Raw genomic sequence first — 60,010 nt, 5'->3', positions numbered from 1 at the left:
CAGTACATAGATCAAAACGGGGTCACAGCAGGGCCACATGGAAGCCATTTTTTAAAATAATCGTTTTCTGCACAAACAAAAGCTGGGTCGATACGACGCACCCTGAACTTTTGACATAAACGATGGATGGGCAAACAAAATGATGATGGAATGTCCCTGAGGTAACGCCTCAGTCCCACTTTGATACATCAGGCTAGTACTATAAATATATATTTGATTATTCGAAGTCTCTGGGGTAATAATTGGTAGGTTTTTTGATTTTTATTATTTGTTCTACATATTAATATTTGTCTTTTAGTCAAAGGTTATAAATATGGAACTATGTATAAATAAATGAAATAAAAAAGTATGGAATAAATAATTTGAATATCCTCGAAAAGAGCGAAAGGTAAATCCAAATATTTTTACTATCACGTGATATTAAGCAACACGCTTAAGAGCCTATCCCATCCGTCCCATTCATCAAAAATAATGTCACGCGTGGGTAAATTAATGGACTAATTTTAATTGAGTTTTGTCATAAAACTTTACACTTATCAATTCTTTCCACGCCCAAGTTCAAAAATACCTGTCAAAAAACCTTTAGACAAATGAAGATCCCGGTACCTTTCAATACATCATCTTGTATGCCATTTCAGGGTGTAACGACCCGTCCAGCGTTGTTGGTCCTTTGGTCCGAATTTCCCCGAGGCCTCGTAACTAGAAGGTGTGACGTAATAAGCGAAGCCCGGCTTTTAGAATTCATTGCTCCGTTCTGATGTATTGTGTTGATATTCTGTTGCTTTGTTTTGGGGCCGATTTTACTAAACGTTGAATTTTGAATGTTGAGATTGCATTACTTGTGAAAATTTTATATTAATACTTTTTATACAAAACAATATTTTATTTAATTCGTTTTATTTTATTTTAATAATTGGATTTAGATTAGAAGTTCCTAATACAATATATGCTTTTGTAGTACCTACAGTGGTGTGCAAGACGTGAGTTCCTAAATAATTAACCTTACTTACCTACTACAGCAAGAGTCATCCCCCTGCTCTTATCCCAATTTTATATGCGCAAACCAAAATATTCAAATATGTAACAATATTAATAAAATATATGTCACCAAATAAATTCACTTAACAGTCTTAACTTATCCTATACGCTACAGCTTTCAAGCGAACGGAAGAGACTTCGCAAATATGTACACGAAAATTAATCTTTGCAAACTTCGGTTCGCTAACCCGTAGGTCGGAGTTTCATCAAAGCTGAAACAAAATCCAGGTCCAATTAATCATACAGTTGCGTACTTCGGTTGTACGGGGTCCAAAGTTGGGTAATTACTCAAGTGAAGTAGAAAACGGACCCGGGATGACGGCATGACGGCTGAAATATTGTGGATGTGTGACGTGACGCCTTGCGTGGGCTGGTCTTACCGAGGTGTCGGTACGGTAAAGGTTTGATTGAGTTAATACTTGATTGTTTGTTAACTAATCTTGGTAGACTAGAAGTTGTGTTACTAATATTTGTATAAGATTAGCAATAGGTTAGGTTAGCTACTATATGAAGGTGTAAATCTAATTACTATATGAAGTTCAGCAGAATCTTAATCAATATCGAATAACAGTTGGTGGGAATGGTGATGGACCCTGTAAAGTAAAGGTTGAAATTTATATATTTTTAACGAAATGGTTTTTTGGTTAAAAATTAAAATATTTCCGTTCGCTTGAAAGCTGTGAGCATATATGATAAGTTAAGACTGTTAAGTGAATTTATTTGGTGACATATATTTTATTAAGAGGTATTGTGTATATATTTGAATATTTTGGTTTACCCAAATAAAATTGGGATAATAGCAGCATTGGATGACTCTTGCTGTAGGTGAGTAGGGTAGTATCTTTGTGTTAATATATTTAGGAACTCACGTCTTGCACACCACTGTAGGTGCTACAAAAGCATATATTGTTTTAAGAACTTCTAATCTAAATCCAATTATTATCGCCCTGCATTCAACATGTCCTACCTAACGTACAACCTATAGTAACAAAAGGTCCTATATGCCGGTAGCATTGAACCGCGCTTTACGAACAATAGGGTACCTCCACAATGGATGATCGATCAATTTAATAACATTATATAACGTATAACCCTAATGTCCTGTGGGGTGCGAAGGACCAAGCTTTGACGATTGGATATAAATGACCGCACGGCTCACCATGGCCAATAAAGTCCGATGACTGGTGGAAGGTGGACTTATGTGGTGACTGGCTTGATTCATGACAGTATTTTCAGTATGTTTGATAGAATGCAATTATTCATTGTCTTTGTTATGGCAAAAAAGTAGTTTACGACATAGAGAGGCTGTACTTCGATTGACACGTCTTATGATAACGCCGGTAGTTTTTAAAAGTATGTGAGGAAAACATAACTCTTCATAGCAGACCGCGTATAAATTGTCTATTTCTTTCTACTAAACGATGACAGGCAGTCTCATTTCATAAATAAATGTTATGCACACATGGTACAGTTACGTTCTGATTTCCACAATGTAACATTACCTATGTACAAAATATAGGATCTATGTAGAACATATAGCACAGTTTCCGTACATAAAGTTTGTACTCGCTTGACTGATGTTTTCAGCAATTTATAAGCCAAAGCTGCAGCTTACGATAAAGCGGGTGTGGCACACTGACTGTAACTAATGTTAGCAGCTGAGAACGCGAGTTTATATACTAAAGCACTTTGGTAGAATCTACGAAATACACTTCCTTTATATTTGCTAGACAAATATGGACTTTGAGGATTTCGAAACACGACCAATTGGCAAGCATAGATAGAGATAGAGATTTAAAATCTTGTGATACAAAAAGCAGTAGATATATGGAGAAAAGAGACTGTGACCTAAAAATGTGCTAAGTTACGCTTCCATAGCCGGTTCTTATACAGAACAAACGATTCGCTGACGGACGGTAGATTTCTGGATTCATTTTAAAAAATGCAATCGTAAACTAAAAGATTTTTATGCTAGATGCTATGCTCGATCCTGTATTACATAAACAAAACTTTCCAAAATACATGATAAGCTCAAACGTATTTTACTTTCGTTGTTGTATTTGCACTGCAAAACAATCCTTCTCCATTGAAAGTTGCCAGCCATGGTAAAATTAATGGTTCCGTAATGGCATTGCTCGTCATTTCGCGCGCAATCTTATTGTTCAGGCTTTGTTATTCGATTTCGTGAGCTCAGCGATGGGGTAATGGAATGTAATCAAGGGGGAGAATTAGGGCGTTTAATTAGACATAATATAATCTGTGTTTAGTAGCTATGGTGGGGGAAGTAAATATTAATAGATTTTATTTAATGAATTAGAAAATTTAAAGTAATTTTTATTGTTTAGACCGCAAGGTAAGTATTTGAAAATAGAGGCTAGGAAAATTAAGCCCTTACTTATCTTAGTGAATCTATGTTCCATGAATTGCACTTTAAGTTTCAGAGATGCGTCAACTATTTGAAAAGTCCAGCAATAAATAATTGGCACTCTATTTTTTGAAAATGCGTATAAAAATCTGGGTACCAACGTAAACTTCATTCTCTGCAGAGTGTAAACCTACTCTTTTATAACAAAATAAGAAAGCTGACGAACCAAAACCCTTCGTCACTTTATGTAGTTCACAGCCAAAGTAAAAGCCGAAAAAGAAAATATTTTCACATTCTTAAATCTGCGAGTCACGTAACGGGTTTTCGACCACAAGCGCTTTGTGACCCTATCGCTGGGCAAGACAAAAGTGACCCTTTTACCCCGAAACCACGACTTCACTTTCATAATAGACACACATTTGCCTTCCACATGGATATCGTTTTGTTTTTTTGTATGTACTATGATATATTTTTTTGTTTCTAAGGATTTTGAAAGATTATAGATTTTTAAAATATATTTTTTGTGTTTGTGATTTGAGTCTAACTATCAAAATTGTTAATTATTTCGGTAGTTACACACACAAAAAAATATTTCTTCCTGGACATTCTTCCATCGACTGATCTAAAAAAACTATGAACATGTAATAATTATTTAAATTCCGAATTTACTTACCAAAAGAAAAAAATGTTTTATGAAGATACGTCTCGTTCACACCAATTTAATTCAACACACACGAATCCTTGTTTCAATTTGTCAAGAAAAAGATGAAACAAAAATTGCTATCGGAAAATTGAGCCTCATCGGCGTTGCAAAGTATCTACATATAGACAATCTCTTTGTGTCATTTAGCATCAGTAGATAGAAAATATTTTGTTTACCTCTAATTACAATGGGGTTAACAAACATTTTTTGATACTTCCTTTTTGACATTATCGTAAGAGATGAACAAAATTTATAGAAATAGTGTAAAGCTTAAGGATTAATCGACTGCTAATATCAGAACCACTGAGCCGGTTTGCAAAACTATTTCAGTGTTAGATAGTCAAAGTGTAGAAAGGAATGCTATAAGCTACTTTTTATCTGCTAGCGTAGAGCATTTTCCACAGAACGAGGGTTAAACGGCCAGCGGATGAATGCACACCATGTTTCACATATCTGAAAAGTCAAAAGCATATCCTTCTATCTCCCCCAACAATAAAGAGCTAGTCTAGGAAAACCTTTCCTAGCAAAAAGTATTGAACACCATTTCTAAGTTATCGTTTCCTACTAACGTAAAACCCGATCACGAAGAGCCTAATCTCCATGTTTTTTCGATCAGGCATGTGAACGATAAATTTCCTATTTACGTTCCGACAAACAACCATTGCAGCGAGATTTATAGCACTACGTACATGTTACAGATCTATATGTTTTGTGTACGAGACAACGTCTATAGACTTGTTGGGAAAAAATACATTTGTTTACATACAGGGTTGTTTATTTATAGGTATTAATACAGCACAGGTTGTAGCTCTGATGTTGCTTCATTATTTCTGTTCACTTAGCAGTATTGTTCAATGGAGTGTACGGTCTTTAGATACGTCACTGTGACTGCATTTATGTACTTACTACAATAGTTTCTGGAAAATCTGAATAACAACCTTATGTAATTTTTACATGAAAGTTCATTTGTAATCGTAGCGAGTGAATAGCGAATCGTAACTCTTACCAGCACTAGGATAAACAGATAACACATCTACTCCAAACCATTTCTTCACTCAAATAAACAACTAAAACTGCAATATATCGAACTAGTTGCATTACCCTTCAACGCTTCATGTACGCCGTGCAGTAACTCATTTCCTTCAGTTGACTTTTACAGCGCGCCATAATAAATGCCTGACACGGTTTTTTATTTTAATTTCCACTCGGAAACGCTGTTCCCTAGTTTATTGGAAGACCTTATGCAGTTTATGGGGCTCGTTCGAAAGTTCTAGAATGTTGGCGTTAGTAGTTTGTGTTGTATGGGTGTTGTTTTGATGTCAGTTTGCTATAAAAGTACGAGTATGAGAATTGGGTATGTCTGAATTTGGTATTCAAGAAAAGTACGCGCCCATACTGTTTAAGTAATTAATGAATTATTAAGTCACAAACAACCAATTTAATCACAATTTGTATATTGAATCGGTTCAATGGCCTCATTTGAATTAATGTTAGGAACTGAAAAAAATCAAACTTGCCTTCTGTTTGAAACAGCTTTTAGACCTAAGTACCTTTTTGTGTATTTTAAAAAGAATGTAATAAATCCCCTTCAATTAATATTCATAACCAAAACAATTTAATTTTACGACCAAACCGCAGTAACTGCTTATATTACTTACGAATAAATAGCTCTCATTAAAAATACACAAAAAGGGACTGTAAAAAATATTCGTGTAACAAAAACGAGGCAAAATTACGTTCCTGGTATCTCGTGACGCATCAAAATGTTATATCTTTTTTATGGTGGACAATTTAATTTCCGTTTTACAGATACCCCACAATCCTACTGTGTATAAATTCGATTTTACATACAAAATCCGTTTTGTTATCCCTTGGGATAGTGGGTGGAAACGGTATCAATTTTTGTTGAATAATTTTATAGATTTTTTTATTTTTAGGCGGTCGTTATTCACTTATATTGAGCCTTTGACCACGATGCGAATCTAAAAATAGCAAATGACTTTTACTTGAAAAACTTTAAAGTCCAGACTCATATGACAACTCAGCAATGAATGTTTCATTTATTTATTTATTATTTATTTATTTAATAGTTCATGTACACAGATACACACACAGAATACAGAAAAGAAGAAAGATAGAACATATAGTACATAGGCACAGCTTATTTCATTTAAACCTTGAGAACGCCAAAATTGCAAACGCTTGCAAATAGTGCAACTGACTTCATCAAGATCTCATCTGGCGTGTAGGTCTCCCTATAAATTTCTAATCATTCCCCTGACCTTTTGAACGAGCTAGCTATTGAAACCGGTGAAGCGTGAAAGAATTATATACTTACCTTCTTATAATATGGTGTAGACGTGTATGGTACTCTATGTATGTACTTAGGTATCCGTAAATCAGTGCAAAATTTTTTTTTTTTAATTTTTTCACCAACTAATTCTTAACGTTTCCCTAACTAAGTGTAACTTAGAATAAGGGTTCCCCCAAGATTTAAAGGTTAAAAGGGACTCTTAAACTTTGGTGAAAAGGAAATTGGTATTAAGTGTTCCCTAAATGCTCTAATACCTAAAACGTATTTATTGGTGAAAATGAAATGGGCATCAGAGTGTCAAAATGTTTGAGTAATTTAGTGCCTACTGTACAATTTTGACAGAAAACTTATCGTGCAAAACTATTTTACATGCGTCAAAATCAAAACCATGTATGTGTGTGAGTGCAAATGGAAACTCCAACGTCATCAAATACAAAACAATAACGAACACAACAATTCTACAAACTATCAGCTTCCAGTATTCCAGTTGTTACTCGCAGTTATGTCAGCTTTTAACAATTTCACTGCGAGTTTAACGGACAGAATATAAAATGTTAAAACGTAACAGAAGGTATAAAAAAAAGACGATTAGCTTTTACTTATAGACGTCCAATTTGTATTCTAAGATTAAATGAAAATGGTTAAGAAAATAAATAATTTTACTAAAGAACGATTTTTGAATCATCGGTTACTACTTCTTACGGTTTTAACTTCTTTTAAGTATTTTATTTTTTATTTTATTTTATTTTATTAATTTTAAGGAAACTTACAGCTACATACATCGTTTAGTTTAGGGTAATAATGTGGAAGAGGGCCAATAACAAGTTTCCACTCATAACAATCAAAATGGGCATTTACACAACGACGAAAAGTTTCAGTGTACATATCAAATTACAGAATTCTGCATACAGCCAAAATACAAATACAAACAGAATAAAAAACCATGATGACAATGTGTGAAATGCACAAAGATACTATTGTAAAAAGTTCCTATTCAAAGAAACAGCAACACAAACGTTTCTTTAATTGACGGATACTGGTTGTAAACAAATCCAGCTCTGTATCCTGACACGCTGCATTAAAAGTTCTGCAAGCTCGTAACATAAAAGAGTTCTGTCTATAGGCCTTTTTCTCAATCTGTACATTAAGGAGATGTGATCGCCGCAGAAACACAGACGGCACACGCAGTGCAATCCTACTCACCAGCTCAGGGACATCAACAGATCCGTTTACTAAATTAAACAGAAAAGCGAGATCCGCGATCCTTCTCCGCTCATGTAAAGGTAGAATGTGAAATTTCTTACATCTGCTTACATAGTTAGGTAGGTAGCAATTAGAACGATACTGAGTATACCTTAAAAATCGCTTTTGAATACCTTCAAGGCGATTTATGTAAATATTATACTTTGGGTTCCAAACTTGAGAGGCATATTCAAGATGGCTACGGACAAAAGCACAATAGAGAATCTTCATCGTTTTGACATTCTTGAACCCAGAGGAGACCCTCATAATAAAACCCAAAGCTCTATAAGCCTTGTTTGCGATATTATTAATATGCTCATCAAATATAAGCTTTGAGTCAAATATTACTCCAAGGTCTCTAATGACGTTGACCTTGGCAATTGGCGTATCAGACAGCTTGTAGTCATACTTGATAGGGTTTGGCTTACGAGTAAAGGTGCACACATAACATTTGGATACATTCAGATCTAACCTATTTTTGACACAGTAATTATGGAACCGGTTTAGATCATCCTGCAGCAGGTGAGCATCCTCAATGGTTGACACTGGCTTCAGAATTTTCATGTCATCCGCATACAGTAAGATTTTACAGTATTGGAAGCAAGAAACAATATCATTGACGAAAATGTTAAACAAAAGAGGTCCCAACAAGGATCCTTGAGGAACCCCTGACGGAATGTAAATCGGTCTTGAAGTGTACCCATTGAGGACTACAGTCTGACATCTATTTTCCACATATGATGAAAACCATCTGTATAAGTTACCCCTCACACCGATCCGTAAAAGTTTGTTAATCAGAAGCCCATGATCTATACGATCAAAACACTTGCTATAGTCGGTGTATATAACGTCAACCTGGGACCCCTTGGACATATGCTCCGACAGAAAATCACTGCAGACCACGAGATTGGATGTGGTGGAGCGACCTTTTAAAAATCCATGTTGATGTTCTGAGAAACTTAGTTTAAGTGACGATGACAATTGAACATGTACCTACAATTTTTTCCAAGATCTTAGCAAAAACACAGAGTTTGGATATCGGTCTATAATTGTCGACGCAGTCCTTAGGTCCTTTTTTATGAATTGGCGTTATATACGCCGACTTCCAAATAGTAGGCACTACCCCCAATTCAAACGAACGTTTAAACAATAATGTCAGTGGAACAGTTAGACACCTGGCACATTTAACAATAAAAATTGGAGGAATATTATCCGGGCCTGCAGTTTTGTTGATGTCAACTTGCTTCAACAACCGAAAGACCTCCTCCTCTCTCACATCAATGGAACAGATGTCGGATATGCCAGTAGTGGACAGATCACCAGGTGAGTTTATTCCAGCAGTGGAGCACTCGTTCGAGTCCTGTCGCTCTTGGAAGTTGGAGGAAAAGTATTCGCCAAACATATTACATATAACCTCCCCATTACTAGATGAAATATCACCAAATTTAAGAACCGATGGGTAAGAATTGGTTTGTTGTTTGGATTTGACATATTGCCAGAAAGCCCTAGGGTTTTTAGAAATGGCTAATTCAATATTCTGTATATAATTATTAAACATTTCCTTTTCCATCTCTTTAGTCCGTTGCCGTAAAGTTATAAAAGCTTGGTAGTCCGAAAGATTTCCATATGTTTTAAATTTAGAATGATATTTTGACTTTTCTTTAATGATTTTGATAAGGGGGCTTTTGTACCAAGGCGGATACTTACCATTAGGGACAATAATTTTTGATGGAATGTAAGAATTATGAAGCAAACTGATAGTATCATAAAAGAATTTAATAGCTTCTTCAATAGGCCTAGCACTCAGCTCAAGAGGCCAATCAATTGCCATCATTGCTTCCATTATAGCATCATAGTTCCCTTCCGCATATAAAACTTGACTCTAGGTCGAGAATGCAGCTGATGAAGTTGCACAAAGTCGGCAGAGATACACAGTGCCTTATGGTGTGAGTCTTCATGCACCAGGGGATCCTGACTGCAAGTGACAATAACTTCACTGTTCGACAATACGAGATCAAGAATCCTATTGTTCACGTTACGGTGATAATTGTACTGTAACAAACTACAGGCGCTGAGAGTATCAAAAAAGTTGGTTTGAATAGGTCCTTGCAAGTTACTCGGGGTTAGGTGATCACCGTCTGCCGCAGACTGCCAATCTATATTCGGTTGATTAAAGTCCCCAAGCACCAAGAACTTGTCACTAGGATGTTTAAGAATGATATCAGCTAAATTACTAGAAAAAAGGTTAAGTTGTTCCAATAAAGAATTTCCGGATTGTTGACTACATATGTTAACAACACATAAATGTATTTTATAAGTTACTTTAGGCTTCTTTTGGTGTAAAGTCATGGTAATCCACAGATCCTCGGCAGACGAGCACCATTCACTGCGAACACTAGCAACGAGCTCCCGGCGCATGGCTATTAACACTCCCCCACCCATAGTTTGTTTAGTTTGCGAATAGTTACGGTCGCGTCTCCATACAACATATCTGTCATCAAACAGTTCACTGTCCGATATACCGTCAATCAGCCAGGTTTCCGTCAAACAGATTACATCAAAAGAATTCATACAAACGTTTCTATAGAAAAGATTTGTTTTCGTCCGTAGCCCTCGAACATTTTGGTAAAAAAAGCTAATAGGTGCCATAATAATTCCAATTAAAAATCAGCAAAATGAATAAAATAATATAAGGTACACTCAGACTATGTATCAAATAAAAAATCCTAACTCCAACCGCATTCAATGTGTTAAAAAAGTCCGTTTTAAAGTAAAGAATATAATAAGTAAGAAATTTACAGCCTTACTTATAAAAATCAACTAATCATCTTCTAAGCATTGTTTTAAATAATTACTACTTAAAGCCTTAAGTAGTGATTAAATTATTTTGACCTATAAACGTTGCTTAAGAATGTCTTAAGTAATGAACAGATAATGACATAAAAACATACTAATTTCTCAACACTACCGGAATGTTGGTAGCTTAAAAAAATATTTGTCATCAAAACGTTGTGTAATGGCAATAATGGCATCCGTTAAATATAAAATTAAAAAGTTGAGCTGTCAATAAACCGGAAATGAAAAATCAGCTGGTAAGAATCCAGCCATTTTGCTAATTAGCGGGTTAAACAAGGGTGTGAGGCTACTTAATTTGACAGCTCATTTAAGACATTGCTAAGAAAATGATATAATTTAGCCACGTTTATAAGTAAGATTTTTTCTTAAACACCCCTTAAGTATAACTTATTATTTAATTCACGTTTATCAGTAAGACTGTTAAAGTGCAAGCAGATTTCAATCCTAACTGCAAAAAAATAATGCATTAAATGGCAAAAAACAAACACTAATGAGTTGAATGAATAGGCGACCCAAAGCGATAAGGGAACAAAGAGCTGGCGAGAATGGAATGCGCGCAAAAAATACACACCTGCGTTTCTCAAACTTTCCACTATGGATTTTACTATTACGACTTCTATGTCAATATAAACTGAGCAAACTTTCTTAAATCTAATTAACAACTTGAAAGACACATACATCGTTTTAATTAGCCCACAAACTTTTTTAAATCCTGTTCTGTTTTGATGCAGTATTTTGGGGACGAGGAGTTTTTTCGCACAAGGATTTTGCAGCCTCTAACCCACACATGCTCAAAGCCACGTTCAGCCGCTTGCACTTTGGTCTTATTGAGCAAGAGTTTATTTTCAAGTGTTAAGTGGTCATTGATATACACTCTGGTACTGCCCTGAAAGCCAAGGTCTCCAGCATGTAATTTCTTATGTTTCTTCGCAGCAGTTATAAAATCGTTTTTAAGGTAGCTGTTGTGCACAGAGCAAATAATGTTTTTGTTAACTTTATCGTTACGTGTTGGCACCCTTGCAATATAGTTAATTTGCTCTTTTTGTACATTGAAATCAATTGCCTCACCGATCTTAGCCATTATTGCGAACAAGTCTTCATCCTTGGACATAGGTACTCCCTTTATCTCAATGTTATTCATGCGAGATCTTTGTTCGTTCTCAGACTGCAGTCTCTCCAGCTTAGCAATTCTGTCCTGCAAGGTAACCACAGCTTCCTTGGTTTTCTTCATTGACTCGATTTCATCTTCCAGGTCTGTCACTTTGCTGGTCAAAGCTTGAATCTCCCGATGGTAGGACTCAAAGGACAGTTTCATCTCCGATACCTCTTGCCGAATGGTTTTTAATTCAGCGAGCTCCCTCTGGATTACCTTAACGCTCTCCATTAGCGCAGGCAGTGCTTCCAATTTGCTTGAAAGGTCTTGAAGCTCAAGCATTATGGTCTCCGAGTTTGCTGGTGACGTCTTCAAATTACCAGTTTGAGGACTGGCAACCGGTGCAGCCTTGCAGTTTTGACATCTCCATGTTAATTTACGCTCACCAAGCCTTCTCCATCCCGCCTCAGTGATCCCAGCACAAGGGAAGTCAAATTTCGCCTTACAAGACACACACATGGCACCATCTCTCGACTGGACATCACAGCGCTTACAAGTAAACATATCACTGGCTGACATTATAAAAGTTTGAGGAACGCTGCCAGCGGCCGCTCAAATAAGCACACGGGGGTAGACTGGCCCACAATTGACAAGTTGTTGATTAGTGTTTTCTTTAATACTGTGAGAACTTTTCTGGATCTGATCTAGACAAACTGTAACACAGAGCAGAGATCCCTTCTTGCACTTCACACTTACAACACTTTTTACCGAGTATTCTGACTTTTTACTACTGAATTCAAGCATTAAATACAGAGCGTGCGATTCGTGATGCACACACGAACAAAGCGCCGTACGAACTGAATTACCGTTATTTATTAAACCGTGTATTAATTAATATACACGGTTTGACTTACTTTTTATATAAAATCTGTCAAAACGTCAAACTTATTCTTCATATAAAAGTTAACTGAAGATTGAAAATCAACCCTTAGTGTAATATCAAATTGTTCACCGCTATCCAACTTCCACGTACATTTTTCAAATACTAAAACAACTTTGGACTTGCAACCTGAGTTCCTCAAACAGCATAACTGTCTACATAAAAGTCACGGTTCTGAAAGCTTCTAGAAAAGTTAATCAAATGTAACGCGATAGTCCCACAGACGCATTCAACGGCACTACCTACATACAAACCTACAAAGTAAATACTACATCGTACCACAGAGTAAAGATGTACAGTTGTGAAGCTACGTACTAGCGTTCGTAAAAATGTCACTCACACACGCATGTGCATCGACGAACTTTTGCCGGCGGTACCGGTGCTGTCAGTACTGAGTGTCGTGCATCGAGCACGTGTGTATATCGGGTGTGTCATTCATAATGACATTAAATGAAATGCGTTAATATACTGGTTAATATATGTCGATTAACACAAAGGAAAAAGGAAAAATACGTAAAAATAAAAAATGCATTTTTCAAACAAAGTAAACAGAATAAAAATGTGCGAAAATTAGAACACCATATAAAAGTCAGTCATTAGAAACAACAACTGAAATTCTCCATTGAAAACTGACAGCTGTCAACTGATCAAAACTGAATTCGGGACTAGGTAAGACCGCACTTAAGCGACACTCCGCGGCAGTGGAACGATGCGACACGTAACGACACTATAGGTATACCGCACTTGAACTGCAGTGCTGCGACAGTTTGCAGCAAATTTTGTCTGTCACTCGCTTGGCTGTCACTCGCTTGAATTCATATAATGTTCATTTTGATGATCATATATCTCAGGATACTGACTGACTAACATAATTAATTTCTCTTCGTCGAAAGCCTTTTCAAACACTACTTCTCGTTTAAACCAAATCTTGAAAAAAGTGAAGTGTCGCGTCGCTTGCTATATTGCACTTAACGGCAGCGGAACTACGCGACGCGACAGGTTGCGACACTTTTGGTCAGTTGCCCAACTTTGCCGCTGAGTGTCGCGTCGCGTAGTTCCGCTGCTGCATAGTGCGTTATACCTCATACAATTTCTTACAAAGAATATTTTGTCGTTACGTGTCGCGTCGCGCAGTGTCGCTAAGTGCGGTCTTGCCTTAACTCTGCTTTACGCCATGAAGTTATAAATAATAAAAATGACTCCTGTGGTTAAACCATTGAATGGATTAGGTTATTTTTTTTACAGTTTTCCATAGTATATCATAAAGTATATGCGATAGGATTCAATGTGATTGTGAACGACACACCCGGTATAAGTGACATTGTTACGAACGTTAGGACCTAGCTTCATTACTGTTTACAAGGAAATATATTTAAGCTGTGATAGTAGTTCTAATGCACACTGAGATGGTGCCAAGACGGTTTTCTCGAGAAATTCCCGCAGTAAAACGTCCCGGGTTAGTTTACAGCTATTTGCTCTGTTTTAAAGTGGAACGAGTGTGTTTGTCCGTTTGTCCTGGATGATATTTTGACAGTTGACATTTTCTGAATTGATCGTCTGATATTACAAATGGATGTTAGATGTGAGCCAAGAGTTTTAGATTATACGAATTTATTGTTTTCAGAAATATGCATTACTGCTGAAAGAGACAGCGTGGATGCGATTCCTACAACTTCTTTTTCATAAAAAATGATCATTTGTTTCAAGCCCTAATATGGGAGTACCCTGTAATCATATCTTGTGCCTTAAAATGTACCTTTATATATCATTCTGTATGCATCTGTATGGGCCAAACACTCCACTAATTTTTATCGATCTTTTATTCAAAATTAGCCTACTTAAGTTCCTAACAAGGCACATCAAAGAACTTTGTACTTCTCAAGTCCTTAACATACATACAGCTCTATATTACATGTCCTACATAAGAGCCTCAAAGGACCTCTAAATGACCCTTGCCCTGTGGTCACTTCCTAGAGAGGACTCATTAGTTCGCGCCACGTACACCCCTATCTTATGCTCAACAGAAATACTCAACATTCATATAGGAATATTTGTTGGAAAATTCCTCTAAGTAGTTTCCACAATGAACGAAAAATGTCTAACTTTTTTTAAGGTCGGTTTGTCCACCCGATAAATTGAGAGGTAATATTGAGCAATTTGTATTTCTTTAAATATGTCTTAGTTCTATCTTGAAAACGTGCAACTAAATAATAGGTTTAAACTTTGTCAAAAAATGTATTAACACTATTTAGAGTACATATGGGTGTATATGGGGTAAGTACATAAGGGAGTCTAGGGGGTAAGTACATGAGGGAGTATATGGGGAGAGTATATAAGGGAGCATATGGGGTTAGTACACAAGGGAGTATATGGGTAAGTATATACATGAGGACAGTACATAAGGGAGTTAATGAGATAAATACATAAGGCAGCATATGGGGTTGGTACATGTAAGTAATATATGGTAATGTTTATTGTAATGTTTAAGTTGGAATAATGAAAAGGCTAAATATGTCAATGATAAGACTAATGCTGGATGCCAATATGGTGGATGTTAATAATACAACACACGACAAGTTACTTTACCAGTTTTATTGGGTACAGCTGGATTTAAAAATTACAGCTATGTTGTCTATGCTATGCTGTATTCGTCGTTGTCTCACGAAATGGACAAGGATTTGTGACTAGTCATAATATATTTTTTTTGCCTTAGGACCTACGCAATGGTACTACAATCAGCACTGTTGGACAGGGTACCAAAATGCCCATCGTCCTTTACCTTTAATCACTTCTCAATAAAATTTTACTCTTATTTAGCTTTTTTCAAAGCACTTGAAACCCAAGTGAGAAGAAAAACACACAGCCTATACTTACTTCTTTCAAGATTTAAAGCCAAGGTACATTGTAAAATTTTATTTATGCAAACAAAAAGGGTTTTTGAAAGTTCAACAAAAGTCTCTCATCCCTTGTTATTTGTTATGAGAACGCGACCACTCGTTGAAACCACTCGCTCTGGTCTGCTTCGTAACTTTATAAGTATCCTTAAATCTATAAGTTCTCTCAAATGTTTTTCTAATCCTCTTATGTTTGAATTCAAAGGCTGTGAAATTATCTTACAGTTCTTGCGTTTTCAGTGAGTTTTGAAAGCCTTTTATTTGATTTACATTTTGCATGTTTTATATTATTTGCATTTCATATCTCGTAGGGTTAAGATTAAACAGCCTTTCTTAGAATTTTATTAAACTTTACATACATGATATTTATGATAACGTATGTTATGTATGAGATTTTTCTAATAAAAGGATTCGATATAAAACAGACTGGTAGAAAACGCTTACGACATTAAGTCAAGCCGTTAGACTTGATTGTGAAAAAAGTATGATATGAAAACCTGTTTTCTTTAATGATGTTTCAAAATGCTTAATTACGTATGTGAGAGTTTGTCAAAAAATCCACCATGTATGTACAAAAAATCAATGGGCCCATGTACCTATGTAATCCTGCATTGTACTAAATCAGTTTATTCATATTCAACAGTATGCCTCATTGCTTTCTTCATAGCTCGTCGCGTCCACTTTGACTTAGCGATTAGCGGCACAAAGGCACGGCCCACCATTATCGGCCGGCCAATAGTTTAGCACATACGTGGGTACGGGTCACAATGCCGTGATGATTAAAACCAGAAGCCTATTAACTGGGATAATGATCTGTGTGTAGGGAGCTTTAATTAAATTATATAAATAAAACGGTGCGATTAATATGGGTACGTTTTTCAATTGAAATGTGAAGAACAAAATTCAGACCTGTTGCTAGTTTTAATTGCAATGTGTGTCTCCTGTAATAATATGAATTGACAGTGTTCAGATTAATCATATTTGATTATTTTGTCGCTCGTTAAAAACCGAGCGGAAAATTAGCTATTTTAAAAGGGCTCTTACTTATATATGTATCCATTTAAAACGAGTTTTCATCGATTAAAAGTAAAAAAGGAGCGATTCCACGTTTGCTATATCAAAATTTATTTAGACGTAAGTATTTAATTTTATTATGAACCTAATGTTTGCTTACCTACATCGAGGTGCACTCAATGACCATAAAAAGGTTAGCTGTTTAATTAAACTGACCTTTATTTGAAGAGCAAATAAGTCTATATTTGCTTGTGTTGATATTTCATAAAACGTTGCAATGTTCTCTCTGTAGTTTCTATATATTATTAATTTCTAAATAGGTGTTAAAAGGTTTGATAGCAAAATAATAGACATTCACAAAAGTATTAAATATTTATTATATTCAGTAAACAACAAGAAAGACTACCTTCGGGTCACGTTTGTAATTTAAGTGTGATCACTTAATTTTGTCATAGAGCCATCTGAAACAATATATTAGTCTGTGTTTTTATTTATGACGAGGATCAAGTGCACATACAAAGCGGCTTCGTCAATCACGTTGTTCCAAAAAGTATTTATTTTTAGATTTTGAGCAATATCACATGATTGAGTGTTCGCTATTTATTATCTAACTTGACTTTTCTGAAATTGGATTCTGAAATAGAATTCAAAATTCATAAAATACTGTTTTTGTATGCAAAACTCTTTCAGAATTTAATTTGTAAAACGATTTGTTAGTTCAAATCATTTTAGAATTTACTTTTTACATTTGGTTTAGACTTGATTTTTCGAAGACTGAGTAGTAAATCAATAGTGTAGATACTTGCATTCACAAAATAAATATTTGAAGGTTAAACTTCACTTGAAGTTAATTGAAATACTTCATTGAAAAAAAAACTAATATTATTCTTCTTAAGTTTAATTGATTTATGTGCACTACACGAGCAGAATGCAATCAAACTATAAATTATAGCGTAGCTTTAGTTTGCAAAAACTATTTCTGTCCCAGTAGGGTTAGTGGTCAGAAACTTCATAAAATAAATTAAATATATTAATTATTCTGAACACAAAAGTATTACTTAAATATTTTAACAAAAATATTTACGAAAGTCGCATTCAAAGTGAGATAATTACATTACTCGTAGCCAAAAAGTTTATGTAGTAGAAAGTTTTCTATTACGACTTCGTAGGTCTTACTGAATGGCAACTAGCCAAGTACTGAAATGGTTCTAGGAACTGGTGAAATAAAGTATGTAGGTATATATGCCTTGTACTTAAGTTGGTACTTATTCTGTGTATCAAACTGTTATTTCTTTGCTGTTAAATGATCGGTGAGCTTGATTCAATAGATTCCTGCAAAGTTCAATGAACTTTTATATCTATAAATGTAATATAAGTCTTACAGATAATGCCAGATGTATTTCAAGACATACTTAGGTAGTTAGGGAAGACTGGATTTGAGACAAAGACACCACCTAAGTGCTGAGAATAAAAAATCCGATAGAATTTAAAACTTTGGACATAATCTGTTAAATTATTAATATTCCGGAGGAACAAAAATATTTGAGAATTCTTCTCTTTTCAACAAGACCATTTTTCTACGTCGTCACTTAAACTGGAACTAAAAGTAATCGAACACGCGGTTTAAGCGTAGTGTTACCGCTTAAAAGCGCTCGTCGAGCACAAAAGGTCTCATGATTACTGGCCTTCGATAGTTGTGCACATAAGTGCACTAAGCTGCAGAGTAGTGTTGTTCGTGCTAATGTAAAATCCCGGGATTGACATGTAAATGCGGGAAGTCAATAAGTAAATCCTCTGGTACTTACGCAAATTCCTACAGGTGCAATGAGGGTCCTAGGTATTCGTAAGTTTGTTTTAAAGTATTACTTTATTATGATTCGATTTGAATAGCAAATAATTATTTAAATGGTAATTACGATTTACTGCTTCTCAAAAACCCGATGCTGGTATTAAAAGAATAGCAAAAAATATCGAATCAGAGCATAACACTCTATAGCACCCACAAAAGCATTAAAGACAAAGCATTAAGATAACAAAAGACAGTCACGGTGATAATATTCCGTTTACATTTAAAACATTGTGATATTAAAGTCCCTAACGTCATATAAATGAAACCGTCCCGGAGAATAGTGTACCATTTCCCGCGCCCCGGGAAAACGGGACGCGGCACGGCACTTTCTCATTGAAATATGACACTGTACCTGCTACACGAATATGCCATTTAAAGTTCTTCTAGTCTGAATAAATTGACTTTTAAACTTCAATTAGCTTTCAGTATTCTTGCCAAAAAGAATGTTGCAAGAATGAATTTTAATGTCGTTTTAATACTGTGTAACTAAGCCTTTGTATTTAAGAGTAAAAAGGTGAAATCAAACAAAGTTCTTGAGACGTTAATTACTTAGTTGGTATTAAGTGAAAAATTGATATTAAGAAACGTCGCACAATGAAATCTTCAAAGGAATGCAGTCAAGCTGTGTATTTGATTTTGTTATTGATTTTTTTCTAGTATTTTAGCTTTCGATATGGTTTTTAGTAGTAATGTTGACTTAATAAAACGCACTTTAATTCTTTTTTTTTTATTAATTTAGTTATAACCTTTCCAAATTACGTGCACTATTAGAAGTTAAGTCTACATTTAGTTTATTTTTGCAGTTTTACTGAAACAAATATTTTTTTACCCCTGAATTTCATCATGCCTCCCAATAGCCTAAATGCCCAAATCAGGACATCAACAACATAATAGTGTGCCCTCACTATTTTTTTCCCATTTCATTCGCCTTTTGGACGGAAACAAAGTACCAACAATGCGAATCCCTAAGGCTGCGTTTTTCCAACCAAATCCTTTATTACGTGGGTTTGCCCCACGGTGCGGATGTTTTCATAGTAAAATGTTCAGCTCTGTGAAATCTGTGTTTCGAAATATAGGAAAAAAACTGGTTATTTCGTACATTGAAAGCCTTTTCGCTTTTCTCTCCCGCTTATCTTTAAAGCAGTTTTTCGTGGAAATGAATAAATATTTGAATCGATATTTCTGAGTAATACCGTTATACTTTGATGTGTCTCATAAATTTATCAGCTTCAATAAAAGTCGGCGACGTCGATTATAACTTTAAAAATATGGTATATAATAATAGTGATAACTTTATTATCCTAGTGGAAATCTAAAGTCCTTTACACAATTTTTACGCACCAATTTTTTTTTTTTTATTAATTTGCAGAGCCTTTCTAGATATTCCATTAATGGACCAAAACAACGATTTCCTTTGGATGTGACTACGTACGTATAGGACTAATGTAGGTATATGTGGGACCTATTGTAAGATACGGAGTGCTGTTATGAGAGGCATTAAGGTCCAACCATATAGCCCCATTTATGTGACTATACCTAGGTATTTTCATCCATGATCTGATGAAGCTTTTGAACGAACAAATACCACTACTACATTCCTAAACGTGAATTTTAGTGGTTATTTTTAGAACTGAAATGTTCTGAATTAACCTTCAAATATGTTATGATGAAGACCCACAATAAAACCTAACAATTAAGTTCTAAGAAACCAAAACTCGTGATTGTCTTGAAAATTCAGAAAAGCGGAACTAATTTCCAACAAACTAAATGTTATTGTAGATAATCCTTAGGCTCTCTGATTTCACAGTCATATAAGGTTTTTTACTAATTATGTGCCAGCTACAGATCCTGTATATCATCATGATTTATACATATCGCTTAGATACGTCACCAGTTTTCAGAAAGTTATGTCATACTCCAAAGAGAAAATCAAGAATTCACTTGACAAACACATACTTCCTTCCGAAACATGATGATGTCTTACATATATTTTGGCGTCCAATGCTGTTTCTATGCCAATTTGCTTTCAAAGCGACAATTTGTTCGGTAAATAAGAAATACAAAATCATACGCACCATAATCATACGTGTTTTGCATTCATCTCTGTTATTTGTTTATTGTAACTCAAAGGGGATCATTTTGACGTAATACTTTTGAAATATTCCTTAACTTATTGAATGCTCAAAACGTGGATCGACGTGAGACACATTTTTTATTTGCCTACGGCATACGTACGACAAGTTAGAATAGTTATACAATTTTCTTTCTCAAGTTGTCTCTACTTTTGTACACGAATGCGTGTAAAATATACTATGTCGGATAGTGACCAAAATATTATACCACTGCACTTTACTAATCAAAATCACATAAGGGTAGTTTAAATTAGCTTAGTTCAAATTAACGTTCAAAATATTAATGAGCTTGTCATTGAGTCATTAGTCTCTCCAATCCTTTCATGTCTACGATACCCGGGGAATTTGAAAGAAAATATGAATCATTAGCTGCAAAAACTATAGAAACGTGTTCTGTGATCCAATCGCGTCTCATTTATATTCACTTATTTTTTTCATGCTGAGAAAATGATAGTTGCTCTGTATATCTAATCAAGCGAACAACGTGTCAGGTTTTGCCGGAATATAAATTAGTTTGTTACGAATTTGTTACACTTATTTTATAAAAAAAATATTAAAGAAAGAACATAATTATTGCACTCAAATTATGGTATTTAAAAGAATAAAAACTTATTATTAAGTTTTGCAGCCTAAAGAATATCTGCCTTTTGAATCAACTGAACTAAATTAGGACATAGACACATCAGCCCTTCCCCAGCTCAGAAACCACTTCCAGCACTAAAAGAAGATTATGTAAAGAATGCAACTGGGTTACAGCTGGGTTAAGTTAATAAAAAGGTTCAAAGAAGGGAGCTATTTTTTATCGCCGAAGCGAGAAAAGCGAAGTAGCAGTACAAAGGTAAGTTTATGAAGCAGTTTTGCATTTACCACTCCTAGTTTGCACTTTGCTTTCTGTCACACCTCTTACTTTTATTACACTTTTTGCCTTTGATCTGAAACTTAAAACTTGATTTTCAATTAAAAGTACCTACTACCTACCTACTTTAAGACGCATGTTTTCCCCTTCTATTATTATTTCTGTATTATATGTCTAATTTTAAGTGTGTGTATGCGCCTTTTGTTGCGCAATCAAATTTATTTTATTTCTTTCTTTACTATTTTTATTAAAAAGTATTACAAAAGCTAGCTTAAGAACAACCGTAATAAATCATACAGGTTGTTCCCCAATACAGACTTTTCATTAAAAATATTCCCGGAATATTCAATGAATATTAATGATTTCGTTCCGTCACTGTTACGTTAATTTTGTCAGTTTTGTTCGTAAAATTAACGAACTTGGGGATATTACCGTCTATTTACATTTCTCGGATCACGTTTCATCCATCATGTTTATCAAGGAAAATTGTATTAAATACAACCGCTATATAGATTTGACTTCACGGAAAATCAAAATGAAATATTATCTGTACCTACAACATAATCGATTTTATATACATACACAAAAACCTAATCAATTACTGAACGAAACATTTTTTTAAATAGTAGAATTAGAAGCCCCAAAGCAATAAAGGGGTTATACAATGTTCGGCCTTGACCACCAAACTATTACAACCAAATCAGCAATCAAAAATTTACTACAACAATAGAACCTGTACCTATAACTCTAGCTAAACGGTACCATCTAACAATTAAATAAATTGCTGCTATTGAAAATTGATGGCGTGGCCTTTGTTACTAGCGACCCTACAATATTGTGTACAGCCATTAATAATTTGGGCTACACCATTAGCCCATCGGGCGCTCAGCAAACTTCATAATAAATCATCATTTTTCACCGCACCCTGTATAACTAGGGCTGTCAGACTTAATCTTATATTAGTATTGACAGACTTCATTTTCAATGAGAAATAACGTTTAATAATGAAATGTTGTTGATTTACTGATCAGTAATAAAGATTTTCGATCTCTCAAAGTATCTTGTGATTTAATTTAATAATTTCGTAATCTTTTGTCCGCGTATTAATAAACTTCGAGAACTTTTAAGTGAGACAGCTGCTAATTATAATTTGAAGGTTGTTTTAAGAATTAATTAGAATTGAACTTTGGACGAACTTGAGGTGTATTTCAGGTATTTTTATTTTACTATCTCTGATTTTTCTGTGCCTTAATGAATTTACGGCCTAAACGATCGATTAAATTGACTAGACATTCTATCAGGTCGGTACGTATTGTTCATTAAATATTGATTTAATATTGAAGATTGTGCGAAGTTATTGTGGGTTTAGAGGCCGCCTAAAAATTAATAAACAGTGTAACAAAGAAATGTGCTGTCAACGAACAATATAAGTTTAAAAAAATACTATAGCGGGAGATAAAAGTAGGTACATCATATGCAAAAGCTAATTATAACAGGATCTTGCAAAACGACAGCCCTACACTCGATGTCCCCGACAATGTACGGCGACCAATGTTGGTACAACCGAATATTTTTACAAGCAAAAACTTTGCAAATACATTTTTATATTGGATCTAGCGACTCGCTTGTGGCTGTCAAGAAGATTAATGCTGCTTCACGTTTAGTGGAAGTCTTGAATGAATCGAGAGAAAATTTCGTCGATGAAACTCATTTTTTACTCAAATAATTCAAATTAAAGTATTCGAAAAATGTTAAAAAAAATACCTTAAGTATGGTCTGACGGTTTTTTGGTGCAGTTCAGTTGGTTAGTCATTTGCACAAAAAAAATGGTACCTGCCTAAGTAATTTATAAAATAAATTAAAATTTACATGGATTTTTAAGTTAAGTTTCTATTTCAATAAATAATTTTCTTCGATTTTACCACAGCAAAAAGCCGTATGAATCAATAAGGAATCAGGCTACTGCGCTTCTAAACGTTCAGCTAACACTCCAGTGCCGATGCATTAACATCTGATGCTATTGTGCTATCGAGTGCCGTTTCATCTTGTATCGATCCTTCTTAGCTCGAGCTTAATGGCTCACTCGAGTCACAGACCAGTTTAAATTGTCTCGATTTCATCTCGATTCTACGATGTTTTGGTCGAAGTAGATCATTATACTCCTATTATTCGTCATAGTTTAAGTACCTACTGGAAAAAAATTAAGATATGGCGCAATGATAGAAATAATTTTGTTTTTTTCAAATCACTGTTATTTTCGTCTGGTTAAGCTTCCTTATCTTTACTTGTAGATTGAATTTTAAGTAGGCACTTATCAATCTCAATCGCTTTTGAGACGCGTTAAAGGCCAAGAATGTTTTATCATACTCTTTATAAAATAATTAGTTTCCGCTAGCGGTTTAAATTGACCTAGAAGATTCATAGCGCATTCAAACGACGAAACTTATCAGCTTTATAGTGTTAGTAAGGATATGTTTTAAAACTCATCATCACTTCGTAAGTACGAGTATATGACGCTCATAAAGATCCAAAGATTTCAAATCAAAAATCAAATATGTTACAAAGCAGTACAAAGAATCCATCAAAAAAAGCGTGTAAAATCAAATAGATATGAACCATTTTGGTGCACAACTAGTTTCAATCAACGGGCTCTATAATTATGGGTCAGACGATGATAAATTAAAACAGAACCAATTAAGCTTTTATCTCTAACATAATGGTTAAGACGATCATTCTGAATATATGAAAATATAACGTGAAACCTATTCTTTCACCTAGAAATTAATGTAGTTAATGTAGTTGTAGAAATTAATGTAATTAATGTAGTTTTCAAAAAGAAATTAGTCCAATCACATATCGATCGTTTAATAGATTCAACAAATGAATTTGATAGACAACCACTTATTCACAACACTTTTACTAAGCTATCGGTCACATACACTGTACCTCCTCGCCATCAGACTTTCAGCGTGAGGGAATAAAGCGCTCACCTGTCTACGTACGTAACAATGTCCTACAGACAAACTTCAAAACATTTTCGTACATAATTGAATTAAGCGAAAATAAAACAAGCGCGTGAACCACTCAGACTTACAAAACCTAGATACTATACCCTTATAAATTCAGATAAATGATAGCTAGGTCGACAGTCACCATTAAGTTCGGTGGCATAAAAAATATAAAAGATACAGCGAACGACTTGAGTGGTATAAAACAGTGACAAATTATTGCGCCACCATTTTTTCTAGACCGTTCATTTATACTTGATTGCACTCTCTTTCTTAGGCACCTATTGTTTTACTTGTTTTCTGTGATTAAGTGTATACTTTGATTGCTTATATTTTTGTTATTGTTATTTTTATCTAAACTTATATTATTTATCTAAGTTAAGTTATATTTTTTATCTAAGTTTATATTATTTTTTGGTTTGGTCGTAGCTATATCGTTGTACAATCACTTTCAATTACTGGGTTAGTGAAGTGAAAATAGTTATAGTCATTTATTTGGTCAAAATTCTTTTAATGTGTTAGTTTGCCTCTTCTTTACCTTTAGGGTCAATTCCCACTGAAAGAGCAGCGGCCGGCAGCGGCCGTAAGAGCACGGAAAATGTAAGAGCGCGGCGCGGTGCGGCGCCGCGCGGCCCGCCGCGCTCGCTCTCAATCCCTTGTATTTTCGGCCGCTGCCGGCCGCTGCTCTTTCAGTGGGAATTGACCCTTAAGATTATAGTCGTAAAAATAGATTTTTGCACTGTTGTTTTTGTACAGGAATTTATCACAGAAAGTCAAGTAAAGTAACAGAGTATTAAATCTTAAACTTCTTCCTGACTTCAAACTGCAACAAAAGAGGTGAATCACAGCAGCATTTATTTGCGAAAAAGATTAATATTAATAAGTACCTTCTAGGTAATACTCCTGACCACTCCATTCCTCTGGGAAAATTACTTAGAGCAGTATTGTTCAAGTTGCACAGAAAATGCATTTATATAATTTTGTCTGAAGATTCTGGGAAATTTGCAATTTAAGTGAACATAATCATACGTTTTGTGAAAATGCGAAAAGCTATTTTGTCCTGCGAACATTTTTAACACTTAAGTGTAGATTTAAAATAAAAACATAACCCTTTTGGCAGTCGAGTAAAAACAAGCAGATTTTAAATAATATAAATACTACTTGTATTACATTCAAGCTTGTTTAAATTTACTATTGTAACTTAAATTTCTCTGGTTAACATCGCATTCACAAAATATTCTAATTTATTTAATGACGAATTGAAAAGCTAGTCCCATAGAAGCATGATAGGACTTATCCAAGATACTGTATAAACATAACATTATAATTTGAACCATATTGCTTCAGTTCTATGAAAATAAAATTGTCATTAAAAAACTTCTTACCCGAATTAACACACTACATGAAACTTTAAAACAACACCCATTAAGTAAAAACTAAACCATACAATATTTTGGGCGATGTGACAAACAATTTTTTAAGCCTATAGTTAATTTGAATGTACTACACAAAGCTGCTACACGCGACGTCAAACAGAATAGTTAAATTGTTACATTTGAAATAACCTGGTATTTTATTGTGAAGAAATAAACTAGTTCACACCAACAATTTTCTTGGTTCTTACGTTAATAAAATACATAAGAAAAGTCCTTGAAAGAGCTTTGAAGAAACAGTATGTACTTAGTTTCTCAAGTAGTGAAAAGTATGCCTTTGTTTTTCTTGTCTACGTCAACGTATGTATTGTGAACTATAGACCATGCTTTTTTTAAATTTTAAGCTACGATATTAAAAGCATACTATAGTCTATAGATAAGGGACTAATTTATTATTATCGAAGTTTGCAAATTATTCCAGATTTGTATCACAATTTCAAATTATTCAAAGTTAAAATCAATGTTTAATTGAGCAACATAATAATAAACAGATTTGAAAACTTCAACAGTTAATTAATTCAGTGCAAATTGAAACTAATCACACAGAGATTACGTACTGTTGAATATTTATACTACATCGCAAGTTTATTAAAATTCTAATAGCGTAGAACTTTCTAGAAATTATCTTGAAGGTGAAGAACGAAGACTTTTCAAACTGTGTGTGCATGATTTATAAACCTTTAATAAAGTAACAGACATTAAAGTTCAAATGAGGCTCGAACCTTTTTAATAATTCACGCCCGAGTCTCCGTTGCAACAAAGTATAAATCATAATAAGAGCAATTGAAATTGATCTTATTTGTGTGCCAATAAGGTGCTAAATTGCTTGCAGTGTTTTTTGCTCTTAAGACGTTTCAATGGTGTAAGTTGCTAAGTGTATTTATGATACACAAGTTTTCTGTTATTAAAACTGTTTGCTGAAACACAGTTGAATAGTTTCATATTTTTATTTTTATACAGCAGCTCTGCGGGTTCATTAGTATAAGAATGGATGGAAATATTTCAAATTGCTCTCACTTTTTCTCTGTTTAATGAAAATAAATGATATAGCATTCCGTTGAAGATTATACGAGGTCAGAATAATGAGATACGGTTAATAAGTGTAATAATGAAAGCGTAGTTAATCCAACTCTGTTTGCTAAAAAATCAACATGACTTTTATATTTTTTGTTTTTTACGTACCTATCACTGGGAAGCAGTGGATGCTAGTGGTTGCTAAAGATCGAGCAGTCGCGATGCTTGGGGGAGTTGTTTGTCGAGCATTGGACGTCTATCGGCTGACACTACCTACAAGTTATTTTATGCTTAAGTAAAAAGCTTATTACACTTGACTAAATCTAGTAGCGTAATTAGGTTTGTCTAATTCGATTTCTAAATGATTTAATGAAACCTACCTTCCTAAATGCGATTACATTTGTCTGAATTTAGTGACTGAATCATTTAGACGACTGAATTTAGTCGAGTGTAATAAGCCCTTTAGTCTGTTTCATATAAAAAAAAAAAACTAAAACAAACACAGTCCAAAATAAAAACAATACCTTTTAAAAACAAACAAACGTTTTTATCACTTCCCTGTCCACTATACAATTACAAATATTCCCCATTCCCCTGTTAGTTAGTGGTATTAATCGAGCGATTATCGGTGAGCGTCGTCAGCTGGCGGTCAGGACAGATAGATGACAGTCATTACCGCGGTTCCGTACACCGGTGGTTATACGGGCTCGAGGCCTAGTTAGCACGTGTAATTAATAAGTGGTCTCTATTTTTGTTTGTTTATTTGTTTTATATTATTGTGTTTTTTTTTTGTTGATAATTTAAGGAGTATGTTGTCTGTTTTAACGAGGTTCAAGCAATTTTTGAGATTTTCAATAATTATTATTTATACCACGCCTTTTATTGTTGTGAGTATTTCCTTAAGTTCCAGAATTAAATGTGTCTTGACCCTTTCCATGAATGATTTAAACCGTATCAAAATTTTTTTTACTAGCCTCTGCTGTCCCACTGCTGGGCAAAGGCCTCCCCCATAGCCTTCCATTTTTCTCTGTCATCGCTGTTTGTGGCCAGTCCGAGAGGAAGCTGTCCAAAACTTCTCTCCAGCGTTTTCTTGGTCTATCTCTCGGTCACCTCACTATATTTTAATAAATAATCATATAACACTGACTAACAGTACACATATCCGACTTTCAAAATGCAGGTTCACAATATTGAGTAATCACCATGCAACAGCGACGTCTAATACATCTTAGAGTATCATTAGCTAAATATTGTACTAAGTGAGTACAATATTCAACAACCACTTAGCTCAGTTGGGAAAGCTGATGTATGTAACGTATTCCATTATCCAATACCTAGGTATATAGTAACACTCTTGCTCTAAAGTGTTATTTGTGATAGACATAGGTAACTATATAATGCTGGTTGTTTTTCTGAGGTTTCACTCGCGTCAGGAACAGCTTCACGTACTTGGATAAAATATAGCCTATGTTACTTGAGAAGAGTGTAGCTTTCTAACAATGAAAGAATTTTTCAAATCGGATTAGTAGTTTCAGAGTTTTAAGTGCACAAAAAACAATCAAACAAAAATGTAGCCTTTTTATTCTATTTACAAAAAAACTACACAAATAAACAAACTAAAAGTCCAATTATTACACCGGAAAATAGTTCAGAAGAAATTTTCAATAACTATTTCTTTTTATAAAGAAAAATTAAATGAAAAAGTTAAATGAAATGTAAACTTTTCAGTTGTTGTTTGATTTCCAGTGAAAGAGTTCGATTCGATAGTTCATTACCATTTTTGCGAAATCGAAAAATATTATTCCATTTCATTCGTACTAAAGTTATCAAAACAAAATCAAATATATTTTAAAATGAATGAATATTCAGCAATCTTGAGATTACAGTGCGTCTTCTAGCGTTCTATCTTTGCCACCCCTATCCGATATACTCGTATCACCCAATCCGGACACTACGAGTGTCTCAGTCGTGTGCAATTTATGTGCTAAGCAGTGCACATTAAAATTTATAACGCCCCCTAAACTTCCAATATGGCGGACAAAAATAAAAAGATCCTTTATCCTTGGCAAATAACATCAAAGTTATTTATAGTGTCTAGTCGTTCCATTAGAGTTTCAGCAATTTTTAAACTAAACAAACTTTTGCAACGGTCCAGATTAAATCTGCAAGTGTTTTTAAATTGAATTAAATTTTTGGTTTCATTAAAAGTTTTTCTATTTGAGATCAACAATGGGCAGCGTTTTCAATTATGAGAATGTTTTAAAGCGTATAAAGTTAAACAGTAAGAAGTGCTCTTGGCTATGTAACGATCGTTCTGTGGTAGGTGACACATCAAACAAGTTGCTCTACTTGCCATAATTTTGTGTCGTTTTCAAAGCCGCAAGTAAATTTACTCACTAGTTAAATTATTGCGGTTAGACATCTAGTAATTTCTGTAAATGTTACCTTAAAATAACTCAAGCTAGACTGAAAGCCAAACCCGCAACAGCTGCTTTCAGTTTACAAAATAAAATACTTATAAGTTACCTACCTACTTATCAAAAAGTTTTTTCAGATCATTACTTTTATTTTTCAGGCCTAAAAGGTATTATCATTCTGAAAAATGTATAACCTTGAAGATGATTTGTATTTATAACAGTAAATGCGAACATTTTTCCAAATTAGTTTCGACATTTCTCATTTACCCGCGACACACTAATGAACCATCATTCCACTTCTTCAAGTCGTCAACCGAAATGTTGAATATTTTTTCCCAACATTTTTCATTTTCAAGTCTTGTTATATAAAACGTAGGAGGCATCCCGTGATACTTAATTCGTGCACGGCGACTCATTACACGGCGGACTCAATAGAATATTCTAGAAGCGGCAGACGAAGCGCTCTCCACAACACGGCCGGTTTATTTGTATAGAAATAAGAGAAAAACCGTGAGAGCTCCGCAAAAGTGGGACCTGAATAATTGAAGGCTTTTTATTTGAATGCTGATTGTGCTGCCGTGTTGTTAGGCGGACTCTTAAGAATTTTAGGTGTTTTGTTGTGGTTTTAAAATAATTAGTTTCAAGAAGGAATATTAAAATAATGTAACTAATCAGATAAAGTAAGTTTTAATATTCTATAAATACACCAACAAAATTAAAAATTTTGAAAAACCCCCGACGGTAAAAATCTTATTGAAAAATAATAAACTAACTCAAAACCCCCGACTTAACCCAATTATATAGGAATATCCGTCGGGGGCTGCCATTATACCAGCTAAAGGATTCCTAGTGTCGTGAATACAATTATTGAAGAATTGTAGATGTTTAACGATGACATAAAATACACTCAATTAATTATTGAATTTTCATATAGAAAAGGCAGCCCCCGACGGTTATTCCTATATAATTGGGTTAAGTCGGGGGTTTTGAGTTATTTTATTATTTTTCAATAAGATTTTTACCGTCGGGGGTTTTTCAAAATTTTTAATTTTGCTTAATATTATTTCAGACTTTTTAGAGAGCATATATGAATTATAGTCTATATAATATGTTATTGCAATATTATTTTGCACTGATATTATAGCGCCCGCTAGTGAGTTAATGGTTAATTTTTATTATTTGGGAACATGCATTAAGCACGTACACATTGCTGATGAAAACAGAATTGTAATCAGACGTTTTGATTATATTGCAACATTGTTTGGCACTAATATTGTGGCGCCCCCTAGTGAGTTATAGCCATGACACCTATCTAAGAACATGAACTCATCGAACACAAAACCGTTATTGAAAACCGCATCAAAATCGGATCATTAGTTTAGAAGGTAGGTGGGAACATTACTGTTTTGCACTAAAATTGTGGCGCCCCCTAGTGAGCTACAGCCATGACACCTGTTTAAGAACATGAACTCATGGAACACAAATCCGTTATTGAAAACTGTCTCAAAATCAGATCATTAGTTTAGAAGGTAGGTGGGAACATTACTTTGCTGTTTTGCTCTAATATTGTGGCGCCCTCTAGTGAGTTACAGTCATGACACCTGTCTAAGAACATGAACTCATCGAACACAAACCCTTTATTGAAAACCGCATCAAAATCAGATCATTAGTTTAGAAGATAGGAGGGAACATTACTTTGCACAAACGCACACACAAACACACAAACGCACATCTCTCACCCTAAACGCATATACCTGCCCCGTTCCGTCGTGGGTAAAAAAGTCAATTTCATGTTTTGCATAAAAGACTAACAACTTTATTGATTTTGACGCAATAATAAAAAAAACTTGCTTATTTGTAGCAGTTCTTAGTTAAATCCAACGAAATTCAACAAAACCAACGAAAAAACACAGGCTTGCAGATTACTACCACCACTTAAAATCTACGCGAACCTAATTCCTAAGAAAGTCTTCCGTCTTATCAGAATTTCAATGAAGATACTCCGAACTCGTGTACGAGGGGAGGCGTGTGATTGTCTCATTTACAATTCAAACTATAATGCCCAAAAGGCTTTCACCGTTTTAATTACATTAATTGAATAGCTCTTTGTTAAGTGGTTTCTGTTGTTTTCATTTGGAAAGAACCTGTCAAATGATGTCCCATTTTTAAATTGTATATTAATAGCGTGACAGGTGGAAATGAATTTCATATTTTGGTTCGCTTGAAAGTTTTTCGTTCATACTTATTTATGTAGATGTGACAGGAAAGAGAGTATGTTTTTGTAATGAGCTGGTCTAATTTGTGAGTTATTTTATGACGCGATGTTATTATAACTTTTGGTCTTTGTCAAATATTTGTTCAAGGATCGATTTCCAAATTGAATATGTGTTCTATTCATAATGTTTCAAGCTGACGTAATAGATTTTCGGTGGATGAGTAAGGTTTTTACGCTTAAATTCGTGGGAAAATTTGTCAGGTTTCTACGAACTCGTCAATTGTATTGTTGGGAAATACAATTATTACTGTTCGTGGAATTGTGCTGTGACCCTACACATTTTAACTGTTTTTACTTTTCTTTTTATTTTGGATTATTTTCACTGAACTAGTCGTGACCCAAGAACATATTTTTAAGTAGGGGAGACTGGGGCTGGTAGTGACAGGGGTAGGTTGTTACAGTGGCAACGGTGGCGAAACAGAGAACGCTATACTGACGTCAGAAAGAGACAAATACTCCCGCCGCGACCGGCTACTACACCGCAAGAGCCAGTGGCGCTAACGTGTTTATGTGAGGAGCACGCGCGTGCTGCCATTAAAATCGCAGGTAAGTAAAATTTTGAATTTTTAGTAATTTTGGTCTAAAACCGATGTTCTATACAAATGGAGATGTCTCTGTCGTGTTATTTACGCACTAATTCTTTTGTTTTGTGATGAATCTACGATTTTACAACTATAGTATGTTTCGTTTTCGCTACATAACCTTAAATGCGCAGTTTTGGTGTCGGGGCTAAAAGTGACATTTGCTCGGGGTAGGTTGTGATTTGTCACAACCTGCCCCATAGTATTTCTTGTTGACTGATATATTTTGTGCTACATAATATAATGTTTTTTTTATAGGATGAGGACGTATAAAAGAAAATCTGAGCGTGGCAACATATCTAAAGATGTATACGAACAAGCAGCAGTTATTTTAGACAATTACAATCCTGGCAAGACAATGTCTATTCACGATATTCCATCGATAGTGAATAAAGCTTTACCATCGGCATTGAATCCAGCGAACATTATCAATGGATTTAAAAAGACTGGTATTGCGCCATTTAATAAAGATGTTTTTCAGGATGATGACTTCTTGTCTGCTTTTGTGACGGATAGACCAATCCTCGGACATTCCGATGATACACCAATAGACGAAATGACTAACTCAAACATCGAAAATATCCCTCATACCACAACACTGAACACAGAGGTTGAAATTTCACCTCCACCCCCTCCCCAGTCTCCTACAGAAAGTGCCATGGCAGAACGCGAATACTCCATTTATACTAACCCAGTTGCTGGTTGTAGCAAGGATATAATGCCCAATGAAAATGCCTTTTCTCCCGAGATTGTTCGGCCTTATCCAAAAGCCGCTGCGAGAACAAACAAAATAAAACGAAAACTCGGAAATCAGCTGTTTTAACAGACACTCCCGAAAAAACTGCGTTGGCGCTGGAACAGAGTAAGAAGAAGGAAAATAAGCCTAAAAGTGGAAAGTCTACCAAAGGGCAAAAAACAGGAAAGAAAAATGACCAAGGAAATACCAGTAAAGGAAAGAAAATAAAGGAACAGGAAAGCTTTCTGTACAGAGAAAGGTATTACACGAAAGTGATGAAGAAAGCGAAGAAGACGGTTATTTTGTCTGATTTGTTGTGATCCTTTTGATCCAAAAAAATCTGGTGAGGAATGGGTAGAATGTGTTGTTTGTAAGAATTGGTCACATGTGAAATGTGTTAGGGGTAATATTGTACATTATGTATGTTTGAATTGTGAAAGTGACTGTTCAGACTACAGTGACTGAACTCTGATCTGTTAAGTTTTTCTTTAAGAATCTGATTTTTTTAAGAAAGGTTAATTTTGGTATTTTTATTAATGAGTCATAATACTATTCGTTTTGTTTATTTATACTTATGTTTTGTTAAATACAGAAGTTTATAAGTTTATAGGTCAGAAATTATTCATAAATATTATTTTCACGAGGTGTAAAACCAAAAAAAAAAATTGATTTAAATTTTAGAATATAACATGTTTTTGTGTCCACGAGGAATAAGACTGCTTTAAGCATTATTACTATTGTCATTTAAATTAAGTAAGAACTTAATTGTGATAATTATTTCTAATAAAAACTCTTGTAATACGCTTGTGTTTTGTTGTAACTACTTACCCCTTGTAGTGTCACAACCAGCCCCCAAGGCGGGGTTGAAAGTGACACGTCTCTTTTTTTAGAATTCATTGATTTGTGTCGTTTCTATTTATCTCTTACATAAAATTCATTTTAAATTAAAATCTTGAATAGTTACTTAATCAAACAAACCTGTATTCAAGTAAAACAATCAAATCAATAAAAAATTATAACACTTTGAAATAAAAATGTCACAACCGGCCCCAGTCTCCCCTACTAAGTTTTTTACGTCATAATATCTTCTTTCTAAGTAAAGTCAAAGTCAAAGTCAAAATGATTTATTAAAATAGGCTAATACGATTATAGATAGTTCAACTCAGATTTGCGCGCGGCCCTATGTGTGCGTCGGCTTGTAAATATACAAGTTTCATTCGTGTGACAGTGACGTCGTCCGAGCATGACGTGTTCTCATCGCTTTTTGTTATGGGTACAGTCGTTTACGAAAATGTCTAGTTCTTCACGGAGAAAATGTTTTAAGGAGTCAGGTAGCGTTTCAAAAAGATGAAACAACATTCAAAGCTTTTTATTATTACATTTTACAGTTTATCATTATTTTCTCATAAGGCTTTTCAAATTGACATTGACAGTATCTAAGAAATAAATGAAGTGAAATATCTAAGATGAATTAAATACTCCTTACATATTTTCTAGCTCGGGGTACGCGGACAATAAATAAATGCGTGGACTAAGAATGTAAAAAGACCTATAATTTAGTATAATAATGGAAACAAAATGTGTGGGGAATTTAAAAAAATTATATTGCTTCGCATAATGTCGACCAAAATAAGACGGAAATAATGAAACTCATAAATGAACGTTTAAGTCAAATTGATGAAGGGATGTTGGGTAATACTTGTCGACATGTACAAAAGAAAAAAGAAGAATACTATAGACATTTTGACATGGAGTCAGAATTTATAATTAACATTGGTGAAAGTAGCGAATCCGAAAATTCATCATTTGATTTTTCAAGTAGCGATACAGAATCATTATAAATAAATAAACTAAATTACGTAATAACTGTACTTTAAACAGCCGTATACAACCCCTAAATAACTGTATTTGTACCCGACTGTACCTCTTGTCACGCACACAAAGTCACTGTATATGTACAAGGGTTACCCACACATAGGGCCGCGCGCACGACTGAGTTGAACTTACTATAGCACTTTTTAACGTCAAAATTTTACATGAATGACAGCACCCCCAAAACGCCCCCCTTTCACGACTTCCTAGTGTTATGGCTGGAAAGAAGAAGCGGTGAAGAACAAACTTCCCAGCAACACAGCTGTCTATTACAATTTAATTATTATTAATTTATTTTACAATTATTATACAATTCAATTTCAATTTCATCAATTATTAATTTAAAACACCGAAAAGTACAAAATAAAATAAAGCACTTTTGTTCCACTTCAGAGCTGCCATCTGCGTTTATCTGTGAAATAATCATTAACATTATAATATGCCTTTTTAACAAGAATTTCTTTGATTTTGTTTTTAAAAGAACTGTCCGTTAATTCCAACAGATGAACCGGAATTCTGTTATAAATGCGTACACAAAGCCCCACAAATGAACCGTGCACCTTATGTAGACGATAATTAGGTGCGGTTAACTTATGTTTATTTCTAGTATTAAAATGATGTACGTCGCTGTTTTTACTATATGAATCTAGGTTTTGCCTTACGTATATTATATTGGCATAAATGTATTGAGACGCCACAGTCAGAATACCAATATCCTTAAACCTTTCCCTAAGGGAGGGAAACCTTTCCTTAAGTAGTGGTAGTAACTCTTGGATACTACCGATAAAAAAGGCTGTAGGAAACCTGAACGCAATGACGGTGAACCTCATACCTTCTCTGTGTGAGAAAAGAGGCCTGTAACCACCAGTCAACCAAAAAGGTCAGTGATCCGATAAAAATATACTGACTGATTTTAATTAACGTTCAAAAAGTAATTTATACGAAACAAAATAACTTTTTATACTTTAACATTATACGAAATTCGGTTGATTGAGGATTAATGAGTTGCGAGTAGTAGTGTACAGTCAAATTGAATTAAATTGGTTCGTAAAGAGATTCACGTGTACCATTTAAGTATCAAACTGAATGCATTAAAGTTGATATTATTGATATATTTACTGTGTATTATATACATAGAATTAACTAATACACTATGTCAGTCAATTTTTTTTACATTTGTACTTCTAATAAATCATTATTTATTTAAACTAGTGCAGGACACTTTTTCAGAACATGTTTTATTTATTAAGAAAACCATATCAAATTACATAATACACGTTGAAAACTAGCTATTTAGCTATTGAGCACCAAATGGAAAATGATAATAATATCATTATATCTATATCATGAAGTAGGTACAACATGAAAACCTTTCTTAAGGATTGGAACTTTTTTTCATACACACAGCAATAGGTAGGCACAATCCCCTAATACCTGCTTTCATAAAAAAATGCCTATCAAACTCGAACAGTCATAGTCGTCACAGTCCTACGTGTCACAAGTCCTTCGAGCCACAACCCTCGAGATACTTGACCTGCCCGCTATTTGGGTCAACATTTTAATTAGTCCATACCACAGTTTATTGCTCTCCATGACAATTTTACTGACTACTCTAATAAATTGTATGCATATTTATGACATATCTTCTGTCTTATCTTAGGTTGGATTGACTCATCTTTTGTCGCTGTGATGACGAGTCGTCCTTTTTGTCGCGAATGCAGTGACGAATCGTGTCTCTTTTGTCATGATATGGTGATTGTCATAATGTAATGACGAACCGTCTTCCGTTTGTCATTAATGTTGACTCGTTGGCTGTCATTGGATACACCTTCATTGAACAAAACCTAACTGATATAATTAAGAATACCTAGTGAAACTTTCGAGTCATACATACCTACTTATTTCAGCGTCTTGTAAAACCAAAAGGTAAAGTAGAAGCTAAACTTAGTGTTTACCTTCAGACAAGTTAAACCTCTTTATAATTAAAATATTCCGTACAGGTAAAACTGTGTACTAGAAGTCTGTATGTACTATATAAGTATTCGTGTGTTAGCATACGTGACTGAATTTATGAACTAAGATAAACACTAGCGTGCCTTGAATACAAGCTTACTGTAAACGTAATTTTAGTTCAAATACTTAAATTGCTGATTGAAAATAGAAACGTATTAATTCTTACTTGTTCTTGATATTAGCTTTTGAATAACCGCCTTAATTAATTATTAGATTAATTGACAAATGTTTGCTTATAAATTAACTAACAACCCATTGATAGAGTAATATGATTTTGAAATTCAAAATAACTCGAATTCAAACATCCAAATATATCCATCCATTTCTAAATACGGAATACCTTTTATTATTTTCTCTCTAGCGTACCTTTTGCTATAGAATAATTTCAATATGCCAAATACGGGTTGCTCGTCCATAGAATATACCCACGTCCTACATACCATCTGCCAATAAAACAGTCGAAACGCCACTCATATCTCAACCGGGAGATATTCACAAATTGCATAGAACCAACCGGTTGGCTTGGCCCTGATCTTAGATCATTTAACTAACTGGAGACGCCAGTGATGCGTCACTGTGGTGTCATGCAGATTTGTGCGTCAAGTTTTATGTTTGGGTTTGTTGATTTGAATGTGTGCGTGCTTTTCGATGTGATCGAAAATTCATGCGTGAGCAGTAACTATTTGTTGCGCTGCCTCAACCCCCGCGTGTAAGTTGACATACTTTTTCCCATAGACATTTTAGGTTATTGCAGTTCCGGTTTTTTATATGATCTAAGACCCTGATATGAGATTGAATATAAATAATTCAGGGCTCAGCCGTTCGGCCCATCAAATGTTACACAGCAGTGATTTCAGAGCCGATGTAAGGGATTTTATTAGAAGTTCACGAAACCAATTTCTTTGTATTGTCTTTTAAATATTTTATTTAGACGACTGCGTGGCCTTAATCATTTCTTTGAATTGGTGTAACAGTAGAGGCCTTGACTTTATTATATTTACTTAGAAGACAGGTCTATTTTAATGTTTGTCTGTATTTATGAGCTTTTTTATTTATAGTTGTAGACACACAAGTATTTCCAAAAGCAGAAGAAAAATACCAACTTATAATTAATCTGTTTTGGGCTTATTCCCCACAGAAATAGGCTCATACGTACGTCTTATATTTTTATATTTCTTATATATCTTAAAGGTAACTATTACATGGTAAGAATTCTGGGATTACCTTGGTTGCAACTTATATTGTATGTAGAATAATTAATAAGGGCTTTATTAATAGAAAACGCTGCAATATTAAACACGGTACCTTTATTAGTTCTTAACATGAAATACTTGAGTACTCATTACTTAGTTAAAAAGCTTGCAAATAATCTTTTGCATAAATAATATAACTTAAGGCAATGTTCGCTACCCAGAATTAAAATATTAACAAGAAAAATGAAACGAGATGAAATTCTATGAAATTTTCCACTTTCTTACAACGTGAAGTTTTACTTGAAATATTAATGCAATTAGAAAGTTTAAACAATAGCTTTGCCCTGAAGGTTCTTCACGTCATCTGTTGCCTTTGGCTAACTATATAATTAATTGTAGTTAGATTTGAATGTTCTTTCAATAAATAATGCAGCAATAGATGTATGTAAAAAATAAACCAAATAATGTCAATTTCAAATTGGCTTTAAAACATGTTTTGTAATACATATACCAATTTAGGTAGGTATACTTATGTACGAAAAAATAAATTAAGAGAGCTTGCTGCAAATAATGAGGTGTCATTAAAAATGTGTAAGAAATCTTTTTTCAATTTATTTGAGAATTCTTATACTCAGGCCCGCCGTAAGCGGGCGTGCAGCGCGTGCACCGCACGCGGGCGGCACGTCCTAGGGGGCGGCAAATCGAGCGACCTATCACGTAATATTAAAAAAATACAATATCTTTTTACCAATTATTAGATTTCAATATTTCCGAACACAGCAATAGCGCTAAGAATATAACTTACACTGCCGGTTTCAGTTACATCTGTTGATCATTTTTAAAATTAAAAATTATTAAAAAAGATTTAAGATCAACCATTAGCGTAGCGTGGGGGGAGAGAGCAAATGCCCTGGGCGGCACTATTTAGGGGGCGGCAAAATTAACCCATAATTACATAATAAAAATATTTTTACTGAAAATAGATGACTAGATTAGCAATAAAATTTCAGAAAAAGCCGCCCTCGCTTTGGTCGTCCCCTATCAATTTTGACGGGTTCATCCTTTGCATCCCCAAAAAAATTCGCGCTCGCTGCGCTCGCGCCTCCATGTCAGATATCGCAGTCAGTAGCGATTTTAGGGTAGGGCGCGGTTGGGCGACGGCCCAGGGCGCCGGATATAAGGGGCGCCGCAGGCGCCCCCAACCAATCCTTGATCAGATGTTACTCCTATTTTTGTTTTAAATTTCATCAAAGATTGCAACTTACAAGAACTGTACCCAAATGAATGGATAGCATCAGGGCCATCTTAACCAATGGTGCAGCGTGCGCGAATAGCCCGGGCGCCGCGGGCTCAGGGGCGCCGAAGCGAATTTGTGTTTAATTCCGCGTTAAATTTGAGAAATTCTCGATGAAACACTACTTTTATGTCCCAAAACTCAAAATTTTTCGCGCTCGCTGCGCTCGCGGTATCCTTACTTGACCGCTTCAATTTTTTATCACATATAGCTTTTAATGCCCTAGTGGCCTAGTGGGCAAAGAACCAACCTCTCGAGTATGAGGGCGCGGGTTCGATCCCAGGTCAGGCAAGTACCAATGCAACTTTTCTAAGTTTGTATGTACTTTCTAAGTATATCTTAGACACCAATGACTGTGTTTCGGATGGCACGTTAAACTGTAGGTCCCGGCTGTCATTGAACATCCTTGGCAGTCGTTACGGGTAGTCAGAAGCCAGTAAGTCTGACACCAGTCTAACCAAGGGGTATTGGGTTGCCCGGGTAACTGGGTTGAGGAGGTCAGGCAGGGCAGTCGCTCCTTGTAAAAGCACTGGTACTCAGCTACATCCGGTTAGACTGGAAGCCGACCCCAACATAGTTTGGGAAAAAGGCTCGGAGGATGAGCTTTTAATGTCCCAATACTCAAAAAAATTCGCGCTCCCTTCGCTCGCGGCTTCTTTACTTCACAGTCGCTTTTTATTATATATGTTTAGGACTTTTAGTGATCCAAAACTCAAACATTTTCGGGCTTGCTTCACTTTACAGTTGTTTTTATTTTTCAAGATTTTTTTAGCTACCCTAGCAAAAAGGGAGCGTCGTTTTTAAGTTCTTTTATTAATAAGAAAGTAACTTCTAGTTTCCATATGAACTTTCTTATTTACGGTACTACTTTAAGTCCCAAAATTTTAATACATAGGCGCCATCATCAACAAAAAGTTATGTACGTTTGGAAAAAAATTTAAGTAATTTTTGTTTTGAGTTCTAAAATATAACAAAAATTTCGCTCTCGCTTCGCTCGCGCAATCAGAAGACGTGTTCCTGTGTTTTTGCATTCATCAACCAGCAATAACTTATGTACGATTGGGCTACATTTTACGTAATTTTTGCTTCGACTTCATCATCCTCCGAGCCTTTTCCCAAACTATGTTGGGGTCGGCTTCCAGGCTAACCTTCTTTTTCTGTCTAATCAGTCTAATCTTTTTGTTTCGACTTGTTAACTATTTAAAAATTTTCGCGCTCGCTTCGCTCGCGCAATCGGTAACTACATGCGTCTCTGTTTTTCGTATGGGTTTGAATTGCAGTTGGAGGGCGCCGTAGAAATCTCGCCTAGGGCGCTGGTAGAGTAAAAACCGGCACTGATCGCAATTTATCTTTGTTTAATTGTTGAGGCATTCAATTCTGAAAAATCATTTTTCGCTCACGTCCGTTATAGCTTTTTGTTCACTTTGGCTTTTTATTATATGTTTACTTCATGAAAACTCTAAGGAAAAATTCGCCCTCGCTTCGCTCGCGGCTTCATGTACATTTGCACTTCATTTCTGTGCATATCTTACTTTTTGACTTTGCTTTGTTAATTTACAGTGGTTTTTATTTGTTTTGTGTCCTTAGACTAAAAAAATTTCGCGCTCGCTTCGCTCGCGCTTCCTTTCATATGAAATGTGTCTCATGCGTTAACTTTTTAAACGGAAAACCCACCAAAAACCATAAATAACATATTTTACTGAAATTAAACATTGCTATATATATTTACGTTCGTTAGTTTAAGTTACCCATAATCTGTTCTAAGCACTTTGATATACAATATGTAGGTACCTACCCATTAATCACAATCTTTCAATACATGGGGGCCACTTGGGTAATGATTGCACTGCATTGATGCCCTAAGCAATTGCTTAGTCTGCTAATGGGCTAATCCAGGACTTCTTAGGTTACTCTAAGACTTAGAGCATTTCAAGTAAATAAAAAGTTATGTGTAATATATGTTATGTACCTATTGCAATATTTATGTATCCAGAAGGAAGTGCGTTTTTTGCAATCAGAGCGGTGCATGTACATATTTTTTTCTGTTGGAAAAGTAAGATGGATATGAATAGGCGGGGGGGTCCGGACCCCCTGGACCCCTATATATTTTTTGTCAAAACCCAGTATAATATGTAGTCGTAGGGCGGCATAATCGGTTTTGCACGCGGGCGAACAAACAGCTAGCGGCCGGCCTGCTTATACTAACAAGCTCGATATTTTATTTTATCATCTTGCTGATTGCTGACAACATTTATAATTTCAAATATATTTATTTTGTACTTGAACGCATATATTTTGTATATGACAATAACTTTCATTCAATTAATTCAATATAACCAATTGAATTTAACATCCAAATTAATAGTACTACACCGGTCTCAATTTACACGGGGTCCAGTTACATCAAATATTGGATCAGTAACTCAGAACCACGTTATTAGCGACACAGGCCGCAATATTGTATCTCACAGTTATTGAATCTTGGCAACAGCTGGCAATTTACGTAGTTTTCTCTCACTAATATAGAAATTTCTACGAAACATAATATCTGTTTGGCAGCCGGTGCGAGTCGATGTAAGCCTTCAAATGGTCTACCAAGTTAATATTCAAAGGAGAACCAATAAGCTGATCTTTAGTATTTTTGCTAGAAATTTAGTATCGTAGTATTAAGATTCTTTCGACAAGCAATAAGTACCTACAGGAATCTTGGCGTAGGTACTGCGAGTATTCTGATGATGATGATGTTTAAAGAGACTGGAAGCCGACTTCAACATTGGCAAAGATCTAAGCAGATGATGATATAAATCACATCGCTACAAAAAAATGGGGCCTTAAAATTATTTACTTCGCGTGTCACCTCATTAATGAACTCACCCTTAACTAAAAGGTAATTTGCTAAATAGTATGTACGTCATACTAGCTTGACATGTAAATGTACAACATGAATAATGTATCCAGAACAAAATATTCGCGCTCAGGTGAAGGTTGTATGGAAGCTAAAACTGTGCCTTTTTAGGCTACGACGCTACGTCAATGTTTGCGTAGCTGCTACGATCGTAGCCGTGCTACGAGATGGCTACAAGATGTTCGCTACGTATTGCGAGACGAGAAAATTCCATGTGATTTTTGAATAAATATGTATCATATTTTTGTAGAAGGCTGTGTAAATATACCTGAGTTATGCTTGCTTTGTTCAGCATTTTATTAGAGCGCTTATTTGACTGATATTCTGTTTAAGTATCATTTGTTTTCCAAAAAACTCAATAAAGTCAATAATTAAAATTCCTTCAACAAAATCCCTTACAACAGCAATTACCTAAAACCTCATTATCGAACACTCAAGCAAAGTTCATTATATCTCATCGCCCTCATTATCTCACTAAGTGAACTCTAACTTCAGATAACCTCGGGCAAATTTACCTAAAGTGCTTTTATAGTATTAAAATTGCGTCAGTACTGCACCGTACATAATGTAATAATGTTTTAGTAAAGCACCCTCACACTGCAATCTTTTAGTCGGCCGATAAATTGGGCTTGTAAGTCAGTATGAAGATGAATGGTACAAAGCGGAATGGGAAAATGCACATTGCAAAGATCAGATATTTTTTTAACGACGTCAAAAATCATCAAATGTCCCGCTGTGGGTTAGCAGCGATGAGGGAGTGTCAGCCTCTTACTCAATAAAAACCGTCGTGTTCCATCGTAGGCCTTTTATGTACCAGGGCCGCGGTAACTCTTTCGAACAATTCCGTAGTAGATCAGATATTTAGCCGATAACACGACTGATACCTTTAAATCAGAATTGCTTAAAAAAAAAGTGTTGCTTCTACTTCTGTAAAGTGTTTACTGTGTACATAAATGGTTAAATAAAATGAAGTTGTCAACTGTCGGCCAACTATTAAGTTTGCAGTGTGCGGATACTCTAAAAGGTGTGAGCACACTCGCATTAGTGAGAGAGCTTCCCCGCATATAATAAAATGAAACAGTGAAAAAATTCACGCTCGAGCACTTTGCTGTAATGTTTCAGTGTTCACGTGTGGAAGATGGGTTGTTGTTACGTTGTTACGGCTGAATGGCTTTCAAATTTTCAGTTTTGGTACTATGTATTTTTAGATAAACTACATGTTCGGTAGTGGTTTTAAAAAAAAGGTTGATATAAAAATTTGGATAGACCATTAAGGCCCGGTTGCACTAGTTACCAAAAAAACTGTGAGATAGTTAGTGTTATCAGCCAGATAAAGGCTTCTTATAATTTCTGCCAAATGTTGCTTTCCAGATTGTTTAATTCCAGACATGTGAAACTACTGTTAGATAAGTTCCTGATAGGCTATACATATTATATCTATTATAATAAAACTACTACTATTATAATATAACTTTATCAGTAACCAATGGAACTGGCCATAAAACTTGCTTTTCAAGGAATAGACGTTGGGCTCTATGTATACAATAGCAAAATATTCATGACGTCTTCGAATCCATTCACAAACATACATAGATTCTATTGTGCTAGATTCGTCTCCCGAACAACGTCACAGCTATTCCAAACCTAGACTCTTCACATTTGCGTAGGTGTTAGGATTTTGAATTGTATACCTAGATATGTCTCTGCCATCCATTAGAATGTTGCCCCAAAAATATGTAAATCTAGATACCACCATTTTCTTTCTAACATATTTATTTTCTAATTTTAAGAAGAGTAGATAAGAGTGTAGTCACTTGCATGAATACGGTTGAAAGAATGATATATTTTTAAACTAGTCGGCGATTAGACAGCTGAATAGCTAGCACGAGTAACGTACGAATGTTAACTGTATAAAATAACAAAATTAATATAAAATAAGGCAACATAAATATAGAATTTAATTATTTCATAAACCTTAAATCATTCTTAAAGTAACATTTCGTAAAATGCTTTATAAATAGACTATAGTATTGTATATAAATACACACATACATTATGTATAGAATATGGTACAGTATAAGCTACGCTGAAATCCACAGTGATATTGTACACGTGTACACCGTTACACGAGGCATTCTCTATACCTGTTGAATAATCAAGCTGAATATGTGTAGCAGTTTACCTATAAAATTAATTTAATTTTACGTTATTTTAGTTTTAACGCATTCAATCATATCAATCGTATGTTATGAAAGTGAATAATGACCACTATGGTCTAAAGTTTGGTATAATGACCTAGCCTTCCAGGTGGGGAAATGTCACTGTCAAAAGACAATCTTTTTTATATGGGTTCATAAGTATAATTTTTTATTTACCCAATACGAACTTTATTAACAATCCTTTTGCTTTCTCTCAATATGTCAGATTTTTTAACAAGCTGCTCATTCAACAGTCCATATATTATTGGGCTTAACGAAAGTTTCGTTGTTTCTGCCTAAACCTTTATAACAGAAATTCAGTACATCTATACTAATATTATAAAGCTGAAGAGTTTGTTTGTTTGTTTGAACGCGCTAATCTCAGGATCTACTGGTCCGATTTGAAAATTTCTAGTTCGTTAGATAGCCCATTTATCGAGGAAGGCATAAGGCTACTTTTTATCCCGGTACGGGAAGTAGTTCCCACGGGATGCGGGTGAAACCGCTGGCAGAAGCTAGTTAAATATATAAACAATAATTATAAACTGCTTACAACTAATACCTACAAACTTTGTCACTCACTATTACTAAGCCCTAATTGAAGTGACAGTCTGTTCTTATCCTAATGCATTAAGAGGTACGGAATTCGATTAAGTAAAAGGTTTAACGGGAGTTAAAACATAGTGTCAATTTTCATTAAACTTTAGACAGGGTTTCCTCTGAACTCGTTTACGTAGCGATAGCATTTGTGGAACTTAATTTTTAATCGAATTTGTATCGATTGGGTAACATAAATTGATTGTATTGATAAAACATTACACAAGTTTAATCAAGTAAATAGGTAGTTTTTGGATATATCGTGATTAACACAATTTAAAAAACCAATACAACTAAATAGCTACCCATTTAGGTAGCTATTTACCCAGGTTTTTTAACTAAGTATAATTTTTTGTCTGAATCCTAATCAATGTATATCAAAGGATCACGATATAGGTATAGGCGTTTTGACGAGCTTAAATTTTGTAAACACTATATCATCTTAACAGCCAATGAGCATAGAATTACTGTATAAGGTATCAATGACCTCGCTCAAAGGTTATTTCACGACCCTTAAGAACATTAAAGTACAAGTTATAACTAAAGTGAAGAAGTTTCCGAAACTCGGCGGAGTATTCTTAACTCCTCACATAAGATAATTTACCCTTCTGTTCCAATTCATTAAGCAATAGTTAATCCATGAAGGCACTACGTTAAGCCTCAAAGTGAATGCCTCGAGCTGATTGTTCGACGTGACGGTGACGTGACAGGAATGCTTAGACAACTTAACCCACTGGACACGCATTGTCCTGCTTAGTGCTTGTACTACTGCCAAAGGTAAAACAGGCACTCGTATGCACATATGCATCAAGTTTATGCTTGTCATCTTCATCTGCCTAGCCTTTTCCCAACCATGTTGGGTCGGCTTACAGTCTAACCAGATGCAGCTGAGTACCTACCAATGTTTTACAATTATTTGACCTAATCAACCCAGTTACCCGGGAAACCCAATACCTCTAGGTAAGACTGGTTGTCAAACTCACAGGCTTCTAAGACTGCGGAAGAAGTTCAAATGTTCAAGTTTATGCTTATGTTGGACAGTTTTGTCATGTGCAAATGTGACAAAACTGTCAACCTATATGATTGAAAATGCATGAGCAGGATATCGAAACATACTGCATTGCCTCACCTCCACACTTTAATGTGCAGACTTCATCCCATAGCGAGTTGTGATCACGGGGGCTCCTGTTAGTTAAATGCTCTAAGCAGCATCACCATGAATTATTCAACGGCGCATAAATCACTTCATGTGCGTCACGACGCTCACAGTAACGTGAACGACGCGATTTTAAAATTTGACAGATGTAGATTATTGTAGATCTATGCGCGATATGGTCGGCGAATATAGAATTGCCTAGTGAGAGGCATTTGAGGTATTTCAATTGATAGATGTAAAACTGGTTTAGAAGATAAATGGATGTCTGATCGATAGATGCCTATTTTAAGTGATTGTATTTTGGAATGGTAGCTTTCAGTTAGAGTTAAAGTTTTAATGTAATTGCGAATTCGGTATTGCCTTAAACTTGTCTGTACATCTGGGAAAACTGATGAAAATATCGAGTATTAGGAAGCTGATATATGTTAAAATTAAAGTATTATAATATTATTGAATTATATAATATTTTGATGCCATTTTATAATTGTTCTTAGTTGTATATAAATATGTATGTCGGAGAATGAATATTTTTTTATTTTTCGAGTAGCAACACTAGACTGAATGTTGTGAGTTTTATATTGATGTTTGACAGTGACAGTTGTCTGTGTCATGTCAATCTGTCAGTAGTGTGAATGTCGATGGAGCTCGCTCTCTTGCTCCTGAGACGTCGCCGGCGCCGGGTGTGCGCACTGACCGAGAAATATTAAGATGGCGGACGAACATCACCAACACGTGGATTCAAATCCGTTTGAATCTGCGACAGCAGCGGTGGGATTACCCCAAGGGGCAACCTGCGAGCCTACTGCGATGCCAGGTACACAAGAACATGGATATTGTACGTCCCAATCTACGGCGCGAGAGAATATGGCTGATGGAGCTGGGAATTCTAACCAACAACCTTCAACGAGTGCCGGCTTAGCTAGAAAACTGAAAGCGGTTCACACGGCAGTTTGTAGTAACAGAAAGGTTTCATGAACTTTTTCGTGACATGGTGGAGTACAAGAGCGATCTAGCTGCTACGAATAAGTTGGCGCTGATAGATCGGCTGGAGACTGGCTGGAACGAGTCCAACAAGTTTGAAGTTGTAGGTTCTGGTATTACGGATACCCAGGTACTTTCAGATTTACTTAAAAATACCCTAACCTCCTTTGTTTGATTGAGACGTTATAAGAATTACAAATTATTTTGCTTTTTGTTTTGATAAAATGATTGTGATTGTGACTCAACCCAAATAAGTGGATTGTAATGTGTGAGAACTTTTTATTACACTTTGACTGAAAGCTGTTACGCTTTGTCTGAGAATTTGACTGAAAGCTGTTACGCTTTGTCTGAGAATTTGACTGAAAGTTGTTACGCTTTGTCTGAGAATTTGACTGAAAGCTGATACGCTTTGTCTGAGAATTTGACTGAAAGCTGCTACGCTTTGTCTGAGAATTTGACTGAAAGCTGCTACGCTTTGCCTGAAAATTAGTACGCTTTGTCTAAGGCATAGATTGAAAGCTTGCTGCTTGAACCGGTGTGTCTCCTGGAAGCTTCTACGCTTCGTAGGCTTATTAAGCTAACGTGTTATCAAGGTCCTTATGTTGAAAGCTTCCACGCTTTGCGGGTGAATCATTTAAGTTTCTGAGTGTTGTTTCTATGGTTTCAACGGACAACGCGAGAGCGCGTTGATTGTCAGTATGGCCGTGTCGGAGAATGAATATTTTTTTATTTTTCGAGTAGCAACACTAGACTGAATGTTGTGAGCTTCATATTGATGTTTGACAGTGACAGTTGTCTGTGTCATGTCAATCTGTCAGTAGTGTGAATGTCGATGGAGCTCGCTCTCTTGCTCCTGAGTCGTCGCCGGCGCCGGGTGTGCGCACTGACCGAGAAATATTAAGATGGCGGACGAACATCACCAACACGTGGATTCAAATCCGTTTGAATCTGCGACATGTAAGTTTATTTTTAGGTCATGTAAATATGTACAATACATATGATTCAATATTTCATAAAGTTTAAAAATAAGTTCAAGTTAATAAGTTAAAGTGTCATAGTCATTTTAAAATAGAATATTACTGAAATAATTCAAAAAGTTTTATTTAAAGGTTGACGGTAAAAAGAAACAGGAGTCATCTAATTCTTCTACAGAGGTTAATGTTAAAATTCTAAGATCATTCGTCTCGGGATTTCTACAATTTTACCTCCGTTTTATTTGGCAAGGATACGTTAAAGTCAGGCCTAAATAGACAATAAAATTAAAACAACGCAGCGTTCGCTCTCAATGCGGTTGCTGATGAATTATGTATGTGGGATTTGCGTGCTCAGGTAAAGAGCATGTCGTTATGCTGCGACACGCCGCAAGCCTTGTTTTGAGGTCACTAAACTAGCGGGTATTAGGACTCTGCATTTCAACATCTGTTTGTTATACAATCTCTGGATAGCCAGGAGTTGACAGTTCGGTATAGTGTTTAGTTGAACAGACTGAATGATATCATTGAATATACTGATTTTTTTCTCCTTAATTTAAGTAAACCTACTTTGAGGCTTTTTTTTCGATACTTTTTCGAAAATCAAGAACACGTAATTTTAATAACGGATGAAACAAAATATGCTATAATCTAGTTGGTGGTACTAAAATTAACTTAAGATATTTTTTATCAACACCCGAGAAGCCACGGGCGGGGGCTAGCTTAACAGAATTATGTGACACTACAACAATTATCCACAGTAAGTATTCCCTACTTTTTTATAATGTCTGCATCTCTACTTCTTATATACCGCTGATTTTCTACCCCCACGAAAGCCTAAGACGCGAAAACAACATCTCTTTGCTCGTTACCACGCATGTGTAAATGTAATAATAAATTATTGCGCACACCGCTGGTTTTAGGGACACACCAGTAATCCATTTACTTACCATATAATCTTCTTTAGAATTACTATAAATTAGTGTAAGGTGAACTTGAAATGTTTAAAAGAATGGTCCTGTTTTGCATGTTTTGTGAGTAAAGACAGGTGCATTTTATACCATACATATTTTACAGGATTATCAACGTAATCATACTTTGTTGCTGTAGACAGAAGTAATTTTGTCATAGTTGTTTTAGCAGAAAGATGTCCACTGCTGGATAAAAACCTCTCCCAGGGATCGCCACTTTGGTGAGTCTTCTTACTTCTAAACTATTCTGCTTTTGTTACAAGCTACAAAACATATACCAAATTCTCTTCATCTACACATATATTATCAAAAGAATGATAGTATCAAAATAATAATGAGATCACAATAAAACTCAAAGAGTGTACTTGAATCGTGACTGTAGCAGCGTGAAGACGTACGTGCATATTGTACTGAATCGCATTTTCTCGCTTCGCAGTCTTCAAATACAATTTTATTCGTCCACTGAAATATTTTGAGGTAGCAAATCGACAGTCGATATTGAAATATTGTGTGAATTTCATGGACAAATATTTTCATATTTCGGGAAGATGCTTGTAGTTATAGAATAACTTTAGTAAAGAGTTTATAATATAATTTTGTTACCTATAGGCCAAATACTGGAGCCAGGCCTTCATATGTTCACCTTGGGGGGATGGGGCCGGACCTCGCGGACAACCAGTTCGGTTTCCGCAAGGGGCGCTCAACGGTGGACGCCATCATGCGCGTGAGATCTCTCACGACGGGGGATGCTGTGTCCCGGGGGGGGGTCGTCTTGGCGGTGTCTCTTGACATCGCCAATGCCTTCAACACCCTTCTCTGGAGTTGCATTAGGGAGGCACTCAGGTACCACCGGGTGCCGACCTACCTTCGTCGCGTGGTCGAGGCCTATCTGTCGGATAGGTCCATCATTTACCCCGGTCACAATGGGGAATGGAACCGGCGAGAGATGTCGTGCGGTGTTCCGCAGGGGTCGGTACTGGGGCCGCTCTTGTGGAACATCGGCTACGACTGGGTGCTGCGCGCCGACCTCCCTAGCGGCGTCAGCGTGGTTTGCTACGCTGACGACACGCTGGTACTGGCACAAGGGAGGTCGCACCAGGAGGCAGCCGACATAATGGCGCGCGGGGTTGCGATAGTCGTTGAGAGGATCCAGCTGCTGGGACTGGAGGTGGCATTGCACAAGTCCGAGGCCATGTGCTTTCATGGGCTTCGGAACGCGCCACCTTCAGGTTCCCAAATTACGGTGGGAGGGTTACCATCGGCGTCGAGGGGCGATGAAGTACCTAGGACTCGTCCTCGACGGCCGGTGGAACTTCGTCGAACATTTCCGACGTTTGGGCCCCAAACTGGAGAAGACAGGTGCTGCCTTCAAGCGGCTCCTGCCCAATCTGGGAGGCCGAAACACCCCCTGCCGTAAACTCTACGCGGGAGTCTTGCGGTCCATGGCCCTTTACGGGGCCCCGGTATGGGCACGTTCGGTACGGCCGCGAGCTGTACACTACCTGAACGTGCCCCAAAGGGTGATAGCCATTAGGCTAATCCGGGGGTACCGCACGATCTCCCGCGAAGCAGCTGGCCTACTAGCCGGACTACCACCGTGGGATCTGGAGGCGAGAGTCTTCTTGCGCCTGTACGACTGGCGCGAGGAGGCTCTGCGCCGGGGGGAAACCCCGTTGCCGCGACAAGTTGTCGCGCAGCGGGCAGAGCTCCGGCGGGATGTCATGGTGGCCTGGAGGGAGCGACTGTCGCAACCCAGTGCAGGGCACGCCACCATAGTGGCGGTAAGTCCCCTCTTTGAGGAGTGGCTCGGGAGGAGTCACGTCGCCCTCACGTACCGCATGACGCAGGTCCTCACCGGACACGGTTGTTTCGGGAGGTATCTGCATCGAATCGGTCGTGAGGAGGCGCCCGGGTGTCACCACTGTGCGGATAGCCCCGAGGACACGGTGGACCACGGTGGACCTTCTGCGAAGCAGTCATGCTCGAGAAGGAGGCGGCGGAACGTCAGAGAGTTCGCACCTCTCATCCCGGCCGCCGCGCTGGAGCAGGTAGACATCACGGGCGCCGGGTGTCGCGAAACGACTCCCGGCCACCGTAGGCGTGGGTCTGTGGGCGGTGAGTTCGGGTGGCTCATCGCTCATGTCTGTTTTTAGACAACAGACCCGTGTCGGCGGCGCGCGTTGTTCCACGCGCTCCTCAAAGAGATGTCAGCAACCCCAGAGGGGCCCAGCAGGGCCAAGGCCTGCCGGGGCTGCGGGTTGTTCGAAAGAGGTACCGCGGCCCTAGCACATAAGGCCTACGACGGAACACGACGGCTTTTAGTCAGTAAGAGTCTGACACTCCCTCACCGCTGCTAACCCACAGCGGGAGGGGTCATTTGATGATTTTTTACGTCGTTAAAAAAAAAAGTAGAGTAGGTATATCGATCGAGGTCGATTCATTCTTTGTAGAGGTCTACAAAGGATGAATTTAAAATTAAATGCAAATCAAAAGCTTAGCTACCAAAATCCCCAATTAAATACACATAACACGCATTATTATCAAAACGCTATCTTCACAAACAGCAAAAGCCATTTCAACACGCATTTTAAACATTGATAACAAAACCACTATCTTCAGAGAACGTTGAGTAAAAACATGAATATTTCTAATGATATTTGAATACCTTATTCAAGTGGCAACCCTTGCCGCCGGGGCCATTGTGGGTATTCCAAAAAGTTTCTATACCCTACCTTCTTCTGCTGAATTTCAATTATACCTGAAAAGGTGAGTAAAGTTATGATTGCATAACCTTGTTTGTATGGGAGCGGTTGTAAAGTATTAGGAAATTAAATACTTTGCTTAGGGAATGTTAATAATTAAGAGGGTTTTGAGTGATTTTCTTCATTAATACTATTAATGCGAAAGTAAAATAATTACCTATATCTGTGTGGCGCGCTTTCACGACAAAACTACTGAACGAATATAAACGAATGATACATGATAGTCTAGAGCATGATTAGGGATAGGATGATTTTACTCGGGTGTGGGAAGAGGTTTTTCGTGGATTTCTAATACCAATTTTTTATTCTATTTTGGAGGCTTTTTCCTGTGGAGAGCTAATTTTCCCCAAATATATCGTAATCCTACATGCTTTGTAGTAAATAGTACTTTTAATAGAACCTCGTACGACAAGGTGCTAGCTAGCTAGAAACAAGATAAAATTATAAAGTTCCACAATACATATACTTTTCTACGTTACATTTGCCGCAGTAAATTGGTCACGTTCTACATTATCCGTCGGTTAGCCGCCGCTTTTCTTGGAGGTAGCTACACTGCCTTGTTTCGAAGTTAACTACATAAAGTTTTTATGACGTATAATTATTAGGTAGGTATAATTATTAGGGTGTATGTTGTAGCTAATACGTTGAAATAACCGTTCAATAAAATCTCAAGGCATGTACGAATCTAAAAAAACAAATAAGGCATGTTCGGTCAGAGGGTTGTTTGATTGCGTGGTTATTGTAACAAGTTGGCTTCTTTTGTTCGCAAATAGATATAATTTTTGTATAAAACATGAGGACATTCGTGAAAGAGTCCAAAAGAGCAGCCAATAAATTTTGTTTTCTTCATTGTACTAAAAGTGGCACAGTTAATTATAATCTTAGTGACTTAATTTCCTGCAGAGACAGCTGGAACCTTTACAAACAGCTAAAGAAAACCTCAGATTTTCTCCCACCAACCTGCTTAGCTTTTCAAAAGTGTCTGTTAAAATCAATAAAGCCAGCCCTTTGTTCCATAATCCTTCTTCGACTAATAAAGTACCTGATCCGATCCAGATTACTATTCCAACATAAAAGGGATTATAATCCGAACAAATTGAGAACAAATTCGAGCGAGGATAAACCGCAGTCTTGTAATATCTTATTAAATTTATTCATTTAAGATTGTGTAGTCAGCATTTAGGGCCAGCCTGAGATTTATATTTTAAATAAATGAAATCAGTATAAATCACGATGTAATCCTTCTTAATACTAGGCGTGATTTATTGATAGTGTAAGCGCTTGCTGTTTAATTTTGGTATTTACTTGAATTATGACTTTCATCAAACCTTAAGTTGAATAAAGTATATTTAGCCTTCATTTGTAAGACCACGTTTTTTTTCTTCTTCTTTTAGGTGCGGACTTAAAAAGGACAAAAGGGATAGACATAAAAAGGATTCTCCATTCATCGAGGTCTTTTTTTTCTGACCAGTAGTTGAATCTCAATGGTCAAGACCTAAAGACCATTATTTCCGAAACCCTACATTATTTTAGTGGCGACGTCAAAAATAATAAAAAGGGTCTCCGAATAGAGGTGATTTACGGGACACAAATAACCCTGTGAAAGAACTGTTTTAATTAACTAAGCGATAATTTCGACCACGTACTTAACACCTGACGTTTTTAGGGTTGGGCAGTAACAATTTTAATGGCACCATAAGTTGGGGACTTATTGCGTTTCATTAATGTTCTGGTAGCCCTTCTAAAAATAAACTCTTTTGCAAAAAAAACGGGCACTTATGCGAAATCTTAGTTTTATGGACTTTACGTGTATTTCAAAGGGTTTTAATGATTGTAGTATGTTTCTAGCATCAAAAGAGTTAGCCGTGCATGCGTGAGAGTGTATTCTAAATTTGAATTTTTTACAATTGCTAAGAAATTGGTTAAACCTTGTTTTGGACTAATTGCTGGCAGAAAGTTCGTCGGTGTTTTGAAAAGTTTTTGAAGTGATTTTCAAGAAAATGATAATGCAGTTTTAATTAATGATTAATGTACTTTTTTTTAGATCAAAACATTTTTGAAAAACTATGCGTATTTGATAAAATTTTCACCTGCTCTAAATGGGCTATGCTGATGATTGATGGCAATGTTAAGAGTTTCGGTATTTTAGTGTAAAGCGTTCTATTGTTTAGGTATTGTACCCACGTGTTTTAAAATATCGCTTTTTCATAAATAAACACTATTTAGAAGAGTATCAGTACCTTTGGCTGCGACAAAACCAATTTAAAGTAAGCAGTGCCGATCACAACCCGTCTCCTACCGGACTTTGACATTTAAAAAATACCAAATTTTGTGATAAATGTTAAAATTAACCACATGAAAAATGATGAGGAGGGTTAAAGCTATCTAAAAAGTCAAATTATTGCCCCGCTGAAGCTCTCGATAACTCCATAGGTATCGGGTTACTAAACGACGATTTAGCTGAAAGGGAGTCAAAAATTCAAAATTGTTGGCCAAACGTATGTTTCTTAAGAAATGAGCAGATAGCCAATTATTGTTATGATTTAAGCAGAAAAGTGCTGCAGATGCCAGAAAATCTCATTGTAGGCAAGTTTATTAAATAAAATGTCCATGGGATGAAAACACGCTATTTGAACACTCAGACTCATAGATCTTCAGAGGTCTACGGAGTTTCCCAAGAGGCGAGGTTGTTTAAAAATCAGCGATTACGAGACCTTAAGACCTCGTGCTCACAGTCTATGCGCTATTTTCTGTATTTAGTAGAATTTAAAGACTTTTAAAAATGTCAAAGTCCGATAGGAGACGGGTTGTGATCGGCACTGCTTACTTTAAATTGGTTTTGTCGCAGCCAAAGGTACTGATACTCTTCTAAATAGTGTTTATTTATGAAAAAGCGATATTTTAAAACACGTGGGTACAATACCTAAACAATAGAACGCTTTACACTAAAATACCGAAACTCTTAACATTGCCATCAATCATCAGCATAGCCCATTTAGAGCAGGTGAAAATTTTATCAAATACGCATAGTTTTTCAAAAATGTTTTGATCTAAAAAAAAGTACATTAATCATTAATTAAAACTGCATTATCATTTTCTTGAAAATCACTTCAAAAACTTTTCAAAACACCGACGAACTTTCTGCCAGCAATTAGTCCAAAACAAGGTTTAACCAATTTCTTAGCAATTGTACAAAATTCAAATTTAGAATACACTCTCACGCATGCTCGGCTAACTCTTTCGATGCTTGAAACATACTACAATAATTAAAACCCTTTGAAATACACGTAAAGTCCTTAAAACTAAGATTTCGCATAGGTGCCCGTTTTTTTTGCAAAAGAGTGTATTATGTTTACACACAACAATATAAAATAGGTACTACAATCTATTAAGAAAGCAGGTGGTGAATCAAACGAAAACTTAGTCAATATAAGTTATTCTATCGAGTCAGAAGTTAATCTTAAATCTATGGAAAACTACCTCCACATTCTTTGTTTCTCTATTTACGTCAATAGTATTCTATTAGTTTGTAGTCCTCTTTACCAGTGTGCAAAATATAAATGTGAACGTCTGATAAAAAGTCACCATTCTCCATCCTGGCCTTAGGAAAGAACATGAGTAATGGTCAGATTTTGTGAAACATTTCTTTTTCAATCCAGTATTGTTTTTGTGGAAGCAACATTGATAAAAATAACACAAACATAGACAAAAACGAGCCTTCTTCGAATTCCTGAACGGTCCGAATTACTCTGTAGTTTTTTATATTGACTGCGAATAATTAAAAGAATATAGAAAATAGTTGCGAACATTCTTAGTGGCTTCCCTTCGAACCTTAAATTAGCAGTTTTATTGTAGAAGGCCCTGATGGTAAATAAAGACCTATCGATATAGTGTGGTTACAATTTTATTAGTATTTCCTGAAGTTTCGGCAGCATCCGAGTAAGAATTTAATGACTGCTTAGGCCATGGTTACCACATGTTTTGGGTTAGACTGACTGGGTTGAGTATAGAACCTATATATCTTGCTTTCAATGCGCCTGAGACAACCTTTGTATTATTTTATTTTCTGATATATAGTCCTAATATTATATCCACGTGTACACAAAAAAAATGATTCATTTCAACACCTAACCCTTTTCAAAATACCGGCGTACCGCAATAATCCTTATAAATGTGACATCAGTGTACCGGCCCCGCAAATGATCCGTCTTTCAAAGTACCCGTGGACCCTTCCCTTCGCTACCTGTAAAATGAGGTCGACTCTCCTCATTATCGATTTTTCTTGAGTATCGGTTGAAACCACCCTATTTTTACAGTCCAATTCATTCCACGTTCACGGTTGATGTACGGTTTTTCCATAACAAAAGAACGTCGGGATGTGTAGGTTCGATCATCGGTAGATAGGATCGGTGCGTAGACGTTTCTTTTGTAAAGGGGTATAGGAATGGAAGGCAAGATCTTTGGAATGTCAGAAAAGTTTTTTCCACATCATGGCCCTTTTCATGAAGATATTCTAGGTATCTTTCATTCCATCACTATAAAATAAGCCACTTGCCACTTTAAAAAAAACACACTCTCGCTCTCGACAGAAAAAAATAAATCTCCAACACATACGTCGTTAAGCAACAGAATCAAAGACAACAAGCAAATAAATATGTTGCGTTCAAAATTCGAAGCAACGAACCGTGCAATCAACACATCTTGAGCTCAATCCAACTGTTTTTATAGATATAAACGGCTTTACAAATACTTTATATTTGGAAAATGTATTTTGATGTTTATTTTTGAAGAAAAAAACTAACTTCAATCGGGACTTCTAATTCAAAATTGATGTTTTGTAGGTACTCTGAGTAAAGAATGAAGACCTCAGCATCTATAGATTTAGCCAATATGATCATTAAACACTGAGCCGAATTTTTGTGTGCATTTAGTTTCAATGATATCGATTGATGTAATGTTACAGTACAAAACTTACCTATAAATCATTGGGGTTCACATTGGGGGACCCGTTCAATCAACAGGAAAAAGTTTGCGTTATTTTCTTCTCACTAACCAAAACATCTTACTTCCTGGAAAAACATGTGACTTTCATACACTCTAAAAATGTACAATGTCGATAACTATTTGCCCTCGTGTCTCCATTGACCGCCCATAACGGAACCCAAAATATTTGCCCGCCGACCCCTTGCTAAAGAGTGTCGATAATATACTCTGATGAAGAAGATACATCTATTAAATCTACCTAACGTATGCAATATAAGTAACTAGTACGAATAAAATTAGTCTTTCTATGAATTATTAGTGTACAAAGTGAAAAGTGAAGGGAATTACGTGCGGGTTACAAAATCTATACAAAATATTGTGAAGATTTTGATTGGGTGATTGAAAATGTCTTTAAATGTTAGGCCATTTATTGAGAAAATACATATAAGCTTGAATCAGTAAATATTTCTATAGATTTCGGGATATATCCCTCTCTTACTTTGAAGATCTTCAGCATTTATATTTAAAAAAACATTATCTCCGTAAAAGAGTAAGAAGTCAGTAGCCGCATAAGTTACTCGTATCTTTGTCCCATGCACATGTCGGCAAAACAATATAAAATCGTTCTTGGAAGGCATCCAGGTCTGGCAAAAGTTTTTCTTGAAACACTTAAAGAAAATGTTCATATGAAAACCATATCGAATTTTAAAACTCGAAAAAAAAAAACAGATCTATTTTAGTTATTACTTTTTAAGCGGTAATAGACTCTTTTTCTAGCAATTGTGTTTTCGAATATTTGGTTATGTGGTTTTTTGGCATAGCTTCCGCGTTAACTCATCTTGAGAAAATCCTAAGTTACTTGAATATATCCTTGTGCAACTGATATTTTTTATCCAGTTAGTTGCTGAATACTACTGACAATTTAAGAATGCATATTTTAATTGTGATATTACCTCTAACATTACCTTGTGAGATGAGAAAATATTTCAAATATTTGCAGTTTTAACACATAAAGTACAATTTTTATGAGCATCGTGAGCGAGCATAAAACCCATAATAGCTAGAGATAGGAAAACTAATTTGATACGTTAGCCACATAAATTCAGTATCAGGTGTAGGTAAGCTAAAATTATATTCGAAATTAGAAAAAGTTCCAGAAAATTCTCAAATATAATAAATTAGAAATAAATCTCTCAATTATGACATTATTTTTGCCAAAAAATATATAAAAATCTTTATCAATTAAATGGACTTCAAAAATAATAAAGATTTATTTTCACATAAGTCAGTGAATCCAATTTGATAAATTGAGCGTTCATTGAAGGTGTATTGTTTTCTTCATTTATGCTGAATTATCAAAAAAATATTATTTTTGTAACTTTATTTTTACCTAAAAGTTGTAAGTTTATTGAATATGATATTTATTATTTAATTTGTCTATCGAAGTCGCCGTCCTTGCTTTATTGTTTCAAATTAGTTTTCATTAAGCTAAAGCTCAGACATCCAGTAGGTACAAAATATAACAAAATAAACTAGTAGCCATATTATATTCAGTTTAATAGAATAAAACGTCAAAACCGCTCGTTAGTCTTAATTAAAAATTACTTACCCATTATAAAGTAATATTCAGTTTATTATTCAATTTTATATGTGGTCATCTGTGGTCATCTAATTAACTTTTAGTACTGATCTTACGAGTAGATATGTATAATGGATACCCATGTCCGTTAATAAATTATATTAGGTACAACAAAAGCCCAATTTGCACTTAAATTGAGCAATTCATCCATTTACATGAAGATCTAACATGAATTCACAAAAGCACTATCAGAATTCTATTATGGATTTAATGCAAATGTAAATATGACTGCTTTTTGCTATAGACTATTCAAACAATCGTAGTGATCGTAGAGTTCGAACGTTTTTGTGTACTTTATATGCCAACATGTTTTAAAAGTATTTGAATAGGAAACAAGTTTATTTTCTACTAACAAATACATAATACATTTTAAATCTAAAAATATTAAGTAAAAGTTAAAAGGTTTTTTTTAACTATTAGGATATAAAGTCACTATGGCGTCATTTTGTCCAATACAATTTACAAAAAATAAGAGCCCGTTTCGCACGAGCGTAAAATATTGGTAATTGTAAAACTTGGATTTTTAATTCCATGGATATGTTTAAACTTTTTAACCACTCTCACCTCGTGTCTCGTCTTTAGTAGAACGTTGAAATGAATATACTTTTCAAGCAGTAGCGGTTTATGTCAGATAGTAAAAAAATACTAGGTAGAAAAAAGCTCTAAACCCATCAAAACTCTGAAAAGCTCTTTTAACTCAAACATATAACCTACCTAAAGTAAATTGAAAAATAGTTCAGTACCAACATAATAGGGACGAGATAACAAAACCGTTTCCCGGGACATAGGGTTGGGCCGAGGGTCCTATTGGGAATAAAACTGAGCGCCCTCAAGGACAGTCATGATACAACTCAGATAAAGGTACCTTCGTCCCTTTCGAGACCTATTTGTACAGGGAACATGGAGACGGAGCAATTTATTATATGGAATATATTGCTTATAGCTTCGGGCGAATATTATTAAAACTGTATTGTAAATAGGAGTTATATATCTTTTGGAATGAACGTGTTGGTCCATTCGTAATTCGAATGTAGCTTGATAGAAAAATGTGTCTGGTGAAAAACCATTTGCTAATGTCAAATACACCGTTTGGAAAAACGACCAATGTTAATTAAACGTACGTATATAAAGATACGTTTTATTTTAATTCAATTGTAATTTTATTTATGCCACATTTAGATTATCATAGTGAAGTGCCCATAAAATAAATAAGGGTCGTAATCACTGAAACGTTTACGAAAATTCTTCGTTTTTATTTGTGAATATTATACATATATTATGATAGAAAATTGATCAAAAATCCCAAATGTTGGTGTTTTATAACTTCGTTACTCCAGAAAACCTAGAAATACAAATACGTATACAAATAACATTATAATAGTTTCCTACATACGGGCGTAAAATTGTCCCACAGTTACAAAAGTGCAGGTCCGTCCCTATTGTGCTAAATTTTCAATTTTCCCTTGTCATCCCTTGTCAGGAAATATTGTCTATGTCGTAGCATGTTTTAGTAAATCCTAAACTGAATGAAACATGTTCATTTTCTTTGATGTGGGAGTAGATAATATTGTAAATTATGTTAGTTTCGTATATTTGGTTGTTATTTCTTGTATTGTCATACTGGGTCCGTTGTTTTGTTTTCTATTGTGATATTATTTTAAAGAGAGCAGAGCGAAGAATATTTCAAAATCGTGCTCATGACATATTCTATAACT

The 60,010-nt window shown here is 35.6% G+C and overlaps 1 protein-coding gene and 1 long non-coding RNA gene across 2 annotated transcripts; one reads left to right on the top strand and one right to left on the bottom strand.

The window, feature by feature from the left end:
* Positions 1-11,206: 11,206 nt before the first annotated feature.
* On the bottom strand, positions 11,207-12,190 carry LOC135116778 (uncharacterized). The gene has a single exon (XM_064034342.1). It carries the CDS (start codon positions 12,188-12,190, stop codon positions 11,207-11,209), a length of 984 nt encoding a protein of 327 aa, XP_063890412.1.
* Positions 12,191-31,797: 19,607 nt separating this feature from the next.
* Positions 31,798-33,561, top strand: LOC126054802 (uncharacterized). The gene is made up of 2 exons (XR_010276436.1): positions 31,798-31,989; positions 32,283-33,561. It is a non-coding gene; the product is annotated as an uncharacterized LOC126054802 (long non-coding RNA).
* The last annotated feature ends 26,449 nt before the right edge of the window (positions 33,562-60,010 follow it).

Source organism: Helicoverpa armigera, chromosome 4 (assembly GCF_030705265.1).
Source record: "Helicoverpa armigera isolate CAAS_96S chromosome 4, ASM3070526v1, whole genome shotgun sequence".
NCBI lineage: Eukaryota > Metazoa > Arthropoda > Insecta > Lepidoptera > Noctuidae > Helicoverpa > Helicoverpa armigera.
The sequence above is the reverse complement of the archived record's forward strand: the minus strand, read 5'-3'. Positions and strand labels throughout refer to the sequence as shown.

What these genes read in the sequence shown, in the direction of transcription:
- LOC135116778 (XM_064034342.1), bottom strand. Translation starts at nt 12,190, where the DNA reads ATGTCAGCCAGTGATATGTTTACTTGTAAGCGCTGTGATGTCCAGTCG.